This window comes from Mustela nivalis (genome assembly GCF_964662115.1).
Source record: "Mustela nivalis genome assembly, contig: HAP1_SCAFFOLD_2401, whole genome shotgun sequence".
NCBI lineage: Eukaryota > Metazoa > Chordata > Mammalia > Carnivora > Mustelidae > Mustela > Mustela nivalis.
Window position 1 is genome coordinate 1039 of NW_028134264.1, and position 62078 is coordinate 63116.

The following is a 62078-nucleotide window of genomic DNA, read 5'->3' on the forward strand; positions in this document are numbered from 1 at the left end:
CAAGCACCTAAGATAAATTTATGTCATCTAATCTGTGCAACAATTCACTGAGGTAGGAAACATGATTACCCTTTATGAGACAAGGATGCAGGCACCAACAAGCTAACCAATTTGTGAAGGTTACTTAACTAGTCCTGCCAAAATTCTTGGTGATTTCAAAATTCAGGTAGATTATTCTAGTGCCCTGGCTTCTCAGTCTCGCCAACTAACTTCCAAAGACTGAGTCCTCCACCCCATCTCAGTCCCTACTCCACAGTAATTCTCTAGACCTTGCTGTTAGCAGCAACTCCCCAGTCTCAATTTCAAGCATCCCAGTCTCCAATCACCATTTCCCATATGCTTCGTCTAGTAGCTAGATGTCAACAAGTTTTTGACTATACTGACAACTACAATCCACTAACTTTAAACACTTTTCAATGTTCCTTATCCCAGTCCCGTTCCCATTTACTTTCTTAGATTCATCTAAGCAATTCACCATCATAATCACTCCCTCCCACAATTCCCTTGCCCCTCTTTCCTTCCATTGTACTTGGCTGACAGAACTCCAGCCCGTAAACGAACCCTTCACCTCTCCTGCCCCTCACTCCAGAAGCAAAGTGTAGCTAGAGAAAACTGCACAGCCAGTGCTGATTGCTTTCACCTAAATTCATCTCTCTCACCTAAGTGGGTCCTTATTGTCTGCCAATCCTCCCACAAGTCCCTGAAATTCTCTCTCTCATTTTCCAGCGATCTAGACTACTATTATTTGACTCCTCTCTCTCCTCAAGTCTCCAGCACCTCCTTCCCCCTCATTCTCAGCTGAATACCCTGCTTCTTATTTCACTGAGAAAAAAAGCAGCACTCCAGCTTCCACAAACTCTCCTTACCAGATCTGCCAATTCCCACATACTCTTCCCTCTTGTGAGATTTAACAACCCATCCTTGCTCCTAAGGCCACACTCTCCCCTTGTGTGCTGGATCCCATTCCCACTTCCACTCCCACTTATCTCAAAGACAACATGCTTTCATCATGTCTCTCTGGGACACCACACACTGTTGATTTTCCTCCTGTCATGTGTGCCACTCCTTCTCAAACTTCTTGGCCAATTTCTCACCTTTCCAACCTCTCTAAACATAGAAATGCCCAGGGCCCAGTCTTCTTTTCATTCCCCAGGTAATCGCCTATCGTCCCAAGGCTTTAAGTGTTGGCTATTTACTGATGACTCTCAGATTCGATTCACTACTCTAGCATGCAGTACCTTCCAAACATACAACATTGTGTACTTGACATTTCCACTGGTATGTCTAATATGTGCATCAAAAGGTACATGTCCAAAAGCAAATTCTTTACTGTCTTTCCCAAATGTCTTCCCATAGCCTCCCCAACCTAAGTAGCTGTAACTCTAATATTCCAACTGCTCAGGCCAGAAAGTCTTGGGTCACCAATGATTTCTCCCCTTTTCTCCCACCCAACATTAAATTCATTACAAAATTGTATTATTTCTACCTTCAAAAAATATTGTTTAATTATATAAGCATTTCTCAAGTGATTAAGTTTTATGCTCCTAAAATAAACTTGTATTTTGCAAACTGCTCACTAAAAGTACTAAAGCTTATTGAAAAACCAGATTGCTACAGACAATTCTAAATCTCTGTCATTGTGTAACTAGAGTGCTATAAAAAACACTGGCAATCCTAATAATTACACTGGTACACTTAAAGAGATATATCAAATTCCTAAAAAAATAAATACTATAGTAAATATAGGACTTTTGTCTTTTTTTAAAAACTCAGGCTTGCTATAAAGGCGAGCTCAAAGAGCTGAGTCTGCGGAGTTATGGAAACAAAGCCAAATGCACAAAGATTAGGGCTACCTTTGCAATAAGCACTTCCCAGGAGAAACATGTGGCCAAACTGAGTCCCAGAGAAGAACGTGGGACAAATTAACTTCATGTATAAACTCCAAGCCTTGCTGATTAGCTCAAATCATTAACATGCTGGGGTACGCTGTATATGAACTTCTGCATCAAAAGGACATAATTCAGGGGAGCCTAGGTGGCTCAGTCCTTAAGCATCTGCCTTTGGCCCAGGTCCTGATCCCAGGATCCTGGGATGGAGCTTTGTGTTGCACTCCCTGCTCTGCAGGAGGCCTGCTTCTCCCTCTTTCATTCCCCTTGCTTGTGTTCCCTCTCTCATTGTGTGTGTGTGTGTGTGTGTGTCAAATAAATAAATAAATGTTTTTTAAGGGTCTTTAAAAATAAATAAATAACAATAAAATGGCATAATTCCCCTATTTACCAATCCTTCATAAACTAATTTATACTGGCAGCAGGACACACAGTATCTTCCATTTCTCACAGAATGGCAGATTAGGGCCCTGAACATCCCTCTTGCTGAGAATAACTAAGAATGCCAGAAGAAATTTGAAAGCTCTTAAAAATGCAACCACCATACAGACAAAAATAGAATGCAATCTTTTAAACCAGCAGAAGAAAACTCCACATATTCAATGGAAAACAAGACCAGAAAATCAATGAAACAAGAGTGCAGTACATATGAAATAGAGGTCCTATGCTTAACTTAACCTTTCTACCTGATATCCAAAATAAAGGAAAAACTTCCATTAGCAGAATATTAGAATATTCTAAAGGTGTCCTATCCATGTTCTCACTTGCAGCTTTGTAGTACTTAATAAATATTTCCTGAGTCCTTAATATGCTAGGCACTTTACAAGGCAGGTACTGTGGGAAACACAGAAACCACTAAGACCAGGGCATGATCTCTGCCCCAATGGAGCTGACACAGGTCACTGTGACACAGTGTGTTAAGTGCTAGAATAGACATTGGAGGAAATAACCATCTTGTCCTTTCTCACAAACATTCCCGACTATTTCAGAACAATAGTTTAAAATACACTCAAACAGGATAAGTACTTTTCTTGGAGTGGAAAATTATAATTTTCCCCCTTCCTTTTACTTTTATACATTTCCCACATTTCTATAATTGTCACATATTCTTTCTATAAGTAAAAAAAAAATAAGCTTCACACTGTTAACAAAAGGGAAAAATACCCTGTCTCGGTTGGAGCTCTTTAACCACATTTCTAAGCTCTTTGTTTTCCTCTTCACAACTGTGCGAAGATGCTTCTCTTTCCTCTGTTAAGTTATGGACATGGTTTGCATACTTTTCCACCTACAAGAAAACAATACATTTTCTTACTCTTAGTCCATGATTCACACAGTAACCCATATCAAATCTATGAAGTGAAAGAATCATTGAGAGATCACCATACGATCCGGTCTATAAGAAATAAACAGAAATCTTGGCTTTCCTTAAGTGTGAGTCTCCCTCCCTAAACTTCCTTCCAGCCGTTTCATTTTATCAGACACTGTTACCCATAGATATGATGACACAGCTCTACAAATTTCTGGGACAGTCACAATATCTAATTTTTTTTTTTCCATTAACTTGCCAGGTTTCAAATCAAGTCTCCTTATCTACTGTGTAGGCAATATAGCATGATACCCATGAACAGAGAAAAATCTCCACAATAATTGTTTACCGTCCTATGCTAACAATGATGATTAAGATGTCTGAAATGTTAATAGAAGATTGTACTAAAATACAGGGTATTTTTAAAAATAGCTTTTGGTTAATATGGTAACTTCATAAAAGGCACTTTTATGTGGCTCATAATAATAGATTAAAAGCTAGCTCAATGCCCCAGGCACTGTATTAAGGACATCAAATATTTCATTTTCACCACAATCCTCTGAGACTGTTATCCTCCCACTTTATAGGGGAAGAAGCAGACTGTTAAGAGGCTAAGAGATTTGCATTGTCATGCAGAAAATAAGGAGAGGGGCTAGACTTCACACTCCGCAGGGCCAGACCCAGAGGCTAAGCTCTTACCTATCTGCGAAATTGCTTAAAAGTAGACTAACATGGGGTGCCTGGGTGGCTCAGTGGATTAAGCCTCTGCCTTCTGCTCAGGTCATGATCACAGGGTCCTGGGATTGAGCCCCGAATCAGACTCTCTGCCCAGCAGGGAGCCTGCTTCCCCCCTCTCTCTCTGCCTACTCTCTGCCTGCTTGTGACCTCTCTCTGTCAAATAAATAAATTTAAAAAAAAAAAAAAGTAGGCTAACAAAGTAATTGCATTTTGCTGAATTGTGTTGAAATCTATTGCGCAACCCCTCATAAAATGAACAAAGAGCTAAATGGTATATAGCAGAGGTAACTATGCACTGCCACCCAAATTCATAATTTCCTGCTAACCTTCACTTTCTTTCTCTTCAAAATGGCAGGAACAATAGCACCTATTTCTAATAATTAACAGCTATAATTGATGGAATACCTGCTAGGAGTCAAGCACGTGTGCGTGAAATGTTTTATGGACCTTAACCTGTGTAAACCTCACACATCTCTTTGAAGAGGTAATCATCCACATTTTACCTATGAGGAATGTCAAGTTCAAAGAAGTTAACTAACTTGCCCAAGGCTACACAGAAAGACAGTACTAAAGGCAATTTTTCACACCCATTTGCCTAATGTTAAAGTTCATGGTTTATTATGTTGTCCTGCTTCTGATCTAAAGGAGCTGCATTCTTTTTTAAGTTTGGAAATCACACTGTCCTCTAAAAGTTAAATTTAAAAATCAGTAAGTTGCCTATCTGAGCTGAGATGCTGAAACACAACAGAATGATTTCTAAGCAACTTGAGAGAATTTCTTAACTCATTTAAAGAAAGAACATGTTAAAAAAAAAAGTGGGTTAACCAGTATTGGAAACACCAAAAGAGTGATAAGAAAGTCAAAAGATGTCATTATCTACTCCTCTAAGGGCTAGCTAGATACCCTGCCACGTTCTAATCTATAAAAGGTCCAGAAATAAAGGCAGGTATAGAGAGACATATTGTGGAAATCAGGCCATCTCAGTCAGTGCTATATAAATTAGAACCAAGATGCCCTTCAACAGATGAATGGATAAGGAAGATGTGGTCCATATATACTATGGAGTATTATGCCTCCATCAGAAAGGATGAATACTCAACTTTTGTAGCAACATGGACAGGACTGGAAGAGATTATGCTGAGTGAAATAAGTCAAGCAGAAAGAGTCAATTATCATATGGTTTCCCTTTTTTGTGGAGCATAACAAATAGCATGGAGGACATGGGGAGTTAGAGAGGAGAAGGAAGTTGGGGTAAATTGGAAGGGGGGGTGAACAATGAGAGACTATGGACTCTGAAAAACAACCTGAGGGTTTTGAAGGGGTAGGGGGTGGGAGGTTGGGGGAGCCAGGTGATGGGTATTATGGAGGGCACGCATTGCATGGAGCACTTGGTGTGGTGCAAAAACAATGAATACTGTTACGTTAAAAAAAATTAGAATACTTGTTCCGCAAGTAAACATCTGTAATGCAGTGTACCTGTAGAGAAAGAATCCATCAGCCACAGGACATGCATGTCTGGTTCTTGTGGCAATTACATTTCTTTTTGCCCACTAGTAAGCTGGTATCTATTTTTTCACAAACATCTCTGTGAGTGTAGTTAATATAAGGTCACCTTTGAGAAACAGATCCACTGACTAATCAGGTTTCTAAGCCCGCAAGCGACAAGCAATAGAGTCAGCTAAAGGGTGGGTTATTGAAACAGGATGAATTTACAAAGGTAATGAAAACCACCTTGAGCAGACCTCTTTGGATGTCCAACCAGTCATCTCTTGGTAACATCTTGTACATCTCTACAGGAAATGGATACAGACTATTGGAACATTTTAGGGAAAAAAAGTACATGCAAGTGCTTTTGCAAACTACACAGTAATATTCAGATGTTGGTTTTTAACATGTCGGTTTAATGAAGGACAATGAACAAAACCACATTATCTTAAAACTTTATGTTATTAGCTCTTACTTCTTTCATTTCTTCCATGTGCTTCGCTATAAGTTCTTCTAAATTTCTGGTAGCAGTGCTCAGCCTGTCTTCACTGTTCTGAAATAAGCACCAAATAAAATAGAGTGGTTCTTCTGTAGCAACAAGGGATTCAACCCCTTCTTTCTCAAGATGGTGAAATACATATTCTATCTGAATTTCTCCGTTGGTGAAAGAGATAGCGTATGTGTATGTACATACATGCATACAACAGACACACACACACACACACACACACACACACACAACTGAGCACGTAAGAACGCTGACATGCATGTATACCTACAGTTAGACTCTGTACAAAGTAGTTTAGCTCTCCTGTTAATTAATGGGTATCTTATCCGGTTAGGATGGACATTTACATGAATATCCAATAACACAAAGAAAATTAAAATTTCAAACAGCTTCATAACATCTTCTAAAATAAGAAATGATGACATTATATATAATGCAAATGTGTATTTTTAAAAAAATACAAGCTTTTCTGTATGCCCAGTTTTGAAGTTTGCAATTTAGTAATCAGAAAATTGCCCAAGGGCCCCTTGAAAAGTTATAAATTCCAAAGAAGCTTTTTTTCCCCTCAGTTGAATTTGAGAGAAAAAAGGACTCCTCTGGAAACTAGAGAGCTCACGGATTCTGTACTATCAAGGGATTACTGTACTCACTGAACATAGCTTAAAATTTCTGGTGACTTTCAAATCATTCAGTTCTCTTCCAGAACTTCTTGATATAAGCCTGTCATCAATAAGTTCTTTAAGCTACAAAAGAGCTCACACTTTAATGCTAGGTGAAAGATAAATTTCTGATTGAAGTTTTATTTGTGTTTCTGTTACTAGAATCTCTAGCTGTGACTAGGACTTGTGGTTATAATCAAACATAGCTTTTTTTTTTTTTTTTTTACAAGATTTTGATTATTTATTTGAGAGAGAGAGCACAAGCAGGGAGAGGAATAGGGGGTGGGGGAGTAAGCAGACTCCTCACTGAGCAGGGAGCACAACTCGGGGCTCGATCCCAGGACTCCAGGATTGTGACCTGAGCTGAAGGCAGACACTTAACCGACTGAACCACCCAGGCACCCCCAGATACAACTTTTAATGAAGTTAATCTGACCGAATTGTAGTGATCTGCATAATTATTACTGTACTGCAGATAGTCCACACAAACTATACTGTTTTGCTTTCTTCATTATTTGTATTATTTTTCTCCTTTCTTGCTAAGTTTTTCAGTGTTATTTTCACATCAGCAGTTTAAGTGGACAATATATAGAATTCTATTTATCATCTGAACCTCACACTGAGAGAAAAAAGGATTCAGGTCTGAATCTTAGTACCCCATGTGTTCGCTTCATGACTTACAGCTAACATTATTCTTGTGCTCCTCACTTCCATCATCTGGTCCCCACTCGTATTTTCCTTCTCCCTTTTAAAGGCTGAATACGATTCCAGTGTGTGGATGGGTGCATGTGTGAGTGTGTGTGTGTGTGTGTGTTTGTATCACATTTTGTTTATTCATTCACTGGTTCATGGACAGTTGAGCTATTTCTACTTTTCAGCTGGTGTGAATGAACACTGTTGTGAGCACGGGTTACAGGTATCTGTTTAAGCCCCTGCTTTCAGTTGTTTGGGGTATATGCCTAAACTAGATGCTGTCTGTTGCTGTCCTATAACTCTGTTTAACAAATCTTTGAGGAGCTGCCCTACTGTTTTCCAAACCAGCTGCACCATTTTATGTTCCCACCACACAATGCTTTGTCATATCTTTGCTAATACTTTTTATATTTGTTTTATATATATAACAAAGCCATACTGATGGGGGTAAAGTGATTGTTCTCTTAAGCTGTGCTTATTCTACAATGACAGTGAGACCTCAGTCCCTCCACCATTACATCTCTCAAACTACCAGTTACTTTTGGCTTTTCCCCTCAAGCCTGGAGCCAACAGCTGATCACTGCAATCTGTCATCAATATCACCAGTTATCTTGCCCCTCGAACCACCTTCTCTGAAAACCCCAGCCCTGGAAAAGTTTGACCATTTAACTGTTCTTTATCTATTGTAGTTTGCTGAGGGCTAATAGAGAAATATAAAACAAGTGAGCAGACTGGAGGCACTACAAATTCATGGTCTGCAACCTGAGCCAAGCTTCTGTCTTGCTAGATCAGTCCATGCATTCTTTACCAGATTCTGCTACCATTTCACTCGGCAACTATTCAGAACTTCCATCTCTCCCATCAATCTCCAACCACTCTCGCCTCTCCCCTCTTGGCAGATGACCTTGTCTCCCACAGTACTAGTGAAACTAAAGTCATCATAAAACTCTGTCAGCTTCTATACCGAGGTATTAGCCTTTATCTTGAGAGACCTTGTTCTCTTTCTCTGCTCAGTGGAGGAGACTTCCATCCTCCTGGTCAAAGCAAATCTCTTCACCTGTGTTCGAGTTCCCATCCCATACTGGTTCTTCAAGGAAGTTTTTTCTTTTCTTTATACTCATCATCTCCATCACTACTGATCTCTTGCCCTTCACTCAAGATGCTTCTGGCCTTGGGCTGCCAGCTTGGCTCAGTCGGTTAAGTGTCAGACTCCTGACTTTCGGCTCCGGTCATGATCTCAGGGTCCTGGGATCAAGCCCTATGTTGGGCTCTCTGCTCAGCGGAGGGCCTGCTTCCTCCTCTCTCTCTGCCTCTCTACCTACTTGTGATCTGTCTGTCAAATAAATAAATAAAAGCTTAAAAAAAAAAAAAGATTCCCTCTCTCTCTGCCCCTCCCCACACAGGCTCTCACCCTTTCTCTCTCAAAAATAAGGGATGTTTTTGGTCTTAAAAATAAAGATACAAAAATTACCCTCCTTTGACCCCACCACATTTCTCTGAAGCTACTGTCCTCCTTTCAAATTGTCTTCCCCTCTCCTCCTCAACTGCATTTTGACTTCTGTTCTTACCACTATACTCAAAATATCACTTACCACTTCTCCTGTTTTTACTCTTACCTCTTTGGCCCCTTCTTCTCTCCGTTCTTCCTGGGCTCCTCTTCTTCCACAGCCCCTTGAGATGCTGCCATTCCTAAGAATCCTGACTTTGGCTCTCTGCCTTTCTCACCATCATGGTGATTAACAGCACGGATATAGGAGTCTGATATACCTTGGTTCAAACCCTGGCTCTGCCACTTTATAGCTTTGTGACTAAGCAAGTCACCTAACTTCTTTAAACTTTTATCTACCCCCCCAATAAAATGGATTAATAACAATGCCTACCTCATGGGGTTGTTAGGGTTAAGTAATAATCCATCTTTGCTAAGCTCCAGCTCTATCTAGGGAAAAAAAAAATGGGAAGAAACAGAAACACACTGAAATTACAACAAACACAAGTGCTAGTGGAAAAGACTGCCAGTTGTCCCCCAATATTTATTCTTCCCTTTTCCCGCAGCATAAGATAACTGGTTTCTTGAATGATCATACAGCCGCCTGCCTTACTGGAAGATACAGCCCTGTGGCCTAAGTCCTCACCAATGGGGTTGTAAATGGAATTGTGCGCCACCTCTAGGAAGTGCCCTGAAAAGAATGGGATCACTCTTCCTCACTACTGCTTCCATTCTACTGGCTGGAATACACATAAGATCGCTGAAGCTTGAGCAGCCCATCCTGGATACATGGGGTAGAGGCAAACTGCCACAGATAATATACTATCATGAGAGAAGCAATCTTTGAGTCTCCGACGATTTCCCCGCTGAGCAGGGAGTCTGCTTCTTCCTCTCCCTCTCCCTCTCCCCCTGACTCGTGCTCACTCTCTCTCTCTCTTAAATAAAATCTTTTTAAAAAATCCATTATTTGAATTATAAATGCTCTAACATCTAAACTGCGCATAAAATAACCCACATAACAAAGCACACAACAAACTATTCTCTCCAGACTAGATACTGAATAAATGTTCATTAACTATCTTAAAAAGTTTTTGTCCCCCCCCACCCCAACTTCCAGATGTAAAGAATGAGTTGGTAAAGCTGTCAAAACAAACTAAGACAGAGACAAAGAATTTTAAATGGAAAGAGGGTAAGGAGAATGGGCGCAGAGTCACTGTTTCTTGTTCTTATTTCCCTTACAGGTGCCCTCAAAGTACAATGAAGGAGTCAGGACCATATCTCGTGCTAGAGCACATCTTCCGGCTCTGAGGAAAAGATAAGTTTTGGATCTCACGGTCTTACAGTGACATTAAAGAACAAAAGTAAATAGCATGGCCACAAAAACTGATATACCCAGACAGGCTGTTCACCTTAACCATCTTTCTCCTTTCTACACAAATATAATTTTAAAATTCTAGGCATCTTAAATATGATACATGTTATACACAGTTTTTTCCTTCTCAATTCCCAAGTAAAATGAGGAGAAAAATACTTTTCAAAAAACTGAAAGCGATGTAGCAATGTTTAAATGCTTAAGATACAAAATAAAGAGGAAAAGAAAGGCAAAAATGTACACTAGCATTACAGCTATGTAAAAATGTACACTTGTTAGCAAGGGCTGACCCAGAACAGAAAATGAACTTGATATGTTGGGATAGGGTTTCTTAACCTCAGTGTCACTGACATTTGGGCTGGATCACTCTTATTGTTGGGAGATGTTCTGTGCATAGCAGGATGTACTCTGCCAAGTAGATGCCAGTTAACATATCCCCAGCTGTGACAAACCGAAATATCTCCATCCTTTGCCAAATGTCTCATGGGGAACAAGATCACCCCCTGGGTTTAGAGCCACTGTCCTAGGGTGAGAGGAAAGTGCTTAAAAAGTTACTTTTCAGTGCTCCCTAATGATGTTTATTCAGTAAATACATACTGGAAGGGGAAAGGTAAGATCCTTAAAATACAGCACCTAACCCTGTGCTTTTCAAAAGTTAGAATTTATCCATTAAATGTGAAAAATGAATAAAGTTTCAGAACTTTTTCTCTTTTTTTAAAGAACTAATTAATTAATTAATTAATTTAGAGTGTGAGCTTTGGGAGGAGCAGAGGGAGAGAGAGAATCTCAAGCAGATACCACACTGATCTTGGAGCTTTATCTCACCATCCTGAGATCATGACCTCAGCCAAAATCAAGAGTACACATATGTATGGGAGAGGGGGCAGAGGGAGTGGGAGACCCGCCCAACCGACTGTACCACCCAGGTATCCCTAGAACTTTTTTTTTCTTCTCCAATCCATTATAGAAGAGAAAGCTGAAGCCCCCAAAGTACCTGCAAAAAGTACATATATTCAAAATAAGTTTACACTTAAACCTGAATACTGAAAAAGAAATAGTGAGACTCAACGAGGAACACAAACGTTAAGACAAATTAAAGTTTTTCAACTAAAAGAAAACTGCACTGGCTCTAAATGAATCTCATTCTATTTTTTTAAAGTTCTATGTTCCAGTCTTTTTAGGACTATTAAGCCTGCTTCGTTGCCAAAAATATTTATTTTCAATCATTCCTCCTCATTGTTTCTGTTTCTTGGCTCAGGTCATAAAGAATGTTTTCCCATTAAGAAACTGACATGAAGGGGCACCTGGGTGGCTCAGTGGGTTGGGCAGCCAACTCTTGATTTCCTCTCAGGTCTTGATCTCATGGTCCCTGGGGATCCCCATCCTCCCACTCAGTGAGTGTCACTGTTTCTCCCACTCTCTCTGCCCCCTCCCCCATACATATGTGTACTCTCTAAAATGAATAAATAAATCTTAAAAAAAAAAAAGAAAGAAAGAAAAGAAAAGGAACTGACATGAAGAGAAGGCACAAGAACTATTTTAAGCATCTCCTCTCCAGAAAATTTGATGGTATCAAGGCACTGCATTCATATGGGCTTAAAGTTGAAATCCGGTTGAATGATCTTTTCACATGCATAAATACATCATGTAAATCTAACAGAATATTCACTTGAGCAAGGAACAATCTTTCTTTATATGAGCGTGGAATGGGCCTAAAAACGCATTTTGATTTTTCCCCCTCAGTTTCAAAACACACTACGCTTGTAGGAATTCACTGTTTGTATTTACCAAAGCGCGCTTCTCCATGTTAGTTAGTTTAACCAAGACAGGAAGCTGGCCACAGTGCAGAGAAACAAAGAAAATCTTCCAAAGGATTCCAGAGCTGAAGAATGTGGAATACTTAGCTACCCAAAGCATTGTAGTAGGAAATCAGAGGGAGGTGGTCTACAGATGGCAGAGGTGGTGGAGACGAATGGAATTCAGTGATGTGCAGCGTGGACAAGAAAGGGTGAAAATGGCTGTGGAATGAGCAGGATGAGAAAACTGGTGCTGAGGGTGATGAGAGAAGCGGATGAGATCGTAGCTCGAAAGGCAGAAGGTAACTGACTTGATGACGTCCGATGCCGAAGATACAGAAGGCCTCTCCAGAGCTTCATCGGCATTTAAGGTTCTGCATGATGAACATAGGGCGAATAAGCGGAAAACGGCAGTTCTTTGTTCACAAGCCTACGACCAGGGGAAGCCGTAGCTCGGAGGACTCGGCACCGGCCAGGCCCACCAGGCGCCGTGGTCTGTGCAGGGCTGAGTCTTCGCCGGGGCGGTGAGAAAGGGGGCGCCCACTTAACCGACGGGTTCCAAGCCCTCTCTAAAAAGGGCAGACGGCCTAATTCTAAAGGCCTGTGGCGGCTGGGTCCCTTCTTCAAGCAGAATCACTCCGGCCCGCCACTATAAAGGCAGAGCCAGGAGAGGCTCTTCTCCGGTTTCGGGTCACACTAGCGAGAGAAGCGGGAAAGACCTGGAATGCAGAAAAAGAGCGCAGAGAAGGCGCCTTCCTCCTCGGGGCTAAGGCAGAACCGCGGGAATCTCAGGAACCAGGCAGGACACTTTCGTAGAGTGCCGCGAGGGTCCCGGCTCACTGGGCTCCACAGCTGCTCAGCGGCCAGCGGCAGGTGCTTACCCACGCCCGGGCGTCATAGCAACCGCTCTTGCCGCAGAGACGCCGAGGCGTCCTTCCGGCGGGAACTATAGAAACGACGCGCACCATTGGCTCAGCGGATGCTCTTCCTGTGGAGACAGTGCACACCATTGGCCGTCGGGTCGTGGGGCGGGGCTTTTAGACAGAAACGAAAGTACGCCTCATTCCATTGGCTTTGCAGTAACCACGGTAACAACATAGAAGCACTTTTCCTACTTTGAAGTTACGTTTTGTCCCAGGCATTTACAACTCTCAAATCGCTTCCCGCCAGGCCTTAAGTGGAGACCCGGCTTAATTACCTTGGTTCTATTTATCTAGAAGTAACTTCATTCTCAAAAGGGAGAGGGTTAGGAGTTGTGAATTTTAAGCCTAGATCTGTCACTACCTGGGGCGCCTAAGACAAATCACATTTTTCGGATCTGGCTTTATTGTTATAAAAATGAAGAAATTGGATTTGACTAGAATTGTCCCAAAGACAGAAGCCCTTTAGAAGTCCTAAGCACTGAAAATTCAGTTTAAGTGAACCGGTCCTCCACGTATGTTGTGCAAAATAAAATTTCAAATTGACAACTGAAGAGAGGCTTGGTATATAACATGTTCATTTGAATGCTCTTAATTGCAAGATTCTGGTTAGTTCACCAAAGCTTGATTTGACCCATTTTGGGGGGTCCTTGCTTTGCTGATATCTTAACTAGGTACCCGCATTTCAGTCTTATTTTAGTTCTACATAGGACCCTTTCCAAAGCTTTGCCAGTTATCTGGACAGATCTCACCCCTTACTTTATGGAAGTACTTCAACCATTTCCACCTTACAAGTGTGTTTTCTCTGATCTAAAATACTCACCACTTCCAGTCCACTTAACTCCTACTTACCGGATCAAGTGTCACTTCCTCAGGGAAACAATTCTTGGTCCTCCAATCCAGATCAAGTGCTTTCCCATTTGCTCTCATTGATTCACATTCCCTTTCATTCTTTCTTTCTCTGCACGCTCCTCTCTTTGCTGTTTAAAACGAAAAAACAGAGGCGCCTGGGTGGCTCGGTGGGTTAAAGCCTCTGCCTTCGGCTCAGGTCATGATCCCAGGGTTCTGGGATCGGGCCCCGCATCGGGCTCTCTGCTGAGTGGGGAGCCTGCTTCCTCCTCTCTCTCTCTCTGCCTGCTTCTCTGCCTCCTTGTGATCTCTGTCTGTCAAATAAATAAATAAAATCTTAAAAAAAAAAAAAACGAACAAACAAAAAACCTCCTGGAATTTTAACATGTGTAATACTGTTTAAGTGCTCCAAATGGAAATTAAACTGAATTGGAAAACACTTTAAATAATTCCATGTAGGAAAAAGGTGTTTGTTTAAGCCTAACAATACAGGATAGGAAATGGTTCCCAAGGGAAGTAATAGATGGTAGAAACCAACATCACTTCTAGTTTTCACTCCATTTACCCTCATTGGACATTCAAACAGGATGACAGTCATCATCCACATGAAGCTACAGATGTTAAGGAAGAAAATCAGTCTTTCCTTCTTATCCCTTTAGTACCGAAGCTACTCTGACAGAGCCTGTTGTCTTTGAGATTTTGCTAATTGGACCTTAAGTTAAAATTTTTGTTCCATGGGACTGCTGCTTCCAGAACAGTGCTGATTTCTGCAGTTATTTTCCCTCTGCTTGTAAGTCACATTTCTTGATTTAGTGACATATTTCAATGCATCTTTGCACTTCTGCTCAAATCTTTTCAACTGCAATTTATTGTACCACTGCCATCACATTGGGTTACTCCTCCCAACTCCATGAAATATTGCTAATTGCATTTTAAATCAAATACGTGAAGTGTATTTACCGCTTCTACCTATTTATTGATGGTAGTTTCTCAACATGCACTCTGGACCATCCTACATATCATTTAGGGGATTTTTCTGAGCCACATTTCTCGTGCACTCCCAACCCAAAGCCCAGGACAGTAACAGAAGCTTTGAAAACTCAAGAATTCAGGGATCATGCAAGGCACCATCAGAATACTGCCTTGCTGAGAAAAATTTATGTGCAGCTAAAAAATTTACATGCCAGACACCAGATGACTAATGCTGTATCTTCACTGTTTTACTTAAGCCTCACAACAAAGGGCACTATTCAGCAGAGAGGCTTATTATCTCTATTTCATAAATGAATAACTTGAGATTAAGTCATGAGTCTGAGCTTACAAAACTAATAGGTGATACAGCTCGAAAGGCCCAGCTTGGCTGAGATGGCTCCAAAGCCTCTACTCCTTACCATATAGTAAAGCTTCCCTCAGGGCAGAAATCACAAATAGGCCCCTTCCTTGCCCCAGGTAGAAGCCAAGTTTCCATTAAGCACAATTATAAAATATTTGAAAGGTAAACTGTTAACTCAAATAGAGAGTCAACCTAAGAAAAGGAGCAAAAAGTAAATGTAGGGAAGCTCATCATTCTAAAGGTAACCTATCTTAAGGGAAGTGTCCTTCTCTTGTACTCCCCTTCGATAAATTCCCAAAAAACAACATTTCCATCATGTTGGCTTTTGGGCACACACTTTATTGCACTTTATTTTTCATACACCCATTTCCCAGACATATTTATTCATCGTTTTAATCCTCATAATCCTCAGGGCCTACCACATAGTAGGCATCAAGAAATATTTGATCTTTAAGGCATGGCCATTCATGCATCCATAATCCTTCTCATAGTATGAAGAAGGTTGATATTCAGGCCTCACATGTACACGCTGGGGAATATAATTCCCAATAAGCTCTTTTTCTAAAGGTGACGAACAGCTCGTGTTCATTTTCAAAATCCAGGTGATAATCAGGTAAGTGTGTCAGGTGGTTTGGTCATAATTGCTTTGTTTTTGTTTTCATTCTTATTGTGTATGAAATGACCTTTAATAGACAAATACCAAACTACCTTCACCTGCATACCACTCACTGTTTCTTTCCCTTCATATTTTGTCTTCATGAAAGCAAAGTACTTGTTTTTACCACTTAGAATATACGCCCTGATTCACTGAACAATTTTTTTCCCACTGAACAATTTTTGATCCTACAAAGGCTTTTAACTTCAGTTGTCATGTATAAAAGCTGTGTGTCGAGACTGAAGATCACTCACTATCTTCTCTTCTATGTCTATGCCTTTTTCTACTTCTTCCTCTGATAGCAATATCTTGGTTTCGGAGTCTTTCGTTAAAATAACCACAGAGGAGTGTCGTGACTCAAGGCTATTGGCCACCACCACTTGATGTCGATAAACTTCCAAAGCATTCCGTGCACGATCAATTACGATGGAAGGGTCAGTCTCCAACTTAAAGGAAATTATAAATGCTTTGGGAGCCCAGTCTTTAACCAAAGGAGAAAGCATTTTTGGCACCATCTTCATTGTTATCTGTATTGGAAAAAGAAAAGCTTAATAAGCAAACAAAGGTCAATATCTAGTAGGTCAGTCTCATGGGAAACTAAGGAAGCAGGGACTCAGATTTCTAGCGATGTCAAATTTAAGTGGGATTTTTTATTGTCAAACTTTTCAGAGCGTTTTAAATGCTTAGCTTAGAAGCCTTGGTTCTGTAAGCGAAGGATAATCCTCTGTAATAAGGATACCTAATTCCAAGGCTTCATACAAATTCTGAGACAAATCATGTCTTATGAATTAACCTTGCCCTACTACCCTCATCACCATTAACTGAGCTCTGAAAAACAGCATTATATTTTCTTAAGTATTCCCCTTATTTTAAACCAAAGACTCAAATAAACTAATCGATTCACACAAATCCATAATGCAAATTAACTTTGGCAGAAGTATAATGCTGGGTTTTTAAATCTCTTAACCTAAAACATTCCTTGTACTAGTAGAATGGCTACTGGACTCCATTTAAAAACTGTCACTCATATCTTAGCACTGAAGAAAGAGAACGGATTTTATTTTCACTTGATCAAAATTCCTACTATACCATTCTTGATACCATCTAAGAATGCTGAGTTGGTTTGTGTTCTTTCAAGAAAGAACTAAAATACACAGGAGAGGGGCACCTGGGTGGCTCAGTGGGTTAACCCTGTCTTCAGCTCCAGTCATGATCTCAGGGTACTGGGATCCACCCCCCCCACCACCATTGGGATCTCAGTGGGGAGCCTGCATCCCCCTCTCTCTCTGCCAGCCTCTCTGCCTACTTGTGATATCTCTGTCAAATAAATAAATAAATAAATCTTAAAAAAAAATACAGGATAAATTAAATCTCCCAAAATTTTCAAAGTGTGAAATTACTCTGATAATATCAGGATTTCAGAAAGTTAGCAAGCAGTGAGAGGGATTATATTCCCATTCCCCACTTAATTTTTCTGCTTCCTATTTTTCACTACCTAACATAATATGCATCTGACATATTTACGGTCTCTGAAGAGTGTATGCAACTAAGGGCACAGTATGTTTCTTAACACTGCTTTATCTCCAGGTCCTACTACAGTACTTGGCATATAGTAGGCACTGAATAAGTATCTGTTGCAGAAATGAACAAATGAAGTGTCCTACAAAGTCAGCAAGTGTCTCACAGGTAGTTTCTCCTATTTAAATTCTGCTTGAACATAAATGATTAAGAATTGTCTCAGGTTCCAGTATGCCAGATCACCTCAAGATCTCCACCACACCACTAGCCACTCCATACCCTTTGCTTAAACTACAGCAATCGTCACCTAACCTGCAACCACTACTCTCTAATTCACCTTTCATACTGATGCTAGAATATTCTTTTCAAACAAAAAGTTTATCTCATTCGCCTACTTGTTTTCCTTAGCTCCACAGCATGAAGTCCAAGCTACTTAAGAAGGAATACAAAATCTTCTATGAAATAAGCTCTCCTCGGTCTGCCCACCCACCTTGTGCCCCTCTCTCCCTGCTCTCTAACCTTATCGAACAACTTCATTTCACAGCACACTGTTCATTTCCAAATTCCAATTTGTACTATTTCTGGAATGACCTTCCCTACTTTGTTTGCTATACTCTCAGTACATCTTTTTAAAACCCAGTTTATGTCATCTCCTCCAAGAAGCCTTCCTTGACTTCCCCAAGATTCACTCACCCCATACTCTGACTTCACTTTGTACGTACCTCTACTAGAGCATTTATCACTCTGTACTGTAATTATGTCTGTATCCAGCTCCCTCACTAGATTGTGAGGTTCTTGAGGGAGGGCGGTGTCTTATTCATCTGTATCCCTAGGGCCTATCACATATGGAATGCAGAAAGGCCATCTCCAGATCAAGAGGAAATTAACCCAAGACTGATTATAGGGGATCGGATCTCTGGAAGAGAAGCGCCCATCACCTGCAGTGGGCCCCTAGATGACTGGATCTTGTGTTCAGGCATTTCTGAGACAGGAACATAGAAATCTGACACGGCCGCAGCCAGGTAAAACATCGCAGAAGAGCCTGCAGAGAGAAGCACAGGGTGTAATAAATCGGAGTGGGATATGGGATCAGCTCCTTTCAACTCAGGCTGCCCGGCCGTTAGACTGCGGGTAATGAAAAGGCGAGGGCAAAAGTGTCTGGGGGGAAAGTGTCTGGGGAAAAAGGCTCTGCCTGCAGGGAACCCTGAACTCCTACTAAACGCACGCACCCAGCGGATTGAGCGCCTGGGCCGCAGCCTGCAGCAGATGCAAATAGTCCGCCAAAGTGGTGAACTCCACGGCCAGGAAGGTGCCGGCCGCTGCAGCCTCTTGGTAGCTCCGCAGAGCAGCCGCGAAGCCCGGAAGGGCATTCTCCTCGGCCTCCAGGCTCAGCAAGCCCGAAGGGGCTGCGCCGCAGGGCCGCAGCGCCGACAGCCAGGTCTGGGGCGGGAAGCGGTGGGCAAAGGGGAAGGCGGAACGAGCGCGGTGGAGAAACAAGACCCCGTAACCCGCGGACAGAAAGGCCTCGGCCGAGATAGCGCCGCGCCGCCCGCTGCTGAAGTTGTCCAGAAAGCGCACTGGCCGGGCTTCCAAGGGAACTTTGGTGCCGCCGGACGTGATCAACACCACTCGCCGGCCCTGCGCGCCCAGCCGGGCGACGAAGCGACCCATAACCTCGGCATAGCGCGCAGCATTCGCAGGTTTGGGAAACTCGGCGACCAGGTCCACTTCCGCCATCAGTCCCGGGGCGCGCCCGCACTCGCGCACGCTCCGCTGCCCGCGGCGCCGCGGCCCTGCCCAAATCCCGGGCCCCGCGCAGCCGCACTAGGGAGGGGGCGGGGCTTCCCCTACACGCCGTGCGCCGGCGCCGGCTTCCTCTGCTGTGGGGTTGTGCGCAGTTTCTGCCCCACGGCCTCCCAGAGGTGACCTTGAGCTGACTGAAGAGGTGTCCGCTGGGCGGGCGTCTGGAGGGCCACCTTCCCTTACGTTCGTTTCCTCCTCGGATAGAGAACTGGCCATTTTTGCCTCTCATCGGCCGCCGTATCGGCCTTTCAGGACTTAGATTCCACTGGAGTCCGACTGCCCGGCCATTTAACCTCGGGACTTACGGGGAGGAATTTTATGTTTTGGTTTGTTTGTTTGTTGTTGTTGTTTAACCCCACATATGCACTCTAGATGTCAGTGGAGCCACGCCCCTCACCCCTGCGCTTGAAATCCTGGGAACGAGGCCTCCCGATGGCGGTCACGTGACGCCAGCGTCCGGCGTGTCCTCGCCGGGCAACCGTCCTGGAGACCGACACTGCTGGCTGCAAGATGGACATCATCTACCCGCTGGCGGTGCCCAAGGGGCGCCGGCTCTGCTGCGAGGTGTGCGAAGCCCCGGCCGAGCGGGTGTGCACGGCCTGCACGGTTACTTACTACTGGTAGGCCCTGAAATGTGGCACCTGGGTGCCTTGCTTGAGCCGTAGCACCGGCTTTGCCGGGCAGCTCTCAAGGCGGTTTCGGGACAGATTTCTCTGTCTGCCTCTTCTCCCACTGACCCATTGGCTACCTGAGGTTTTGTTGACCATCTTCTGTGCGCTATGCATTGTTCTAGCAGCCGAAGTTACTGGAGGAATACTTGGTGATCTGTACCCCTTAAAGATCTAACATACCCATGCGGAAGATAGATAAGTAAACAAATTCACAAAAAGGAAAGATCATTTTAGAGAGTCAAAAATGCTGTGAAGACAAAGGAAATGTGTTGGGAGTTTGGACGGATGGCCTTCCTAAGGATAGATACTGATTTGAGGATAAAAAGTAGGAACAGCCCGGGATGGAAGTGCTGGAGGTAGAGTAAGGCTCTGGAGGGCAGATTGGTGTGCTTGAGGAATAACCAGAAGTGCGCAGCCACAGTGCTGAAAGTGTGGGGAGGTGAGTTTTCATTTATTCAACCTAACATCCCCTGACTTTTGCTTCCAATTAGACCCTACGTGGGACCGGAGATAAACAGCTAAGTTGCTGATGTCCAGAAACCTAGTCCAGAGCGGACTATCTTGTTTTTGAAGTCATTATATAGACCCTGCGTGACAAGTACTGTTACTCAGGTTGTGCTGTTTCCTGGGACCTCAGAGGATGGAAGCATGGTGACTGGGGCAGGTATCTGGAAAAGTTCTCTGAATAAATAATGTTTGAGATGACTCTTGAAAGATCAGTAGGAAATTGCTAGGTGAATGAACAACGAAGAAAGAAGGGCAGGGTACTCCTGGCCTCCAGGTCTGCTTCGGTAAACGGTGAAAGAACAGTTTGTTCAGAGCTGAAGTAGAGAAAGTAGTAGTGGAAGAAGAAGCCTTCACTGATTTTCAAACTGCAGACTAGACCCAGGAGCAGGTCAGGAATAAATCAACAAACATTTTAGGGGAAAAAGTAGAATAAAATAGGAAGTATCACAGTAATCCTACTTGAATTGTTTCTTGAAACTTTCTAGTGTTTTATGTGGTGTTTGTAATGATTAAATATTTCTTACTAAAAAGAAAGTTTAAAAACCATTGTGATAGGTAGGAAGAAGAGTTTAAACCAAGAAGACAGAGGTTAGGGCCACATGGTGACATGAGGTCAAGAAGTTTGGAATTTATCCTCTGGGAGGTTTTGACAGGCTCTCACTTGTGTTAAGGAAAGATGACAGGTAGCAGTGTGGAAGATAAATTCAGGTAGACCCTGAAGGCTGCAAAAATGATCAAGAATTTGTTGCAGTGGTCCCAGTGGAGAGTGAATATACTCCTCAGATTGAATTAAGTGTCCTCAGTGCTCTCAATGGCACTCTATATATTCCCTATCCTAAAACTTGTGACACAGATTGAAATCAGTCATTTAATAGTTTGTATTCCTCACTAGGTCTGTATATCCCATGAACGGAGGGATGGCATCTGTGTTTTCTTTGCTGTTTCTTCAGTGCATTTAGAATACAATTCAGAGTTTGTAGGAGAAACTATAAAGCACTGGTCAGCTCTCTACCTGCATCTCCTACCACACTCATCCTCTCTTCCTTGATGCAATTACAGAGGTTTTCTTTCAGTTCTGATTTCCTAAGTCCTTTCCTCCCTCCGTTTCTTTGCCTAGGCTGTCCTCACTGCTGGGAACATCCATTTCAACCCCAGATATTCCTGGAGCCCTCTCATCCTTCAGTTCTCAGAAATGTTATTTCTAAAAAAAAAAAAAAAAAAAAGTTATTTCTTCAGAGAGGTCTTTCCGAAAATACACTTCACTTATTTTTCTGTCTCACCTTTTCTTCATTTTTCCTGTACTTCTGTATTTTGTGTTTGCTTGTGTAATATCTGTCTTTTACTGAACCTACTGGTCCACATTCCAGGCACTCAGTGATCATTTGTTGAATAAGCAAACTTCTGAATGGATAGTAAACCTATTAACACAGAGAGATATGGTGGTGGGTGATGGATTGGGTTGGGGATACAGAGTTTGAGGGTCTTCAAGTCACTTGGAAGAGATGGCTAGTGAACAACTTCATGTACAGCCCTGGCACCCAACGGAGAGATTGGAGTCCTTTGGCTGGTATGACCTTCTACCTCTTTCCCTCTCACCTTCATCCCTACACCCAGAAATAATTCCTTCTTCCTCTCGCTCTGTACTCTCGGTTGACTCTTATTTCCCTTTTTCATTTCAGTTGTCAGCAAGTGTGTTAGGTCAATTTTATTGTGTTCTGTTAATGCAGGGTATTACATTGAATGCATATTGAAGGACGGTCATTCATGTGCTGTCTTATGATGTGCATCATACCCATCTGTGTATACCCTACAGTCTCTTGCAAAGTGTCTTAAAATAGTTGAAACTAAATTTTTGATGAATGCTTAAATAAATCATTATTTCCTATGCCCTTATCCACCATTATTTCCTTTCTTCTCTTTCACTGCTTTTAATTCTCTTTAAGGCCTTCTCCTCTCCCTCCACCCCACCCTGCCTCTTTTCTCCAGATTTCTCTATCCTTGTATCCTGGCAATTTCAGGATTTTTCCATAAAATAAAGCTGAGGTAATTGTTCTATATCTCAGAAATGGGAGCTTTAATACTCCTCCCCCACAAGGTTTTTGTGGTTGAATGTAAAGCATATAGCATCATGACTGAGACCAAGTTGGCACTCAATAAATATTCTTCTTGTTCCCATTTAAGGAGCAGGAAAGACAGTCATTTGGAATTTGTGAAATTTTCTTTTCCTTTTTCTGCAAAAGAGTTTCTTTCCCGGTTGTAAATGTAACTCATGCTCACCATAGAAAACTTGAAAATATAAAAAATAAAGAAGAGAAGTAATCCATAATCTCACAACCCAGAGATTAATAACCTGACATTTTGATCAATTTCCTTATCTTCTTCTCCTGTCCGTATATCTGTTTTATATACTCTGTGTAATTTTACACATATTGTTCTGTATTGGATTGTGAGAATGTTGCCAGGGAATTGAACATTTGTAAGAAAGGATGGTTTTATTAAAGTACACACTGAAACATTACAGATGGTAAAAGAGGCTTGTACTATAGGTGAGCAAATCATAGCATATAGATAAGAGTAATTTGAAAAAAGTTTTCCTTTTATTGAACTTACGGGGCACAAATTAAAATGCTTTCACTGGCCAGGAAGAGAAAACAGCAGTGAAGTGGTACTCATTAGTAGGAGACAGTAGGATCTGTGGTAAACTGCAGAATGAATGTCCTGCTTAATAACATCTAAATTCAGTTTTAAAAACAGGATAATAGCCAAACAAAGCACATTTGGCTCACAAGCTACTTGATCGTGAGCCTTGACTGAAAGCATCATTTTTCAGCTCCTTTATGCATGACCCTGTGTTAGGTGTTAGGGGTGGGGCAGATGACTAAGGAAATAACAAATAGGGAAACAAGTAAAATGAATAAGGAAAGAGCTCATGCATATATAAATAATGCTCATTTTATTTGGAAAAGCAAGATACGTCAAATGCTCTCGGTGGAACAAAAGTCTGGGTAGTTAAGTACTATTTCCATTGCTTACACAATTACTCAAGAAGCCCTTATTTAATAAATACCCTATGGAACTCAACTATTTCTATATCCTGGCTGTTAAGTGCTTTTATGGATTTGTTTACAATAATTCTCTATTAAAAAAAAATTTAATGGTTTTATAACTTCTGTGATAGCAGCTGCAGTTTATGAAAAAAATACTTCAGTGGCGACTGGGTGGCTCAGTCAGTTAAGTGTCTGCCTTCAGCTCAGGTCGTGATCTCAGGGTCCTGGGTTCAAGCCCCATGTCAGGCTCCCTGCTCAGCAGAGAGTCTGCTTCTTCCTCTCTCTCTGACCCTCTTCCCTGCTTGTTTGTTTAAAATATATATATATAAAATATATTTATTATGCTATTATATTTATAAAAATATATTTACTTATATATGTATATATTTTATATTTATATATACACACACATATACATGCACACACTTTATTCCATTTCTGTTGTCCCAGAATAAGGAAGGAGAGAGAGTGCTTGAACAAAAGTATATGTTGTCTATGACTGCTTTTCTGCTACAACAAAAGAGTTGAATTTTTGCAACAGATACCATGTAGTTCTCAAAGCCTAAAATATTTACTGTTAGGCCCTTAACAGAAAAACTTTGCTGACCCTGTGCTCGGTTATTGTTACCAGTTTTAGAATATGTATAATTGGAATCAAACAGTTAACTTAAGCACATTTGAGTAAAAATATACAGTAGGCAAAAGAAATGCAAAAACTCATGATTTATGTATCCAGCAACAGAGTCTCAAAATGCATGAAGTAATAACTGTTAGGCTGAAGGGAGAAATAAATAATAGTTGAACACCTCAACTTTTTCCAGTTTTCCACTGTCAATAATGAACAGATTAGAAAGGCGATACGAGGCTTCAACAACACTATAAACCAACTAAACCTAACAGATGTCTATAAGACACCACCACCAACAGCAGAATATACATTCTTCTCAAGCACATATGGAACATTCTCCAGGATAGACCATGTATTAGACCATAAAGCAAGTCTCAGTAAATTTATAAGGATTGAAATTATACAAAGTATGTTCTGGAACCACAGTGGAATGACATTAATAACAAGGAAATGTGAGGAATTTATGAATACATGGAAATAACTGTTTTAAACAACCAGTAGGCAAAAAAGGAAATTACAAGGGGAATTCGAAAATGCTTTTGAGATGAAATGAGAACAAAAACACAAATATTAAAACATACAGCATGCAGTGAAAGCAGCACTCGGAAGGAAATTTCTAGCTATAACACATACATTATAAAAGAAGGAAGATCTCAAACCTAGCCTTCCACACTAAGAAACTAGTGGAAGAAAAGCAAACTCAACACAAAGCTAGTGGAAGGAGGAAAATATAAAAGATTAGAGCAGAGATAAGGGCAATAGAGAATAGAAAAGCAATAGAGGATCAACAAAACCAAAGCTTAACAAAATTGACAAACCTTTAGCTAGATTGACCAAGAACAGAACACCCAAATTACTATTATTCAGAAATGGAAGTAGGGACATTGCTAGCAACTTTGCAGAAATAAAAGATTATAAGAGAATACTATGTACAGTTGTATGCCAACAAATTAGAAAACCTAGATGAAATATATTCCTAATATGACACAAACTACAAAACTGACTCAGGAGAAAAAGAGTGTCTGAGTAGATCTCAGATATTAAAGAGTAGCTAGCAATCAAGAACTTCCCACAGAGAAAAGCCCAGGACCAAATGACTTCAGTGGTGAATTCTATCAAATACTTTAAAAAGATTTATTACCGGGGTGCCTGGATGGCTCAGTGGGTTAAAGCCTCTGCCTTCGGCTCAGGTCATGATCCCAGGGTCCTGGGATGGAGCCCCGCATTGGGCTCTGCTCAGCGGGAAGCCTGCTTCCCTCTCTCTCTGCCTGCCTATTTGTGATCTCTATCTGTCAAATAAATAAATAAAATCTTTAAAAAAAAAAAGATTTATTACCAATCCTTCAAAAAGTCTTCCAAAAAAATAGAAGAGGAAGAAAAAATCCCCAACTTATTTTATATAAGGCCAGTGTTATACCAGACCAGACAAAAACATCACAAGAAAAGAAAACTACGGATCAATATCCCTCGTGAATATGGATGCAAAAAGTCCTCAACAAGATACTAGCAAGCCAAATCCAACGGCATATAAAAAGGATTATACTTCATGACCAAGTGGTGTTTCTCCCAGGAATTCAAGGTTGGCTGAACATACTAATACCAATTTAAGACTTCATCTTAACAGAAGATAAAAACCGCATAATAATCTCAATAGATACAGAAAAAGTATTTGATAAACTCCAGTACCCTTTGTGATAAAAACAAATTAGGGATAGAAAGGAACTTTCATAACTTGGTAAGAGGTATCTATGAATAAACTAGAGAGTAATACAAAACTAACATAATTCATGATCAAAGACAAAATTCTCCCCCCTAAAATCAGGAATGAGACAAGAATTTTGCTTTCATCACTTCTATTCAATACTTCTAAAAATCTAGTTGGGGGAATTAGGCAAGACAGTGAAATAAAAGACATCCAGCTTGGGAAAGAAGTAGTAAAAGTACTTCTATTTTGCTGATGACATGATCTTCTGTAGGGAAATCCTTAAAGAACCTGTGAAAAAAGCACAATGAACTATTAGAGCTAATAAACGAATTCAGCAAGGTTATAGAATTCAAGATCAATGTGCAAAACTCAGTTATATTTATACATGCTAACAGTGAACAATCTGAAAATGAAATTAGGAAAGCCATTCCATTTACAATAGCATCAAAAAAATAAATAAATAAATTTAACCAAAGAAGGGCAAGACCTATACACTGAAAACTAAAAAAAAAAAAAAAAAAAAAAAAAAAAAAAAAAAATTTGAAAGAGATTAAAGACCTACATAAATGGAAAGATATTCTATATTCATAGTTTAGAAGACTTAATAGTAAGATAATAACACTTCAAATTGATCTATTGATTCAATGCAATTCCTATCAAAACTCTTTTTTGCATAAATGGACACACTGATCCTAAAATTTAAATGAAAAGACAAAATACACAGAAGAGCTAAAAAGTCTTTTAAAAGAACAAAGCTGGGATGCCTGGGTGGCTCAGTGGTGGGTTAAGCCATTGCCTTCAGCTCAGGTCATGATCTCAGGGTCCTGGGATCAAGTCCCACATCGGGCTCTCTGCTCAACAGGGAGCCTACTTCCCCCTCTCTCTCTTTCTCTGTCTGCCTCTATGCCTACTTGTGATCTCTCTCTGTCAAATAAATAAATAAAATCTTAAAAAAACAAACAAAGCTGCGGGGTGCCTGGGTGTCCCAGTGGGTTAAGCCTCTGCCTTCGGCTCTGGTCATGGTCTCAGGGTCCTGGGATCGAGCCCCACATCAGGATCTGTGCTCAGCAGGGAGCTGCTTCCCCCTTTCACTCTGCCTGCCTCTCTGCCTACTTGTGATCTCTCTCTGTCAAAAAAATTGATAAAATCTTTTTTAAAAAATAAAAGAACAAAGCTAGAGTACTGATACTTTTCAATTTCAAGTGTTACTGCAAAGAGGCACTAATGAAGACTGTGGTAGTGGCATAAGGATAGACATATAGATGAATGGACTAGAACTGAGAGTCCAGAAATATGCTTGTATATTTATGGTGACTAGATGTTCAACAAGGGTACCAAGACCATTCAACTGGTAAAAGAAGGGTCCCTTCTGGATGATGGTGGGATAACTGCATAGCCACATGCAAAAGAATGAATTTGGACTCCTCCCTTTCACCATAGAAAGGGCTAAATGCAAGAGCTAAAAGCAAAACTTTCAGAAGGGAACATAGTTGGAAATCTGTGTGATTTGGGATTAGGCAACAGTTTAGCTATGACACCAAAATCACAAGGATCCAAAGAAAATAGATTAGTTGGACTCCACCAAAATTTAAAACTTCTGTGCATCAGAGAACATTATCAAGAAAGTGAAGAGACAACCCACAGAATGGGAGAAAATACAAATCATATACCGGATAAGGATTTTATATCTAGAATATGTAAAAGACTCTTAAAATTCAACAATAAGAAGATAAAAGACCCAGTTTAAAAATGGACAGAAGATTTGAATAAACAGTTCTCAAAGAAGATATACAAATGGCCAATAAGCACATGAAATGGCGCTGAAAGTTATTAGTTATTAAGGAAATACAAAATAAAACCACAATGAGAAACCACTTCACACGCACTAAAATGGCTGTAGTGAAAAACGAGAATAACAAGTGCTGGCAAAGATACAGAAAAAGTGAACCCCTCTTGTATTGCTGCTGTGCTGTAGAATGGTACAGCCTCTGTAGAAAACAGTTTGGCAGTCCTCAAAAAGTTAAACATAGAGTTACTATATGACCCAACAATTCCATTCTTAGGTATATACTCAAGAGAACTGAAAGCGTGTTCACACAAAAATTTATACACAAATGTTCATAGCGGCATTATTCAGAATAGCCAAAAATAGAAACAACTCAAATACCCCCAACTGATGAGTGGGTGAATGTACAGCCATACAGTGGAATATTTACTCAGCCGTACAAAAGAATGTAATACTTATATATGCGATGAAATGGGAGGAACTTTGAGAACATTATGCTAAGGTAAGAAACCAGACACAGAGGGTCACATGTTGTCTGTTTCCATTAATAGTAATGTCCCGAACAGGCAAATACATAGAGAAAGTACATCTCTGGCTTCTGAGCACCAGTGGGTGGAGAAAAGAAAGAACCAGCTAGAGCAAATGGAGTTTCTTTTTCGAGTGATGACATTGTTCTGGAGTTAGACAGGGTGATGCTTTTACAACCTTGTGAATGTATTCAAAACCACTAAATTTAAATTATATTTTGAAATGGTGAATTTTCTATGGTATTTGAGTTAGGTATTGATTTAAAAGTGTAAAAAAGTAATTGGAGAAAGGGTCAGGATCGGGTAATAGATGTGGGAATCAGTCATAGCGGCAGGTATTTAAGGAGTGGGAGTGGATTCTCTGTAGGACTGAGGTCCTGTCCAATAACATATTTAAAAATACTAAATCTGTATGTAAAACTCAGAAAAGCTCTCTACCAAGCTGTCACCGTGCTTCCCTCTGGAGAGCTAAAAATTAGCTGGCTCCGGAGTACAGGCTTACAGTAACGACTTGAGCTCTCCACTCCTCTGCTCCCTTATCATTGAAAGAATAGCTTTTGTTTTGTTCTCAAAAAGTTGAGTAGTTACTAGCAAAAGCTGCCCTGCTGCCCCGCTGGGATTGGGGATCATTCCTAGCGTGTTCCTGTGAGGGTGCCCCCTGGAGCAGAGGAGACAGTGTCAGTGGTGCTCTCTGGAGCCACACCACACAGCGGCACTCGTTCCTGGAGAACATCTCTAGAGCCTCAGCAAGAGGCTCTTCCTTCCCCAAGAAAAAGACCCTCACTTCCATCAGCTGTGATGGCCAGAGATTCTGAAAATGGCCTTAGAACAAGGTTATTAACGAAGCGGAAGAGGAGATCACCCACAGCGTCACCACGTGCCTTTGTAACTTCATTGTGACCTGTGCCTGAAGAGACAGCGGCTTCCCACCCCCACTAGTCATTACACCACCACAGAACCACATGTAAAAGGAGAGATTTGAGTCAGAAAGGGCTTTGGGTTCCCTGCCTGTTAGGTGTTGGCCTGCCTTTTCTAGTTTTTAGGGCAAAGCCAGTAGGCTGCTAGAATCTCAGGCCAGGCCAAAGGGAAAGATAACGAAGTCGGTGTTTTCGTTGTCAGTGGTGTGGTTCATCAAAGAGCTGACTGGAACAGCATCCATGAGAAGATATGTCAGCTGCTGATTCCGCTGCGCACTTCCATGCCCTTCTACAACTCAGAGGAGGAGCGGCGGCACGGCCTCCAGCAGCTGCAGCAGCGGCAGGTGGGTCCTGCAGGGCTGGGACAGGCTGAGCTCAGGGTCTACCCCAGACAAAGGGTGTCCCTCATCGGGATCACCAAACCAGAACCTCTTTGAGGACAGAGACTTGGTTTTATGCCTTTATGTCCTCAGTCAGTTGTTCTCCACGTAGTTACTGAATACCTACTGTATTAAGTTCCGAGGACTGCTGTAACAAATGGCGTTACTCCACACAATGGCTTAAAGGATAGGAATGTCGAAGTCCAAGGTCAAGGGTAGGTGTCAGCAGGTTTGGTTTCCTGAGGGCAGGTGCATCCCTGGTGTCTGAATTTCTTCCAAATTGGATCAGGGGCCACCCTAATGGTCTCATTTTAACTTACTCACCTCTGTAAGGCTCCCTCTCCAAATTCACATTCTCAGGTAATAAGGGTTGAAGTATGAGGGCTTCCACATACGAGTTTCGGCCATAACGTCCATATATGCCAAGTATGTTGATAAGAGCGTAGGAGGTAAAAAAAAAAATGGTGTATGAATACACTGATGAATTCATAAAGGAGATTTAAAAACTTCTATTATGGGCGCCTGGGTAGCTTAGTGGGTTAAAGCCTCTCTGCCTTCAACTCAGGTCATGATCTCAGGGTCCTAGGATCAAGCTCCACATCTGGCTCTCTGCTCAGCATGGAGCCTGCTTCCCCGCCCCCTGCCAGCCACCCACACCTGCCTCTTTGCCTTCTTGTGATCTCTCTCTGTCAAATAAATAAATAAAATCTTTAAAAATTTTTTTTTTGTTTTTTTTGAGAAAGGCTTTGAAGCAATGCAGAGCCGACATTCTTTCTGATACTTGGAAAACAAGATAATTCCAGAAAGAAAGAGAAGAAGTTTCTCTCAAAATTATAACTCAAATAGAAAGTCAGAAAGTTTTAGAATATCTGGAGATATGATAGTTTTGCTAAACTACAATTTTATTACAAACACAAGAATAATATTTACTTAATAACTTTATACTGAGCTCTCATTTATGCTGATCAATGAGCCAAGGTGAAAAGACATTTATTCCTGGACCTCGAGGAGCTCACAACCCAGGTTTCCCTTTTTATTTCACCTATTTGGGGTCTTATGTCCACCTTAGTACAAGCAGGTTAACTAGGTGCCCTTAATCAGCTCATGAGATTGTGGCCCTAGCCCAAGTGTACCTGTGCCCACCAGCGCCTTTTTGCTTTACACGATCTCAGATGGTCTAGTTTTTTCTTCCACAGAAGCATTTGATTGAATTCTGCTACACCGTAGCCCAGAAATACCTCTTTGAAGGAAAACATGCAGCTGCTGTTCCCGCAGCTTTGCACTCACTTCGCTTCCGCATGAATGTGCATGGCCTGAGTTCCGTAGAGCTTGTCCCTGCTTACCTGCTGTTGGCCGAGGCAAGCCTTGGTAAGTGAATTGACCTGGGGACCCCCCACCCCGACCCCGGTCCCTTAAGGAGTACTCTATGGGGATCAATCAGTGGCCAAAGGGTAGAGACTTGGTAGTGGCTCCAAGATAGCCTTTTATAAAAGAGCAGTGTTGCCGTAAAGTTTGGCACAAGTTGGGGCAGCAGATGTCAACTTTTGGCTACTACTGACCAAACTCCACTCTAGCTGACCTAAGGAAAAGGAGGACATTTATTAGGACACTGGAGTGTTCCAGGGGGATCGAGGCTTCAGGAGGTCTTAGAACCAGAATGGTGTAACAGTCTCTCTCTCTCTCTCTTTCTCGGTCCTTGTGTCTTGTCCCAGCTTCTATCTCTGCATCTGCTTTATTCACCCTCTCTGCAGACCAGGTTCTTCTGCCCTGTGCCTACCACGGAAGACAGCTACCCTAAAATATCAGATGTAGCTGAATTTCCATGGAATTTCCATCTTCTCCAGGTTCAAGGAAGGTAGAAGAAATAATTAGTATCTGATTTCCAGTGTTAAATTCCTAGAAGAGAGAGTTGTGTTGACTGTTTACCTTTACCTTTGTGTCAGGCTCACATGGTTCAAAGGGGATTATAGAAACCTGCTCCAGTGGAGGGAGAGGGAAAAAGAACTATATTTCTCATGCTGTGGATGAGAGTGGGAACGCAGACTCGGCAGAGCTCCATCCCACATGGCGGTTGCTACAAGAAGAGAGTTAACATCTTGGAGGGGAATTAACATTTTTGAGACCTGCAGCATCTTAGTTACTTTCCAACCACTTTTGCCATCTTCATAGCCACGCTTTTTTTTAAAAAGCAAACTTTTAAAAAGCAAAACTGTTGGAAATGCAGTACACAGAACCTCTTGAGCTACGTGAGAGTAAGTTGCTTGCCTGATGCATTTCCTAGACATTCTCCATGTACAACCATCGTCTACTATCGTCTTCCATCATCTACTAAGCCAACCCCGTTCACGTGTCGCCAGTCGTCCCAATCACACCTTGAGAACAGAAGGATACAGTTCAAAATCACGCTTTTCATTTTGCTGCCATGTGTTTTTCGTCTCCATTCTGGAATAGTTTCTCAACCACTCCTTAACCTGTATGACTCTGACACTTATAAGATTAAAGGCCAAGTGTTCTATAAAACGTCCCTCAATCTTGGTTTCTCTGAATCTCCTCATGGCTGGACTCAAGCGATGTCCCTTTGGCAAGAGTGTCAGAAGACAGTCTCTGTCTGTGTTGTTCGCACCCCATCCTGCAAGCTGGCACATGTTTTCAGTTTGTCCCATTCCTGAGGGCACCCAGTTAAATTAGTTTATTAAGGTGATATCTGCCAGGCTTCTTCTTTGTTTACCTTTTCTCCTTTTTCAACTAATAAGTATTTTATGGGCGGGGAATTCTGAAACTGTGAGTATACCATTCCATCAGACTTTCAGTATATTCATTTATGCATTTATATCAGTATGAACTCTTGGTTCCCTAGTCTAGTCAATGGATCAATAATCTGTTACTAACTTTAATTTAATGCTTAGGCTATTCCTGCATTTGGCAAGTAGCAGCCCATTCAGACTGGCTTCCGTGTTTCCTTGACACATCCCCATTGTTCTTCGATCACCTGCCTGCTTTCTGGAACATACCTCCAAGGAGCCTTGATTTTTTTTTTTTTTTAGTGAGAAATGGAATTCAGAAAGCAAGAGTTGTGCACTTGACGTATGTGTTGCTATTGGGGTCAGGTTGCTCCTGTACCTTCTTGGGGGACAGAGGGAATTTGTATAAATATAATAATGTATACACACATTACATCTAATTACATCTTCACTTAATCTCTCTCTATACAGACAGAGATATGACATACCAGTACTTCTAAATTCAGTCCAACACCACCACAGGGTTCGGTCTGATTTCCTCCCGTTCTATAGCTGTAGTTCTCTGACAGTGAGAATGCTGGCTTCCTTTTTCATTAATGTATTTATATGTTTCATCAGTTCCCCTGTATGAACCAATCTCCCATCCCCGAGCCTACTTTTTCCCCTTGTAGATGCCCTTCTCTCTTTCCATGAGCTCTGACTCCTCATTCAGGGCTGCCTCTTCTGCATGGATCCCCTCCTCGCTGGCTTGGGCTCTGACTCCCCCATACCAGGCCACATAACTGCAAGACTGCCCCCCTCACCCCACTCCAGTCTGGCCCCCTGTTTCAGACTGCCCTCCACCAAAACTACTAGGAAGAGCACCGGGCAAGGAAATACAGCCTAGGTTCTGTGTATTTCTGACACTGACTAGCTGTGGGATTTTGGAAAAGTTCACCCTGGCCTGAGTCTTATCATTCTTATCTAGATTATTGCCTGTTAACTGGACTCTTCACCTCTTTGGCCTCCTTACAGTCTGGCCTCTACACAAAATGTGGGTCAAATCCCTCTACCAAAGAAAAACCAGATTCCCTAAGCAGCCAATGGGGTGCAGCTTGGTCCGGCCTTCAAGAGTCTTGTCACCTCATCTTACATCTTCTCTCCCTTCTGGTTACACTGGCCTTCTCTCTTCCTGTTCTGGAAGGCTCTTCTTGAGCCACGCTCCCTGCCTCTCCTCCACCCCCCTCCACCTAAATAACTCCTATTCATCCTTCAGACCTTAGCTGAAGAGTTACTACCCCCTTGTCTGGAAGCCTCTCAAGCCCCCAGACTGGACCAGGTTTCTTTTTAAGTACCCCCCCTTAAAAACCTCTTCCTCTCTTGTGGGCACTTATTTCAATAATAATTCTATATCCAGAGGCACCTGGGTGGCTCAGTCGGTTAGGCATCCAACTCTTAGTTTCGGTTCAGGTCATGATCTAGAGGTCATGAGACTGAGCCCTACATCAGGCTCTGCACTCAGCAGGGAATCAGCTTGAAATTCTTCCCCACTCCATCGCCCTCTGCCCCTCCCTTATCTTGCACGTGAGCTCTCTCTAAAATTAAATAAAATCTTTTTAAAAACCCAAAATACTACTACTAATTATTCTACATCCACAGATGAGATTACTTAATTAAAGTCTCTCTTTCCCACTAGACTATAAGCTCAGGGAGAGCTGGAACTGTCCCTATTCTTACTCATCAGAGTGACTTCACACCCAGAATAGCTCTTAGCACAGAGGAGGTGCTCAGAAACTCTTCTCATAAAACCTGACATCTGGTGGGCACTGTGAAAGCATTTGGTGAATCTGAGTCCCCTTCACAGAATTGTTTTGAGGATTAAATGAGTTTGTGTGTAATGAACATGAGAGTGCTTTGCAAGCTGGAAAGCCTCGTCTAAATGAAGTTCTCATTATACCTTCCCCAGTCATTGAGAACCTTGCCAACCTTTTTGAAAGTCTAAATAAATCACATTCGTTGTGCACATGTCTCTTCCTCATCTAAGAGATTCCTGCAGACTGGAGTGGAAAAAAATAAGAGGTATTTAGCCTTTTCTTTTCTTTTCTTTTTTCTTTCCTTTTTTTTCTTTTTCTTTTCCTTTCTATTCTCTTCTTTTCTTTTTTTTCCCCCTCTTTCCCTTCCCTTCTTTTCCCTTCCTTTCCTCTCTTCTCTTCTCTCTCTTCTCTCTCTCTCTCTCTTTTTTGGTAAAACTTTGGAATTTTAATCAACTAGAGATGCTATTTTCAGTAACACTTCAAAGAACTGCCTTACTCGTGGCTCAGTCATTCAACATCTGCCTTTGGCTCAGGTCATGATCTCAGGGTCCTGGAATCGAGCCCTACCCGGGGCTCCCTGCTCAGCGGGAAGCCTGCTTCTTCCTCTCCCACTCCCCCTGCTTGTGTTCCCTCTCTCGCCGTCTCTGTGTCAATTAAGTAAATAAATAAAATCTTTAAACAAACAAACGTAAAAGAGCCGCCTTACTCATCTTCCCCCACTCCAGTCAGGATTTTGGAACCAGGGAATCTGCGTTCAAATTCCAACTCTTTTTTTTTTTTTTTTAAACTTATTGACTTACTTTAGAGAGAGAGCACGAGTGCACGTACCAAAGCACACCCACAAGTGCGGGGAGAGGCCGAGAGAGATAATCTCCGAGTGGACTTCCTACTGAGCGCAGAGCCCATCAGAAGGCTCTATCTCACAATCCTGAGATCATGACCTGAGCTGAAATCAAAGGTCAGATGTTTCGCCAACTGAGCCACCCAGGGACCCCTCCAGCCCTTTCTTTACTGGTTGGGTGACACTAGCTATCAAACTCTTCTTACTAAGTGCTCTTCCTTCTGCCTGGAATGCTTTTTCCTCTGTTATGTATAGCTGGCTTCTTTCCAATCATCAGGTATCTACTTAAATATCACCTTCTCAGAGAGGTGTTCTCTAATCATCCAATCAAAGTAGGTTTCTTCCTGCTTTTTTGGATGACTGTATTCTGTTCCTTTCCTTCCTAGCAGTTTATTTTTCTTTGTTTATTTTTTTAAGCTTTTATTTATTTATTTGACAGAAAGAGAGCACAAGCAGGGGGAGCAGCAGTCAGTGGGAGAGGGAGAAGCAGGCTCCCCACTGAGCAAGAAGCCCGATGTGGGACTCGATGCCAGGACCCTGGGATCATAGCCTGAGCTGAAGGCAGAGGCTTAACTGACTGAGCCACCCAGGCTCGGTATTATTGTATTTATTTCCCTTTATTATATGCTCCTTGTGGTCAGAGATCAAGTCTGTTTTGCTCACTAGAATGCATCTAGCGAAGTGGTAGAGATTCTAAATTAGATGAATGCGTTGCGTGGTTGGACAAATGAATGAATGTACATTCCTCCTCAGATATTTATCTCACAGGGTTGTTGGCAGACTTAGATCACAGACGCAAATGGCCTAGCATAGTGTGCCTACAGCAAACAGCGGGCCCTCAGCAAATGCGAATTCCCCCTCCTTCCCCTGGGTGCCTCCCAGCCTCACGGATAATTAGATAATTATCTCTGACTGCTCTGTGCTGTGCTCCTTTGCTTTTCTCATCAAGCCTTCTGAAATCTTCCCCCTTCACGTCTCTCAGATCAGCGGCTAGCCCAGGGTAGGCCTGTTGTCTCGCCCTGCAGAGCAGAGCCCTTACTCCTTAACTGGCTATCCTTTCTCTTTCTCTTCCATAAGCTAACGCTAGTAACAGGACCCTTTAGGACAGTCTCCCTTCCTTTGGCAACTTTGTGTACCTAGTCCCTCCACTCCATCCCTACACCTGTCCAGGCAAGCTGTGTAGTAAAGTCACACCTAAACTTACCCACTCACCGACCAGTGTAAGTTCCGGCCTGCTGGGAGCAGCACATTCCTCCTGCCTCACTATACCCACTCTGTGGCTTTAGGGCCTTAAGGTCTTTTTTCTCCCAAGTATGTCTGTTCCTTTGGGATGCTTGTGCAGTTGCTGGTTCAGCTTGGCCTTGGGGCCTTCCTTCTTTGGCATTGCCTTCTTGAAGGGGAAATGCACGATGAAGGTGAGAAGTTTCCGCTACATGTCGGCGCCCCCTGCCAGTTTTCTCCCCACCTAAATAACCTTTGCTGAGAGTCATTTGCTCGGTCCGAAGCTCTTATATTATATAGAAAATCCAGATGGAAGATGTGACTTGTCATGGTTGCATGAGCCAGGATCCTCGGCCTCCGCCTCTTGCTTCTAATCTAGTATTTTCCCATTTTAGTTGGAACCTCAGTCATGGGAACTTGCTTCTTTCCTCCCTTCGATTGCTTCTTCAGCTCTCCTCCTTTAATTCCGTGACCTGTGATTGCAGCTCGGGTAAGTGATGTCTGCATGTGAGCCAGGCCTGGGAGGGAGGACACGCAGAACCAAGATTGACTTATGAGGGCTTTGTGTCCTCCTCTCCTGACCTTTCCTGGCACCCCCCACAGGAAATACCTCCCACCCAGAGCATACCTCCTGCGATGCAGAAGGCTGGCGGAGTAGCGACCTGTCCAGCTCTTACAGCCTCCCAAGGAGGCAAGCAGGGAGGCAGGAAACTGTTATGCATCTTTACAACCAAACAACAGTTTTAAGTGTCAGCAGTATTTGAATATTAGAAATAAAGGTGCCTTTTACTTGGGAACCATGTGTTGTCCATTCTAGCCCCTAAATGTCTCTTCTGTATCGGCCCCATCTTCACTCACTGCCTTAGTTCAGGCTCTTACCAGTCCTTGCCTGAACTCTTTCAAAAGTCCTCTAGCGAGTCTTTCACTCTACGTCCTCCCCTCTCATCCCTCCTCCACCCTGGCTCCTGGGGATCCTTCTAAATCGAAATCCAATTCCCTCCCCCTTTCTGAAAATCCTCCAGTTCTTATCCACATGCATCCCGCTCCTTGGCACAACTCACTAAGCCCTCCAGCCTTCTGTCACCTGTCCCCGGACTACCTCTTCAGCCTCATTTCCTGCCACTTGACCCCTCACACTTTGTGCTTCAGCATCGTGGTTCTCCAAACACAGCCCACTCTTACATATCGCCATGGTTCTGCATCTGTGTTACCTCTGCCCGCATGCCCGCCCTTCCTTATCTGTCGGGAAAACTTCTATTCATCCTCAAAACTCAGCTCAGGGGCGCCTGGGTGGTTCAGTGGGTTAAGCGTCTGCCTTTGGCTCAGGTCATGATCCCAGGGTCCTGGAATCGAACCCTGCATCGGGCTCTCTGCTCATCAGGGAGCTTGCTTCCCACCCTCTCTCTCTGTCTGCCTCTCTGCCTCCTGTGATCTCTCTCTGTCCAATAAATAAATAAAATCTTAAAAAAAAAAACCACAAAATTCAGCTCAGATTTTCTGGTCTCAGTTCAGCAGCTATAATGAATACCACAGACTGGGGGGCTTAAACAAGAAACAGTTATTTCTCACAGTTCTGGAGCCTTAAAGTCTAAGATCAAGGTATCAGCAGATTTGGTGTCTGGTGAGGGCCCCCTTCTGGGCTTGGAGACAGCCGCTTTGGCACTTATCCTCATATGGCAGAGAGAGGGGTCACCCCTCTTGTATCTCTTCTTCTATAGCACTAATCCCATTCATTGTGTAACCATCACTACATCTCATGAATCCACTCTCATGACCAAATTACGCCCCACATCCAAATACCATCACTTTGGGGATCAGGGCTTCAACAATGTGTTTTGGGGGCTACAACATTCAGTCCATAGCACTGGCCTCGCCTCACCCCATTCCATTGCCCCTCTCCAGCCCATCCATAGAATTAAACACCTCCTACTCTCTACCACCTCGAAACCTTATGATGCTACTATTACTGCACGTCTGCTATGTTATAAATATATTTTCACCCATGCATTCCCTAAACCCAGCTATAAGGGCAATGCCTTTGATTCATCTTGGAATCCTCATCTCTCAACACAAGGCCTGGCACATAAAAGATATTAAGTATAAGTGATACATGTACTTTTAACTGAGATACAGTTCACATACATAAAATCCACTCTTTTAAAAAGTATAATCTTGGGGCATCTGGGTGGTTCAGTGGGTTAAAGCCTCAACCTTCAGCTCGGGTCATGATCCCAGGGTCCTGGGACCGAGCCCCACATCAGGCTCTCTGCTCAGCGGGGAGCCTGCTTCCTCCTCTCTCTCTGCCTGCCTCTCTGCCTGCTTGTGATCTCTGTCTGTCAAATAAATAAATAAAATCTTTTTTTTTTAAAGTACAATCTTGTGGTTTTAGTATATTCACAAGATTGTGTAACCATCACTATATCTAATTACTGAACATTTACTTACCCCCAAATGGACCCCCATACCCATATTAGTATTCACACTCCATTCTTCTTCCCCACAGTCCCAGGGCCGCTATTTTCTGTCTACGGATTTCCTATCAATGGAATTGTACAATATGTGACCATTTGTGCCTGGCTTCTTCCTTTTCATGAAATGTCTTCAAGGTTTACCCTGTTGTTCCATATGTCTGTATTTCATTCCTTTCTGTGCCTCGTAATATTCCACTCATGGGTATGGATCGACCACATTTTGTGTATCTACTAATCAGCTGATGAGCATTTAGGTTGTTTCTATTTTTGGCTGTTATGGAGAGGCTGCCATGAATATTCACGTGCAAGTTCTTGTGTGTCAATAAATGTTTGAGTCAGTGAACATGGGAGTGAATGGGTGCTGACTCACATTTCATCCTGTGTCCTCTGGCCGGAATATGAATTGTAACCTTCTTTACTTCTTTTGGGCAGGTCTGGGCCACATTGTCCAAGCTGAGGAGTATCTATCCCAAGCCCAGTGGACAGTCCTCAAATCAACTGAATGTTGTTCTGCCACCCACTCTTTACTGCATCGGAACCTGGGACTTCTCTATATAGCTAAAGAAAACTATGAAGAAGCCCGTTATCATCTGGCCAATGATGTAAACAAGCTAAATTATAACATCTGAATGTTTCTGGGAACAGCTATGCTTAGTTTTGATCTTTTTTTTTTTTTTTAAGATTTTATTTATTGATTTGAGAGAGAGAAAGAGCATGAGTCTGGGGAGAGGGGCAAAGGGAGAGGGGAAGCAGACTCCCCGCTGAGCAGGGAGCACCACAGGGGCTTGATCCTGGGACTCCGGGATCATGACCTGAGCCTAAGGCAGACGCTTAACCGACTAAGCCACCCAGGTGCCCCTGTTTGTTTGTTTTTCTATTTGAGCATTTCTCTAAAACTTTCTGTTGACAGCTGACTGCTGAGGTAGTCCCAAGAGCACAGTTCTAACAACCTGAGTTCTAACCTTTCCACTTCCTGGGTGTGCATCCTTGGCCAGGTCACGTCACTTCTCCAAGGTCGATTGTTCTGAGTACAATAAAGGTAGAAGAGCACAGTTGTTAAGAGAAGGGCTTTACTTCTACTCTTGAACATACTGTTGGACAAATTATTTTACCTCTTTCATCAAGCATAGACAGAAATCATTCAATAGCGTATGTCTCATTGGGTCATTGAAGAGACTAATAATAGAGCACTGTATATGCAGAAATTTGCTATCAGTTTTACACACAATATCAATGTTTCTATGTCAGAGTGTGGTTGTTCAATTTAAACCAGCTGTTTGTATATGAACGTTCTTTATAAACTGTAAAACTATGTACAAACGTTAGATAAGATGATGATGAAGGTGATGATGGAGCAGTTCCTCCAAAATTTAATGGAGGTTTCTATAAGGATTTCAGTGGTGGACAATATGACCAGAGAGAAAAGTTCCTGAGCCTGAAATCTGGATGAGGTTAGGGTCAGAATTCAGTCTTAGCACCAGTTGGTTCTCTGTTTAGCCTATCCACTGGGCAGCCCTCCCCCGGGTTGCCTCCACTGTACAATGTCCATAAATCCACTGGAAACATTCTTGTGCTGGTTATTCTCCATATCCCTTTACCCCAAATCCATTCACTCCTCTACTGTGCCCCGGGAGTCTGACCTCTATGGACTACACAACCCAGAACCCATTGCCTTCTGGTTTCTGTTGGATTTAGAGAGTGAGAGGCATGGCAGGGGAGTATTTGTTGGGAGGAGATAGAGGTTGGGAATCTACTCTCTCTGCTGCCTTTCTGCTCCATCCCAGTTCTGGCGGGGGCAGTATTCCTCCATAGCCACAGCTCCTGGCAGGTGGCTTTCTCCCATAGCTCTCTCTCTTGTGGGGCTCTGGTGACCCGATTTCTCCCTTCCTTTTTCAGGAGTCGGGACAGTAATCGTCTCTTCTGTTGATAGACCTGGTGTTTCACTAGCTCTTTTTGGTTCCTTAACCTCTGTATGTCTCTTGAAATAATCCTTTCATTAAACCGTCATCTGGAAGTGCTTTGAGGGTGCCATCTATTTCCACCTAGAAGACTGACTAATACACGTCTTCATTTGTGTTTTCTCTGCACTCTCACTTATAATAAATTAAGCAGAGACACAGATTCTGTCTTAGGTTAGGCCACACAGTTAAGAAATGGATCAAGCTCAGATTCTTCAGGCTACCTTTAAAAAAAAAAATCATTTCCTAATGGATACATACCATAAAATTCACTCACTCTAAGTGTACAAATGAATGATTCGGAGAAGACTCACAGAGTTGGGCAGCCATCAGCACAACCCAGTTCTAGAACATTCTCATTCTCATCACCCCAGAAGCCCCTCACAACCCCTCTGCAGTTCATTTCTCATTCTGACCACCCCCCTTCACCCCAGGCAACCACTTTGTCTCTATAGATTTTCCTTTTCTGGACATTTAATGTAAACAGAATGACATGTGATCTTTCCATTTGATTTCTCTCACTTCGCGTAATTACTTTGAGACTCGTCTGTGTTGTCCTATCAACGCTTCATTCCTTCTATTGCTGCGTAGTATTTATCATCTGGAAATACACAATTTGTGTAGCCATTTATCACTTGATGAACACTGGGGATGTCCCCACTGTTTGGGTGTTATTAATACCACTGCTCTAAACATTTGTATCTGAGTCTTTGTGTGGACACATGCCTTCATTTCTCTTGGGTGTAGTCTAAGAATGGAACTGCTGGGTCATATGGTAACTCACCATTTAACTTTCTGATTTTTGAGAGCTGCCAAACTGCTTTTCACAGAGGCTGTATCATTTTCTAGTCTCCCCAGCGCTGTGTGAGGGCTCTGTTTCCTCCCCATCCTCGCCCACACTTGTTCTCTGCCTCTTTGAGCCATCGTGGTGGGTGTGAAGTGGTATCTCATTGTGATTTTATTTTGTATTTCTTTAATGACTAATAATGTTAAGCCTTACTTCATGTGTTATTAGCCATTGGTCTTTCTGAAGACATGTCAATTCAGAGCCTTTGCCCATTTTTTTAGTTTTAATTGGGCTGTTGTAAAAGTTCATTACAAAGTCTAGGTGTACAAGTTCTTTATCAGATGTATGACTTCCCAGGAGAACTAAAGTGCCCCTTCTTCCTTCTCTATAGATTTATTTTGCCAGTTGTGCATTTGGAACAGAGGACATCAGGACCTCAGGGGGCTACTTCCACCTGGCTAATATTTTCTATGGCCTTAAAAAATTGGACCTGGCAGACACCTTGTACACCAAGGTGAGCTGGGGAATATGGGAACGGAGCCTTGGTACTTTGGCCTTCTAAGTTACGACTGGTGTCAGACCATTGATGAGAAACTTGAGGCTCAGAGAGATGAAATGACTTGCCCAAGATCACACAGTCTGATACATGATATATTCCACTTTCCTTTCTTCCTGTATCTCCACAAGCAAAATAGTCTAGGCTCAGATCTGGCCTACTCTCCCAACAGGTCTCTGAGATCTGGAGTAAATACTTGAACGATCGCTACCAGGTGCTCTCACGGGTTCGCATCCAGCAGATAGACTTACTGGGCAAACGATTTGAGACCGACACTGGCCTGGGTAAGTGGCAGCTCTCCCTGGAAAGCAGAGCAGTGACTTCATCCTTCCTAATCCACAGGCATTGTCCCCATGAGGAAGAGCCACTGTCCCTGTCGTGGAGCACATCCGTGCCATCTTCTGTATTTTGCTGATGAGGCCATGGAGACAGGAGGAGTCAAAGAGATTCCACCAGTGTTGGGAAAAATTCAGATCCCTGGCACCACACACAGCCTTTCTGGGGGGGGGATCATCAGGGACAGATGTGGAGAGAGAAAGAGCCACCAGAGACCCCGTGATTTCTCCACACCTCTACTTCTGATGTGTTATCCCTCCAAGGCACATAAGCCAGGGTAAACTCTCTGGAGATGTCACACTACTCATTTGTTCTGGTGCCTTCTCCTCTTCCTTTACTGGACACTGAGCTTCTCAGTGGCGGGGCTGGGTGTCATCCCTGTCTCTGTCCCCAGGCTCAGCAAAGGGTGGGTGCCGCACAGCATCATTCCCTCTGAGCTAGTAAAAAGGGACAGAGGACCTAGTATCTGCTCAAAAGACACATGCAGTATGGTTGATGGGATGGAACCTAGGTGAAATAAAAGGAAATTCCTACCAAATACACATTATATTATAAGCTGAGTCCCAGAAGGAAGAGATGAGTACAGTTGGATGGTGTTGAAGAGGGAAGACTTCTTGCAGGAGAGGTTTTGAGCTAAGATTTTAAAAAATGAACAAATTTGTTGAGTTTTCTCTCATTATAAAAGTGGCTTATGTTAGAGGCACCTGTGTGGCTCAGTAGGTTAAGCATCTGCCTTCGGCTCAGGTCATGACCCCAGGGTCCTGGGATTAAGCCCCGCCTCGGGCTCCCTGCTTCATGAGCAGCCTGCTTCTCCTGCCATTGCTTGTGCTCACTCTCTCAAATAAATAAATAAATGTTTTAAAGTTGTATGTGTTAAAGCAGAAAACTTGGAAATCATAAACATCCAAAGGCAGCGAGCCAACCTTAGCATTATGGTATATGTCCTTTCTGTCTTCTTCTCTAAGCATAGTATCTAAAGAGTGCTTATAAGCACCTGTCCCAAATAACTCATAAGTCAATAAAGGATCATGAGAGTAGGACCTGAAGATGCTCAGAGGAAGAATAAGTGGACTCACTTTGGGGGGGGGTGAAGCAGAAAGGCCCAGATGCTCAAGCACCCTTGGGTTTGGGAGAGGATTAAGTCATTGGCTGCCCCAGTCCTGGGGGCTCTTGCTCTCCAGCTGAAGCTGAGTGAGACCCAAAGAATTCCGCTGTGACAGCTTCCTGCATTGGGGGCCTAAGAAATCAAGAGTTTGGGACTCTAAAAGAGACAAACCATAGCTACCCTGAGACCTGTGGGGGTGAGCAGGTTTTGTAGAGCTGCTGGAACTGCCGGGCTTCCTACTCACACGTGGTGAGGAACCTGCTGTGCTTGTCAGTTCCATGCTCACCCTTCAGGGGAGACTCCACAGCCCACCAAGGCCTGCTTCTTCATTCCAACTTCCTTCTTTTCCATTGCAGATGAAGCCCAGGAAGCAGAAGCCATTCAGATCCTGACTTCAATCTGGAACATTCGAGAATCTACATCTGACACAGCCCCCCAAAAAACGGTCTTTGTTCTGAAAACCCTGTTCATGCTTTACTACCTGATGATGAATTCTTCAAAGGCAAGTGTTCCCAGAAAAGCATCCTGTCAAAAATGGAGGTAGAAATTCCTCTAGTTGAATTTGGCTCTGTTTTGCCCAGTTGCATGGGCTTTTGCCCTCTGAGTAAGCTGTCATTTTAAAGCAGCCTGGATACTCAAGATGTTTCTCATTTGTTGAATCCCACCTGCGTCATGGAAACTGCATTGTCTTCTTTCCTAGGGACATGCCCATCACTAGCCTAAGTACTTCCCATGCACTATCTTATGTAATTGTCAGGCCAACTTCCTGAAGTAGGTATTGTATTATTCCCACTTTACAGATAAGGAAACTGAGGCACACAGAATTGTTTGCCCAATTTTTTTTGGAGGAGGGGAAGTCACAAGAAACAAGGGACAATGCATAATATAATTTCAGATAGTGAATAGCGCTTCAAAGAAAAAGAAAAGCAGGCAAAGAGAGAGACAGAGAGGGAGGCCTGGCTGGAGGAGGCCTTTCTGTGTGAGTGTCATGGAAAATCTAGGATTCCCTTCCCCCCTCCCTCCCTCCCTCTCTCCCTGTCTTCAGCAAACTTTACTAAGCACCTACTGTATGCCAAGACCTAGAGGAGTTCACAGCCCGCAGGTTATAATTGAGTGTTATAGCGAAGACCAGGGTACCATCTGGGATGGGGTAAGAGTGCTTAGGGAACAGGGAAACATTTCCATTGACTTTCAAAGCTTATACTGGACAAAACCTGTTTCCTCCAGTTCAGGGTTCACTTTTCCACATGAACTCAAGGAAGTCCTCACCCCAAGGCATGGGTGAAAGATGTTCAATCTACAAGAGGTCCTTAGAGAATAGGGACACATCAAGGTTGACACCTCACTTCCTTTAGGTCTTTACTCAGCTGTCTTTTCCTCAAAGCTTTCCCTGGGCCCGCATTGAAAGCTACAAAACCCCACTAATGCCACTGGTGCTTCCCAGCCCCCTTTTCTACTTTATTTTTGTATTTAACATGTATCCCTATTGAAGATACGATGGTGTTTTACTTGCTTGTATTGCTATTGCTTCTTCCCACACTGTGTCGGAAGTTCCACGAGGGCGGGAATTTCGACCTGTGATCACAGTACCCGGAACATAGTAGCCATGTAGTAAATATTTATTAGGAGGTGCCTGGGTGGCCCAGTCAGTTAAGCGTCTGACTCCAGCTCGAGTCATGACCCTGGGATCCTGAGATTGAGTCCTGCATTGGGCTCCCTGCTCCTTGTGGGGAGTGCTGCTCCCCCTGCTTGTGTGCTCTCTCTTTCTGTCAACTAAGTGAATAAAATCTTTAAATAAAACAAATAAACAAATATTTATTGGAAGGAAGGAAGGAAGGAAGAGAGGGTGAAGGAAGGAGGAAAGAAGAGCCAGCCCAGAGGCTGTCCCAGGATATCCTGTGAGACCTCCGTCCCAGTGAAAACTCTGGACCACATGCCCCCAGGATGGCCCTTATCACATGGTCTCCCAGAGTTGCTTCAGAGAGTCCCGATGAAGACCCTACAGAGGTCTCACTTTGCTAAGAAGGTGTACTAATTTTTACTTAGTTTGTCAAGCCAGGTGGGTTTTTCTGGTCCCCCATGCCCCAGCCGGCACATGTGTGGCTAGCTGTAAGGACCTGGGGGGTGGTCCCAAATTTCCAACAAGAGCTCAGTGGCTGGTGTGAGAAGTGGAGGGGGTCCTTTCCTGTGTTTCTGGGTTGAGCAGAGATAGGGCTTCCCCATGTAAAGCTTTCCTCTGACAATTTCTTTTTGTAACTGTGATTCTATTCCAGGCACAAGAATATGCCACGAGAGCCTTCAGTCTGGCCAAAGAACAGAATCTCAGTGTCCACGAACAGGATGCCATTGAAGAGTTACTAAGTCTTATCTCAGCTGAGGAAGCTCATCCCATTACTTAGTGACCCATGATCTCAGCACCAGGGGGCTGTTCAAGGGGCTACTGAACGTCTAAAATATACCAGTTTGCACAACTGCTTTGAGGTATCACGACTTGCTCACACCCACCTCCCTGCCCTTTCCCCTGGGCCTGCCCACATAGCCATGTTTTTATTCTTACACAGAATATGTGAGGAAATGTACTTTAGGCATAGAAATCAGTAAAATTGATCTTTATCATGACCTTTGTACTTGGCTTCCTATGACTTTGTATGACTTCGAGTAATGTGCTCTCAGCTCATTAATATGGTACTTGGAATTAAACCACAAACAGTTTATGTTTACCAGAAGCCATCCAGGTCTTTGCCACAGAAGGGTGTGGGAGATACAGGTATATTAGACCAAAGTTTTCCCATTCTGCTGGAATTAAGTTAGCATTAATGTGAGGTAGATTGTGGTTTAAATGTCCATTGTAGTTCCTAAAGCAATCACCAAGAAAATTACTCTGCAAAATAGTTACAAAGTGACAAATAAATTAAAATGGTGCACTAGGGGCGCCTGGGTGGCTCAGTTGGTTAAGTGGCTGCCTTAGGCTCAGGTCATGATCCAGGGTACTGAGATGGAGTCCTGCATTAGGCTCCCTGCTCAGCAGGGAGTGTTTCTCCCTCTGCCTCTGCCTCTGCTCTTGCTCTCTCTCTTTCTCTCTCTGACAAATAAATAAAATTATTAAAAAAAAAAAAAGAATAACAGATCATGAAAAATAAACGTTTAACAAAGTAAATACTTTGAATGATTACTTGAATGACAGACCATGTCATCAGTTTGTCCAATAGAAAACTTATGTCTTTACTGGTTTTCATCAATATTGATGGCAATATGATGGAGATAAATATTTTAATAGATTTTAATATATGCCCACACAAACATACAGTTTCGGTAAGTAACAAATGTTTAAATAAATACTAGCAGTCTTTAAAAGCATATGGACAGGGGTACCTGGGTGACTCATTGGGTTAAGCCTCTGCCTTCGGCTCAGGTCATGATCTCAGGGTCCTGGGATCAAGCCCCACGTTGGGCTCTCTGCTCAGCAGGGAGCCTGCTTCACCCCCCTCTCTGCCTGCTTCTCTGCCTACTTGTGATCTTTCTCTCTGTGTCAAATAAATAAATAAATAAAACCTTAAAAAAAAAAAAGCATATGGACAGGGTTACTACTGAAACCAGGTTATGAACCTGGGATTATAGATCATAAAATTGTTGTGCTTTGCTTGCACACCTTTGTAAGGATTGTAGATCCCCTAGAACATCTTAATGAACGAGGCAATGACAAAAGGCTATTCCCAGTTCGAGAGTCGGGTTTCCCCACAAGAAACGAAAGTGTACATGGGGGAATGCGGAAGATAGCAGCCCAAAGTGAATACCGGAGTCTTGGTTTACTTTGTACTGGTTTGAGCAAGCCGTTGGCATCGCGCCCTCAGGCAAGGAGCCCTGGAATCCGAGAAGGTCTGTGAAGGGAGAAGAGCGCGCATTCAGACTGGGGCAAGGCGAGTTTGAGGAACTGGTGAGACATTGCAGGAGAGATGAAAAGGGTGTGCAGTGCGACATTAAGAAACTGAGGTTCAAGAGAGAAATTTGAGAGTATGACGCAGATGGCAGTGAATACCAGGGAAGTAGAAATCACCTACGGAAGAGAAGAGAGACAAGGAAATGCCCCCAAACCGAAGGATTAATGGAACGAACCCAGCAGAGGAGGCTGACATAATTTCAGATTTCTCCAGACTGTGCATGCAAAAAAAATCCCCTCGTACCTTTTACCCGGATTCCCCAAATGTTAACATTTTATCACATTTGCTTTATCATTTTCCCTCTCTCTATATTCACTGTTTTCCAAACCATTGGAAAGTAAGTTGCAGACCTGATACCCTGTTACCCCTTTACCTGATACACCAAACCTGAATGTTCATTTTCTAAAAATAAGGACATGCTCATCAATACAATCATCAAAATCAGGAAATTAACCTGGATATGACACCATCAGATAGTAAAACACACAGCTTATTCCAGATTTCACCAACTGTCTTCACGTTCTTTGTAGCCAAAGAAAATCCTGGAGCAGGCGGGGCATCAGCCGCCGGTGTCTCTGGTCAGGGTGTGCCCTCAGAGCGGACGGGACGTGCTGATGCTCAGATGTTCCGTCATGTATCCCAGGAGGAATGCAGCCAAAATTCTCTAACACACAAAGAGGCCCAGGCTCTTTGGCAGATCGGAAGAGCTGGATTCCCCGAGGCTGGTAGAAGACGGAACCCTTGGGAGATGGCTCTTCCCTGATTTAGGAAACCCCTGCAGGGAAAGGACACAGCATAGGAGAAGCTGTGGAGCGGGCCATCCTGAGATGGCCAGGCGCCTCCAGTGGCTCGAGGGCCGGGTGAGTCTCAGGGGAAGACCCCAGGACCCTGAGCAATAGGGGAAGGGCTTCCTGGGCTTGTCCTTGAGGAGAGGAAACCCCAAGATCCAACGGCTTGGGAAGGTGTCTGAAGCCAGCTCCAGTGATTTCTCCACTGTGTGCATGGTTTCTGTCGGAGCCAGAGTCAGGAGGGCCAGGAACCAGTCACCACTCTTTCTTTTCTTTTCTTTTTAAAAAATTTTTTATTTTTTATTAACATATAATGTATTATTAGCCCCAGGGGTACAGGTCTGTGAATCGCCAGGTTTACACTCTTCTCAGCACTAACCCTAGCACATACCCTCCCCAATGTCCATAACCCCACCACCGTCTCCCTACCCTCCTCCCCCTGGCCCCCTCAGTTTGTTTGTGACATTAAGAGTCTCTTATGGTTTGTCTCCCTCCCGATCCCATCTTGTTTCATTTATTCTTTTCCTATCCCCCAAGCCCCCTACGTTGCATCTCCCCTTCATCATATCAGGGAGATCATATGATAGTTGTCTTTCTCTGATTGACTTATTTCGCTAAGCATGATACCCTCTAGTTCCATCCACGTCATCGCAAATAGCAAGATTTCATTTCTTATAATGGCTGCATACTATTCCATTGTATATATATATATACCACATCTTCTTTATCCATTATCTGTTGATGGACATCTAGTTTCTTTCCATAGTTTGGCTATTCAGTCACCACCCTTTCCCTGTTCCTCCTGCTGCATCCAATACCATGGTCTACAGGCAGCCGAATGGGGGTTCTTTGTGAAATGACCAGGGGAATTTGACATAGATGACAAGTAGATGGTATCAAGGGATTAGTGTTAGCTTTTTTTAGATGTGGTAAAGGCATATGGAAATGTCCTCTTTTTAAAAAGAGAGACAGGCTGGGGACCCTTGATCTCAGCTCAGATCTTGAGCTCAGGGTTGTGAGTTCAAGCCCTGCATTGGGCTCCATGTTAGGTGTGGAACCTACTCAAAAAAAGAAGAAGAAGAAGGAGGAGGAGGAGGAGGGGGAGGAGGAGGAGGAGGAAGAGGAGAAGCATGCTTTTGGAGACTGCAGAGGAGAAAGAGATGTGGTGTGTGGGATTTTTTAAATGCCTAAAGAAAACAAATGAGTAGATGTAGTAAAAATAGAAAATCTTGGTAATTTAGAATCTGGGTGTTTTACTAAACTATTTCCTCTACTTTTGTGTCCTTTGATTTTCATTTAAAATGAAAATAGGGGCGCCTGGGTGGCTCAGTTGGTTAAGCGTCTACTCTTAGCCCAGGTCATGATCCCAGGGTCCTGGGATCGATTCCCACAAGGGGCTCCCTGCTCAGCGGGGAGCCTGCTTCTCCTTCTCCTTCTACCACTTCCCCCTGCTTGTGCTCTCTCTCTCTCTCTCTCTCTCTGTGAGATAAATTAAAATCTTTAAAAAATAATAAAATAAAAAGAATAAAAGGAGATATATAGGGCACATTCCCCAGGGTTTAGGGTTTAGAGCATATGAGTGGTATGACTGTAGTGTCCCCCAAATCATCACTACAGCCATCAAGCATTATTCCTGCCAATCTCTTCCCTCAGGCTAGATTCCCCGACCCTCACAAATTGGGGAACAGCCTTTGTTCAAGGGCCTCAGGCCTGGTGCTGACCAGAGTGTGTTGCTAAAAGGTCTTGTCACTGTTCCCAGGAAGACGTGCGAAGTGTCATGCAAACACAGGTCCCAGGGGGTGACTCGGCCTGACCCGGGAGCCTTCTTCAGGTGGGTCCACAGATTCCTTCTGTCCCCTGGGGCCCGTAAGGCGCCACATGGCCATTGCTAATGGCTTCCAGCTCTCACTTGCTTTTCGAATCTCAATTCAAATGTCAGCCCGGGCAAGAGCATGGAGCAGGCCGGGGACAAGCTCATACCATCTGCATTCGTATTTTCCTCCGTCATCTTGACAGTTGAGCGCTGGCAATATTACAATTCAGACGCCGTTCTGCGTTTGAAAGGAAAATTATGGTTTTTCAGAGTGCAGCTGGTGTGCGAGTGAATAGGACGGAGTTTCTGTGAAGCTTTTCCCTCACTTTATGATATGAAAATAATAAAATGTCGCTTCAGCATGTGGCTCTTGCTTCAAAAGAATAACCAAGAGGCGCAGAGTTTGGGGAACAAAGGCAAACAAAGCATCTTGTTCCACAGTAATCATTTTAATAAAAAGCAAAGACAGCAAAACAATCATTTATAAATGATTTCTTCTCTCTTGGAAAAGTTAACACTGTTGCTGCTGTAGAAACCACTTGGAAATGAGCTCTCTCAGTGCCTATTTAAGATATATTCCTTCTTTCCTTATTGGATTGCCTGGGTGGCTCTGTCGTTAAGTGTCTGCCTTCGGCTTAGGTCATGATCCCAGAGTCCTGGAATCGAGCCCCGCATCAGGCTCCCTGCTCTGTGGGAAGCCTGCTTCTCCCTCTCCCTCTCCCACTCCCCCAGCTTGTGTTTCCTCTCTTGCTGTCTCTCTGTCAAATAAATAAATAAATATTAAAAAAAAAAAAAAAGATATGTTCCTTGTAACCCATTTCCCCTTGGCCGGTTACGCAGGGAAAATGACAAGCCACTTTCCTGGAGGGAAACTGAGTCCATAGTGAGACAGAACTTGCAAATCACTCCAGAAGTGTAGGCGCAAACGAAACACACATGGAAAACAGAGGCAAGACGAAACAGGCAGAGAAGTAGTGTTTTCAAGCCTTTTTCTTGGGTCAGTTTTGCACATTCTACCAGGACACCTGCTTCAAGAAATCCATCACCCAGGCCAATCTCCCCAGAATGAGGTGTTTCAATACTCGTGTGGTTCCATGTCTCTCTCGGCCACCAGGAAGCAGCTGGGTGCTGGTAAATGTTTCACAACCAGCCCGCTGGTGGCAGAAACTTGATATGGGGCATCTGCCCATGTCTGGGGGGTAGATATCCCACCAGGGCTGATGTCAAGCCTCCAATGTGATGTCACCGAATGGTGGCCTTGGCAGAGACGCGCAGCAGCACGCCCTTCATCCCTTCATTGCAGGGCGTTTCTGCCTCGAAGATACGACAGCATAACCTCGCCAGCAGGGATAATAGAAAAATGGAGTAAAATAATTGGGAAGTGATGAGCATTGAGTATTTAATGCCTCTGTTTTTAATGTATTTTATTTTTTGTAATATGCTTTCATTGTAGGTTGATATCATTTCTTTTTCTTTCTTTTCTTCTTCTTCTTCTTCTTCTTTTTTTTTTTTTTTTTTTTAATGATGGCTGTGTTTAAGAGCCAGCTCACTAAACTCACGATCCCCTCCTGGGCCAGTGCAAGTGGGCTCCAGCACCCCGCTGGCACAGGGGCTCCCCTTCCAGGGGAGACTATATAGCACACCAGCCACCTGCCGAATCCTGTCTTCTCAGACATCTCTGTTGCTTCCCCAGCTCCCCTTACAGGAGATGAGCATTCTTTCCAGACAGGGGATTCCGGGAGCCTCCTGCAGGACAGCCTCCTGCAGGACAGCCGCAGGACAGCGGGAATATTGGCGACTTCCACCTGATCTCAGGGCTTTCAGCCCTGCCAAGTCCAGATGGTGCTGTTGGGCCATCGGAGCTCCCTGCACAGCCCTGGCCTCTGTTTGACAGATTTCATGCAAGTCCCTGGCACCTCCTCCTTCCATCCAATCAAAGCCAGCAAACCTCGTACGGGAAAAGCCCAAGAAACCAGGTGCTAAATCACCCAAGGTCAGGCTGTTTGCCAGCTTCCCAGCCTCTCAGTTGTCCGAGGCAGCCTTTCCTTCAAATACAACATTAAGCCAAATGCACCATCTAGATCTCACACTATAGCATCCTCGGATCTCAAGGGCAGACGGAAACTTCCAATGGTGAAGCCGGGACCACGGCGAGAAGCAGCAGCAGCCAGCCCTCCTCCCCCACCAGCCATAAAGCTGCTGTCTGCTGGCTCTCCTCCCTTGGCACGGAGCCACGGTCACGGGCGGGAGCTGCTTGTGATTGCTGACAGCGGGAAAGAAGCTGCGGAAAAAGCTAGGCATGTGGCTCAATGCTTCATGTTCACGAGTATGTGTTATCACATTTGTAGGTAGATAGAGAAAGGAAGGTTTGGCAAGATCAAGGGCCTCTCCCGAGATCACACGAGCTATAGGTTATGGAGTCAGGATTGGCACCAGGGCTGTCTAACTCAAACTGGCATTAATTGACGTTAGCCCGTGTTGCCTGCCAAGGAGCATGAAGACCCTGGCGGCGGGGACTCTAGTTGCTGCTGTGCCTGGGTAACGTAGTGCGAGTCAAAAATGTATCACCCTGAGAGATGACGCTGGAGTGCCTCTTAAGGGAACCCTCTTTGTTTAGGAAAATGATTTTAATAAGCCACCCACTGGGGAAGGGGAAATCTCGAAGGTAAGGGCATTGGCAGGACTCAAGCTAGGAAAGGACTGGCCATGCTGCTACAAAGGAGAACACCAGTGGATTTGGTTTGTCCCAAGCAGGGAGACGGGTGGGGTGTGAGGTGATGGGCTCCTTGGTGGTGTATCCAAAGAACACTTTACAAAGGGGGTTCCGTGTCTGCATTTCTGTAATTTCTATCTCCTTCCACATCCCTGCAACACACATGTGCCCACACACACAGGCGCATTTGAATTTCGTGGTGTGTGGAAATGGGAGAGAACTGAGCTTCGTGTCATTGATGGACTGCGGGGAGGACACCCCGTCATGGCTTAAACTGAGGTAGCAGAAGTCTGGCATCTGCTGTGGCTCCCCAAGTGTCAGCGCCTTGGAGATCACAGACATCCAAAGGCCCAGTTATCAGACGTGCCAGGATCTCAGGGGCTCCGTGGGCCCCGGCTGACGTATGGGCTACAGGAGGGAAGAATCTGGCCTAGTGGCTGGCCGCAGGTGAACGTGCTGCGGAACTAAGTGGGAAGACACTTTGGACTTTGTGGCTCACGGCCACTGGAACATGGGTCTCAATCAGGACCCCCTGCTGGAGTGCCCAGTGGGAGAAGTTTGGGGCCTTCAAGCCCTTGACCTCCACGGAAGGCCACAGAGGCCTCCACACATCCAAGACATTCTGCAATGAGGAAACGCCAGCCACAGGAGCCTTCAGCCAGCTCGGCAGGGGCCTTCCCCCCTCACTGAGCATGGATCCAGTGAGCTGGGGCTAAATGGTCTTGGCGGGTCTGAAGGCCCGGCCATCTGCCAGCTTGCACCCTGGAATCTCATATACGCCTCCAGGGCTCTCACTGAAAGCCATCCAAGAGATGAAGCCTACAGAGCCGGCCCATCACCACCATGTGGATCCAGAGAGGCTCGGCAGGAGAAACGGCCGAGGGGGAGTCCTGAATGACGGCAAGTGCTAAGCACCACGGAAGAACACAGCCACCTCGGGCAGTTTGCTAAACCAGAATGGGAAACGGGACTGCCTGCATCCCAGAGCTACTGCGGACTAGTTAAGTGACCGTGGCCTCTAGGATTCAGATCCCCCATCTATAAAATGGGGACTGAACTGGTGTCCAGAGTGCTGTTACTCCTGTGTCCTCGAATCTGGCTTGATGGGGCACCTGGGTGGTTCAGTCGGTTAAGCGTCTGCCTTGGGCTCAGGTCATGATCCCAGGGTCCCTGCTCAGTGGGGAGTCTGCTTCTCTCTCTCCCTCTGCCCCACCCCGCTGCCCACGCTCTCTCTCCATCTATCCCAAATAAATAAAATCTTAAAAAAAAAAAAATTCTGACTTGTTGGGTGACGTTCTCAGTGTTGCCTCGGAGCCACAGCGAACACCAAAGGGTGCAGTGAGACTACCAGACAGGGTGGGGACACCAGCACAGGGCTCAGGAGAGTGTCACATGTCGGCACGGGAACCACACCAGGAGAAGGAAGCTGAAAAGCTTGAAGGACCAAAGTTGCACTCAGCTGTGTGTTTTGGAAGGAAGGGCTGCAGGGTCTGGCCTGAGACTTGGGAGTGGAAGCATAATATGGTTTTCAGGAACGATTCCAACAACATATTCCTGAGTTTGGGGGGGCGGGTAGGGAGGCTGCCTTCCAGGTAAAAGCATTTTAAAGTCATGATTTGATCTCAAGTCGCAGAGAAAGTCATAAACAGCACGAGGCTTGCTATTAGCCTGTAGCAGCAGACGGAAGGACACGAGTTTCAGGGACGGTGACAAAGATGACTGTTGTCAGGGCCCATCCCCAGACATCTGCAGAGACTGACAGCAAAGAGAAGCCTCAGTTGCGTGGGCAAAGGGAAGCATTCAGCTGAGGTGCCCTGTTCTGCCGGCTTCGGGTTCACTCGGCCGTGGTTCCTCAGACCCACCTGAGGGCACTGCGGCTCCAGGCCTGCCTGCCCACGGTTTTCTGCAGAAGGACCAGCTGTTACCTGGGGGACCCTGGAGCCCCCAGCAAGTCACCTCCATCTCCCTGGACTTGCATCAGGGCCAGCATTCGTCAGGACTTAAGGATGAGCCAAGGCATGTCTCTCCCACTTCCCCAAAGCTAATGAGAATCCGTGTCGTTCATTTTCTTCATAGTTTCAAGGAACCCTTCCTCTAATGAAGACGTGTGCATCATTCTTTCGTTTAAACCCCCAGAAGAGCCATTTTTTCTTCCTTCTCCCCGGAATTTCAAACGATTCCAATTTCTTATTTCTTCCCCTGAAATGTCACAAAACTACCCCAAGACCTGTCTCCTTCCCTTTCCTCCTCGCCCCATCTGCAGTTGTCACCGACTCCTGTTAGCTGGGAGCAAAGAGTCTACCATGGTGGTGGTTAAGAGCTTATAATCCACTTTCACTGTTTTATCAGGTTTTAAAGACCTACAGCCCCAGACCCACATTCTCGAAAAACCGTACCCCGCAGCAATCAGACAGATAGCATGAAGACGTTTTTCCCAAGTGCAGAATCATATATATTCTGAGTGATGGAGCTATTGGCATTCAAGTTCTGACCAGTTTCAAGATGCTACTATCAGGTAATGGGAAGACCGTATACAGACACTGCAATTTATGTTACATTAAGGAAGACTGTTAATTGGTATAAGAGAGTCAGGAGTTTCAGGTTCAGGTTCAGATACATCCAGAAGGCTATGTGGATACACTGAGAGCCTTACTCCTTCCAGGTGGTAAAGCTCTCTGAGAAGCTGCATCCTTTTTTCAGGCCCCCCTACCACTGTTTACTGTGCTGATGCCAAGAACTCAAGAACTCATGGCCCTTGACTCCCTCAGAAGAGGGATGATGAGAAACTTACAAAACCAGATGTGGGAGGTATTCTTCTACTACCTCCCACACGGTGCACAGTCTCATCGATCAACTCACTTCAAGCTCAAAGCACCCTTAAGAGGTAAACAGCCATCTGCCCTATTAGAAGGGGAAAAATGGGAGGCAGAGCCTCCTGGATTGTGCAAGGTTGTCAGCTCTTTAAGGGGAGAGCCAGAACCAGGAACTGGCTCTGTGTCCCATGTTCCTTCCAGCAGCAGGACTTGAAGACAGCTGGAATGAGTGTGGCCTAGACCCATGACCAAGGCTCACAGGGCCCATGGCCCGTCTGGGAAATCCAGGGGGACACGGGTGTGTGGGGAAGCGGGAGCTGTGATCCAGGTGTGATCTAGCTCTCTCTGCTTCCGGGCTGGGCTAGATTTCAAGCAATGGTGGCAATGACTATATAGATGTCACTAGCAGTTGGAAGATGGGCCCCCTTTGACAATCCGGAAGCCAATCCGGAAGCACCCTCTCAGTGCTCCACTCGGGACAGGGCCTTCTAGCGTTCTTTTAGATCAAGTGGGGAGACTGGGCTTACACTGAACAGTGGGAATGAGTGAATGCAGCTTCCAGAAGGTCATCACTTGGTTCAGATGTTTACACAGAAAGTGTTCGGACAATTCCAACAAGAACAGACCTAGAACTATCCTTCTAAACCCACCCTGAGTGGTAGAGGTAAGGTAAATGTCTTAACCTGCATAAAAGTGAAGTATTATTATTTGTCAACTGTACAAGACACGTTACTAGAGTTACAACTGAGTGGCATGCACCCTATGTTGGAGCGTCTGAACTACAATTGTGTAGGACGGTATCTCCAGGACATGGAGCCGAATATTGTTCAATTGTCTAAGTGTTACTTGGTGAGATGTGCTTTTAGCCACAGTATTTAAAAAGCCAATTTCTATTTAAATGTGTTGTGAAAAAAAATGTTAATAGTTTTGACTTTATACACATTTTATACTTACAGCAGAGTAAATACAGGAATTTATACACCCGAATGGGTGTTGCTGCCTTCAAACTAGTCACCTGGGGAAGATGGACGATGTTTAGTCCATGACTATGTCTAGAGCCTTCCTTGGAAACTGTCCACTTGTACGCTTTCTCATTGTTATCCTTTATGGATAGACTTATTTTTTGAGGAAAGATTTTTTTTTTTAATAGCCAAAGAGCATTAGAAGGTAAGTCTGAAAAATAAAAAGGATGACAGAGTTTGGGACCACCTCTGGGGAGGGGTGGTGTGAGAACTGAAGTCTGATTATAAGGCTGTGAGGCCTCTTGCCTTGCAAGACCTCAGAGATAATTCCAAAGAGGACTTCTATCAGTCCTGGGCACATGCAACATCACTGCTCAAGAGTATAGTCTCCTAAGGAAATTACAAGGATTATGGTAACTCTTGAGTGCTTACATTTTAGTGTATTTGGTTGAAAAGGGAGTCTTGCTCATTCTCATACTTCACATAGGCAGAAATGGAAAACCCCATCTCCACGATGTCACCCAAGGGAAGGATCATTATCTACTGCTTAAACAGTTAAAATGAAAAGCACTTGGTGTCCCGCCTACATTATCCAACCGCCCTCCCGCTGAAGGTACAGTGAGTAATTCCTGAGTCTCCCCGGTTTGGAAAAAGTGGGGAAAGACAGGTCTCGGGAACTTGGCCGGGACTAGAATGTCAAGGCGATTAGAATGTGTTTCCAATGGCTCTATCCACCCAACAGGCCCACTACACCAGTGCATTCAAGGAAACCTTCTAGAGCTAAGCAGTACACAAAGTTTAGGAGAGAAGGGGAAATGATTATCTTCCAGTAGCTTTCTGTGATTAAAAACCCACCGGCTTCTGGATGACAAATGAACAGAGTCCACTGACAAGAAAGTTCATGGCATTCGATTCTAGTGCACGCGTAAGAAATAAAGTGTGTGGCCACTAGCTCATTGAAGTGCATTTCCAGCTGAGGCCAAAGGCAGCAAAGGTGCAAGAGGCTGCTGGGGCTGGCATTAGTTGAAGCAGGGTCTGTAAGTTCAGCGTGGCAAAGCAATTTGTAGAAAGCCCCAGTTCCACAGCAGGAGATCTGCCAACCGGTGATGTCAGATAACGCTCGCTCTCAAACTTTCTACAAAGTGCTTCATCGAAAATGCTAATGAGGAAGCTCCCTAAAACACCATATCCTGAGTGTCAGAGAAATATGGCCAAGATGGTGATTTGACAGGGAGCAGAGACTGACTGAACTGCGTATCCTTCAAGCATCACACACACACACACACACTTGGTGAAGAGCTCGTTAGTGCAGTCGCGTTGCGTCTCTTCCGCAGCCCCCCTCCACCGGGTGGTGGCTCCTGAGTGCAGCGTTTCCGGGACCCGTTCTGAGTTCCTGGGCTCTGCTGGTAACAGCCAGAGGCAGCAGCACAGTCAGCGCCTTCAGAGGCAGCCATAGCATCCAAGTGCTCGCGGCAGACCCCGGTCTCCAGCCGACCGCTCGGGATGTTGCTCTTGGTGAGTGTTTTTGTATTAGTCTCTGTAAAAACCACAAAGCTAAGCCGTTTGCTTAAATCATCGTTAGAAAGAATGCTGAGTGCCCAGATGGGATTTTCTAGTTTCTGTGCAAATGAAATCACATTAGTCCAGATTTTATTCACTCAAAACTATAGGGAAGCAGTAGGATTTGGTTTAAATGCTGCCAAAAAGCAGGAATTCACTTAAGTTTTAATTCGGAAGCAATCCTGTTGTTAATGTTGTAGCCGGCTTCGGGCAGCATGGGGGGCGGGGCCCCGGTTGTGCTCACTGAGGAATCCCGGATCTCTCCCAGTTCAGGCTCACTCTCACTAGAGGTAGACCCATTGTTGATGGCGTAGACGCTCTCTGCAACTCCCTGAGCTGAAGCGCAGCCATCTGGTTCTTTCTTCTCCCTGGGACTGGACAGTCCCGGGAGGACGGCCATCTTGCCAGTCTGCCTATTGGGCAGCAAGGACATGGTGTAGTCTGCGATGATGCCACCCACATCTAAATTGCACGCCTGGTCGAAGGCTAGGAAGCCGACGTTGGCGTTCGCCTCACACACCACAAAGGAGCCGTCGTCCATGATGAGGAGATCGATGCCACAGAAGTCCATGCCCAGGATGTTGGACACCTGAATAGCCAGCTGCTTGCCTTGCTCTGTCAGCGGGCACATGACACCCACACCGCCTGTGGGGAAAGCACAGCGACATGGTGGTGACGTCAAACACCAGGGACACGATGGCCCTTCAAAGAAGAGATGGGGCCATACGGAGAGGGGGCAGGGAGACAGCCATTCTTATTACTCACGGAAGATCTGCTTGGAAATCAGGACGCCCTTTGGGAAAACAATAGGGCCATTTCTTATCTAAGAGTTTTTAAAATGTTTATTTCCTCTGACCTACCACTAAGGAAATAATCTTATGTAATGGAAAAAAGCTTTATGCACCAAGATGTTGATGGCAGGGTTTTTAAAATACTGGAAAATCAAAATCCTGAGACATAATAGGCGCTCACTAAACATTTGTTGGTAAGTAAATGAAAAACCACAAATCTCTCGCAACAGAGGAAAGCAGCATATTTTAAAATCATGAATAATAATGCTCGTAGAGCACTGGTGATCCCATGGAAAAATACTTGGAAGGATTTAAGACTCGCAGCATGACCACAACTGTGCAAAAGATCTTGCCGGAAAGAACAATACACAAAAGTTAACAACGCCTGTCTTTAAAGGGTGGGATTAATAAGTATTTTTTTCACTGGACTTTGCCATGTTCTCCAAATTTTCTATGTGAAAATGGATTCCTTTTGTACAGAAAAAGCAAAATTAACATTATGTTGGGGCGCCTGGGTGGCTCAGTCAGTAAAGCGTCCGACTCTTGAATTCAGCTCAGGTCAGGATCTCTGGGTCATGGGACTAAGCCCCATGTCGGGCTCCACACTCAGCATGGAATCTGCCTGGGATTCTCTCTCTCTCTCCCTCAGCCCCTCCCCCGCACCTCTAAAAAAAAAATCTGAAAAAAAATTAACATTATGTTTTAGGAAGAGGGGGATGGAAAGGCTTGTGAGACAAAATCCTGTGCCAAAGACAGAGAGTCTGGCTGCCCTCACCTACAACAGAGCTAACCTCAGGTTCAATAGTCTCCTTGGAAGGACTTAAGACCTATATTCTAAGGTCCAACAACTAATGCCTTCACCTTAACAGGTCCCTTCCCCACCTGTTCAAATGCATAAGGAAAAGGCTATAAAAGAGTTTCAGACTAGCTCAACAGGAAAAGCAACAAGGATAAATGGCAAAACCATCTGGTTCCTACCTTGTTAAAGAATGCATATTATATGGTGACTAAAAAAGACAACATAAAACACCAGGTTCCATGGGGTGGTACCACACACGAAAAGGAGATGTTGGGTACTCAGCACTGTGCCAGCCTGAGCGTGGCATCTGCCCCCATCACGACACTACATCACCGTGTCTTGCAATGACCTGCTTTCGGGTCTTGTCCTCTGTGGAGCCACAGCTGTCCCAGGGCAGGGACTCTCTCTGTTAAGTGCACTCTCATGGAGTCTACTGGTGGCGACTGCTCTCGACCAGTATTCGTGAAGGAAGGACCGAACTGCGTCTCAGCCTCTGTTACTCACTATCTTGGTACACCCACAGGGCCAGTTAGGATCTAACCCTGGGCATGTGTTTTATCGTATTATCGTATTACCCACGACACATTCATTCAGTGAGGATGACGGAAGCTTTCTGTGATGGGGACAAGAATTTACATCCCTCCTGCAATGTCTCCATTCACCGCGACAGAAAACAAGATAAACAACAGGTTCATGAGATGGGGTTATGCTTTTGATCCAAACATAAACTGTAGCTTTCTCACTGTATCAAACATATAAGGAAAACCCAATCCTCGATGACAATGTAAAAGCAGAATGCGCTCTGCCTTCTGCCACTGCCTCAGTGCAGACGGTCATTACCTCCTGCCCGAGCAACTGTAAAAATCTTCCAAACTCCTCCGCCTTGTCTCTGCCTTCAGTCCCTCCTCTACCTGCCTGTCGGTTTTTCTCGAACATGGGTCCTCATGTCACTCCCTGGGTGAAACCCAACTGCTGAGTTCCAACCCCTACCAGAGAGGGTTCCATCTCAGTGCTCTGATACCTAGGCCTGACCTCTTGTCACAGCACCTACACCCATCTGTCCCCTTCCCGGGCTGCTTGCTGTGACAGGACAGGGCTTGTTTCTAATCCTTATCTGTGATCCCAGAGCCTAGCAGAGGGTTTGACAAGATAGAAGGGCTCGATCCACATGTACTGAACCGGTACAAATACCCTAAGGAAAAATCCGTAGTGAGGAAATGGACCGAGAACATTTGTCCCTTACCGAGGGAGCAGTTGCTCTGCATCCGTCCATCAGTGGAGCAGCGAAGCATGGAGCCTATCACCCGGCCCCCTACCACCACCACCCGGATGTCTTTGCCGTGTGACTCCTTCACATACTTCTGGAACAGGTAGGGCACGTCATGGCGGATCAGATGGCAGATGTCCGAGAGGTGATGTTTATCTCTGGCAAGAAAAACAGCTTTTCCTTTAAGAAGAAATATAAAGAGCAAGAGGAATAGTCAGAGAAGGCTTTGAGGGGAGTCCTTGCCCTCCCGTCTCCCTGCTCCACACAGCTGTCGGTTCTTTCTGAACCTGCCTTCCCTCGGCCTCTTCTGTTTCTCTGTCCAGACTCTTGGTTCTTACCAAATGGCCGCCGAACCTTGTGTTCTCTTGGTTTTACTCACGTCCCTCTCTCCCCTCACCACAACCCTTTTTTTCCAGGATGGAATAATGAGGTTATTCCAGAAACACAGAGGCGAGGCCAAATAAAATAAAATCCTGAGGATCTAGTCAGCTCAGTTCCAAAAGCATCTCCTATCACTCCAGGATGCTGATGAGGCAGAGTCTGTCTCTAACCCACTTTGTTAATCCGCCAAACCTCACACTGGGCTCGAAGTACAAAGCAGGTGTCAATCCATGTTTACAGAACATAATTAACTAAACACACTTAGAGGAATTCTAAGGCTAGGCAGACAGAGATCCACAAAAGGGAACTCTAATACAGCATGATAGAGCATTAACAGAGATCTATGCCAACACTATGGGAGTTCAAAGAGGGAGCCCCGACGGACCCCCTCCTCCTCTAAAGCGTAAGAAAACTATCTGGCTATACCTGCTGAATTCTAAATGGAATGATCTATACTTCTATTGCTATCTAGAGAAAGAATTCCTGCTTGACTCCAAATCCTTTCTTTTCTGCTCGAATCACCAGTGCTTTTGTCATTACTTAACATCCGCTTTCCCATTTGCATATTAACTGACATATCGGAGCAGGACTTCCTCAGAGGTTTGCTCTGCAAATCCGACATGAGCACACCCAGTCTCTGCCTTCCTGTAATGGAACAAAGAGAAGGTTTTCCTAAGATTTGTGTCACTACACTAAAAGGAGTAGGACCCTTCTGAAGTCTGAATAACAAGAGTGATGGGTATCAGCCCCTAGTGGTACAGAAGACTGAGAAGTAACCTCCAACACATGTCTCCATCACTGCACACTTGGCACCAGGAGATCTGGCATCTGACCACACATGGCTGGGATTCAAGTATGGGCCCTGAGGGTTCCCAGGACATTAGGTAGGATTTTCACAGAGATGGGGGCTTGATATAGGGACTTGGTTCCTTGGTTCCTGACAGGTGGCAGGTTTAGTCTACAGTTACTAAAGGAGCTTTAGTGGGACGCCTGGGTGGCTCAGTTGGTTAGGCAGCTGCCTTCAGCTTAAGTCATAATCCCAGGGTCCTAGGATCGAGTCCCACATCGGGCTCCTTTCTCAGCTGGGAGCCTTCTTCCCTCTCTCCCTCAGGCTGGGAGCCTGCTGCTCCCCCTGCTTGTGCTCGCTCTCTCTCTGTGTCAAATAAATAAATAAAATCTTCAAAAAAATTAATAAAGGAGCTATAGTTTTCAGGCACAGAGGAAAAGGGAGGAGAGGGTGGGAAAGAGTACCAAGATTAATCATCCACC

At 44.1% G+C, this 62078-nt stretch overlaps 4 protein-coding genes across 8 annotated transcripts in view; 1 reads left to right on the plus strand and 3 right to left on the minus strand.

The window, feature by feature from the left end:
* LOC309858431 (uncharacterized protein) overlaps positions 1–13150 on the minus strand; it is a gene marked incomplete at its 3' end in the record, with an annotated part of 13638 nt that extends 488 nt beyond the window's left edge. Inside the window, exons 1-5 of the mRNA XM_082751129.1 lie at positions 11922–13150; positions 9156–9211; positions 8892–8964; positions 5891–5968; positions 3051–3171 (exon numbers count right to left, since the gene is read on the minus strand). Coding sequence (XP_082607255.1) covers positions 3051–3171; positions 5891–5968; positions 8892–8964; positions 9156–9211; positions 11922–12050 — 457 coding nt within the window. The remainder of the gene's footprint in view (positions 1–3050; positions 3172–5890; positions 5969–8891; positions 8965–9155; positions 9212–11921) is intronic.
* A 2199-nt stretch (positions 13151–15349) lies between these two features.
* On the minus strand, positions 15350–19028 carry PPCS (phosphopantothenoylcysteine synthetase). 5 transcript variants are annotated; one of them, XR_014308184.1, is made up of 3 exons: positions 18434–19025; positions 17927–18246; positions 15350–16213 (listed from the first exon to the last, which is right to left on the minus strand). XR_014308184.1 is itself a non-coding variant. In XM_082751126.1 (3 exons), the coding sequence occupies exons 2-3, from the start codon at positions 18233–18235 to the stop codon at positions 15893–15895; spliced, it is 414 nt and encodes a 137-aa protein (XP_082607252.1). In that variant the 5' UTR covers positions 18236–18246; positions 18879–19028; the 3' UTR covers positions 15350–15892. The 5 variants fall into 5 exon arrangements, 4 of the variants coding, with proteins under 4 accessions (XP_082607252.1, XP_082607250.1, XP_082607251.1 ...); XM_082751126.1 differs by having other exon boundaries at positions 18143–18246; positions 18879–19028; XM_082751124.1 differs by having other exon boundaries at positions 18143–18246; positions 18462–19028.
* A 19-nt stretch (positions 19029–19047) lies between these two features.
* ZMYND12 (zinc finger MYND-type containing 12) lies at positions 19048–45603 on the plus strand. The gene is made up of 8 exons (XM_082751128.1): positions 19048–19627; positions 28998–29139; positions 30372–30543; positions 38675–38844; positions 41379–41501; positions 41716–41827; positions 43341–43486; positions 45258–45603. The coding sequence occupies exons 1-8, from the start codon at positions 19518–19520 to the stop codon at positions 45381–45383; spliced, it is 1101 nt and encodes a 366-aa protein (XP_082607254.1). The 5' UTR covers positions 19048–19517; the 3' UTR covers positions 45384–45603.
* A 9061-nt stretch (positions 45604–54664) lies between these two features.
* Positions 54665–60633, minus strand: RIMKLA (ribosomal modification protein rimK like family member A; the record flags this gene model as incomplete). Its single annotated transcript, XM_082751130.1, has 2 exons — positions 54665–58216; positions 60405–60633. Coding segments are annotated over 2 exons (720 nt in total), but the record flags the coding sequence as incomplete, so codon positions are not given.
* Between the last annotated feature and the right edge of the window lie 1445 nt (positions 60634–62078).

Coding starts and splice junctions, on each gene's coding strand:
- PPCS (XM_082751125.1), bottom strand. CDS start 18,941: ATGGCGGAAGTGGACCTGGTCGCCGAGTTTCCCAAACCTGCGAATGCT. Junction 18,247..18,433: donor CCAGGCGCTCAATCCGCTGG/GTGCGTGCGTTT, acceptor TTCTCTCTGCAG/GCTCTTCTGCGATGTTTTAC. Junction 16,214..18,142: donor CATCTAGGGGCCCACTGCAG/GTGATGGGCGCT, acceptor TTTCCAATACAG/ATAACAATGAAGATGGTGCC.
- ZMYND12 (XM_082751128.1), top strand. CDS start 19,518: ATGGACATCATCTACCCGCTGGCGGTGCCCAAGGGGCGCCGGCTCTGC. Junction 19,628..28,997: donor TGCACGGTTACTTACTACTG/GTAGGCCCTGAA, acceptor TTTCGTTGTCAG/TGGTGTGGTTCATCAAAGAG. Junction 38,845..41,378: donor GTTATCATCTGGCCAATGAT/GTAAACAAGCTA, acceptor CCTTCTCTATAG/ATTTATTTTGCCAGTTGTGC.